Source organism: Azolla caroliniana, unplaced genomic scaffold, assembly GCF_043228905.1.
Source record: "Azolla caroliniana isolate FFs.n. ecotype wild unplaced genomic scaffold, voAzoCaro1.0.p SCAF_6, whole genome shotgun sequence".
NCBI classification, from domain to species: Eukaryota; Viridiplantae; Streptophyta; class Polypodiopsida; order Salviniales; family Salviniaceae; genus Azolla; species Azolla caroliniana.
In genome coordinates this window covers 13,270,089-13,342,177 of record NW_028230441.1, presented here as the reverse complement: position 1 = coordinate 13,342,177, position 72,089 = coordinate 13,270,089, and the positions used below count along the sequence as shown (strand labels likewise).

The window sequence follows — 72,089 nt, the reverse complement described above, 5'->3', positions numbered from 1 at the left end:
TCGCGGTTTCGCTCGTGGTTCGGTCGCACTGTCAGGAACTGGACCGAATGACGCCCGTCCTGACTCTTGACCCTCGTGTAAGCCGACCTGTTGTCCAGCACCTTGGTCTCCATCCGCACTGCCGTAATGTACAGTTCTCCCAGTATGACCGAGTGCGAGGACGTCTCCTGCACAAAGAAGTGTTGGTCTATCTCGACGTCGCCGATCTTGACTCGCACGTTTGGGCAAGCCCCGTGTAGTTCCTCGGTGGCGCGCGTTGCCGCCCGTATCTTCCACCCGTGCTTGGTGTTGATCGGCCATTTCCCCTTCTTGTAGAAGTCCATGGACATCAGGTTTATTTCCGAACCGTGATCCACCAGCGCCACCACCGGTTCCTGAACATCTCCGATCTTCACCGGGGTTTCCGTGGTCGCTCGGGCCCAGTGTGGCCTCGAATAGTGGCTCTGCGCCCACTCGTCTTCCAGCACCATGTCCTCTATGTGCGTCGTCCGCACTTCCACCGGCCTTTCTGGTTTTGCCTCCGTCGACAGCCTCTTCCTCTTCACCAAGTCTACGATGGAGTCGTGGAACTCCTTCTTGGCGATTCCGAGCACCTCCCACAATGACAGTTCCACCTTGCTGTCGAGGATTCGTTCTTCCAGAACCTTTCGTAGGTCCGTGGTCCTTTCGATCTCCGTGCCCAAACGGTATCCGCCCTTCTTGTGGTTATCCTAGGCACTGGTCTCACCGGCCTCGTTCCGTTTCGGCCCGAATCGGGTTTCGTATCTCTGTGAGGGTCCGACCCTTCCGGTTTTACCTACCCGTTTGTCTTCAACCAGAGCCTCGTAGTTCTGGCAAGCTGCTTCCACGAAACCCGTCTTTTCTTCGACCGGGTCACTCCACCCGGTTACCTCCTGGACCCGCTTCTCCGCGCGGTCCGCCTCGTCTTTCCTTAGTCGGGCACCGGCGAGGCCTTCCAGCATCGTCGGCCAGAACCCGGCTTTGCTCTCCTTCCGGGCCTCGCTGCCTCCGACCCGAATACCGGCTGACGCGGAGTAGTGGACGGTCTCCGCGTGTCGGGCCGCCGCCTCTTCCATCAGCCTTTTCATTCCTCCTCGCCATCGTTTCGGTTCAGGGCCCGCCGGGTATCGCTGGCGTGCACCCGACCTTCCCACAGGTACACTACCCGGCTTCTCAAAGCCTCCGCAAAGTCCCGACCTTCTCAAAGCCTCCACAAAGTCCCTGCTGTCTTTTTGGATGTGGCCGACGTCGTCGCACCACATGCACCTATTTCCTGCTGGAGGCCGTCGGTCACGAGCCTGTTCGCCGCCTTCCCTCCGAGCCTAGGCGATCTGGAGATCCTTTACCGCTCGTGTCAACTCCTCCAAAGTTGTTCCCCCGGACGAGCCTCCGACCACGCCGGTCGAAGCCGAACCGGTTTCGTGCCACTCCCGGGTTTCTTCCCTTCGTGCCTACGGTATCGGTTCGAGCTTCCTTGCTGCGACAGGACCCGCCCCGGTCGCCCCTGTATCAGCCCACTCCCACCGTTTGCAAAACGGCCGCAGACTCTTTTTACCGCGGCCCAGTCGGCCGTCAGCCCGTCTTCGGTTTCCAGTAAGGAGCCCACTTGCTCCCGATCCCATGCGTCAACCGATTTGACAAACAGTAGGACACGACTTGTGTCCAGAACGGTCCGATCGAGTGCCGAAAGGCGCGCAAAGCGTTCCTCAAACTCCCGGAGGAGTACCGACGCATTTCTTCCTTTGTTGGGGGACTCCACCCACTCCATGAAGCCCCGCTTCGAAAGTCGAAGTGCATCATCCAGCCCGTATTTCTCCAGGAGCCGTCCTTCGAACTCCTCCCAGGTCCGGCTCTCCGCCCGGACCTCGAGCACCTCCGCATGGATGCCCGGCATCGCCACTCGAGGGAATCCGGCAAGACGCCTCTCTTCCGGAATACCCCTCATCAGCATCTCCACCCGGTAGGACGCCAAATAACTCGTGGCATCCTTTCCACTGAACCGGCCGATCGTACCGACGATCGCCTCAATAGCCCTGTCAAGGACGCCGGTGCCCTCGCGCGCGCTCACTATCCGGTCCACGGCCGAAGCCATGGCCTTTGCAAGATCCGACCCCCTCATCTTCTACCCCTCTTCCGCCTCGTTCACTTCGGGTTCACCAAATATATCGCGTTATTACGCGCGTGCGTGGAGAAACGAGCCGGGACCACCGGGGTCTTGAACCGAAGAGCAGGTGATAGAAGGGGAAAGAGAAAGACGCCCGGTTACGTATGAGCAAAGAAACACAGGGGCACGGCCCTTCAACGCAGAAGACACGAATGGACACAGAGACAGAGAGACACAAATGTTTGTATATTAACGAATGACAAATAAACAACAGAGCACGCGAGCGGTTACAACCGAACAGATGTCGATGCCTGTTCGTCTGCGCACGAAAAGGGGATAGGATGGAGGTGCTGCCGGAAGTACACGGGCATTCCTCGAAGCAGTGCGGGCCTCCCGAAAACCTGCAGAGAAGAGCGATGGAGAACGAACAGAGGAGAAGCGTTCGGTTTCGGTCCGACAACACTTCGTCCTCCTCAATGCCTGATCCCTTCTCCCCCGCGTCTCCCTCTCTTTTATAGCTTCCAGAAGGGAGTCGTTTACCTCATTAACTTCCTACCTACCGAATCTAACTACCTAGGATATATCTTTGTACCTAATTCTCTATTATATACATTAAAGGGCGCGCACGCGTGAAGAGTCAGTTCACGAGCGCTATGCACCGATTGCGCTAAGGGACGGTTTTCTTCACGACAGCGTGAAAGAAGAAATTGACAAGCTCCTAAAGGCGGGGTTCATACGACCAGTTAAACAAGCGACATGGCTAAGCCCGATAGTGGTCGTCCCAAAGAAAAACGGCAAAATACGGGTATGCGTAGATTACCGAAAATTAAACGTCGTAACCATTACGGACGCATTTCCCTTACCCTTCACCGATAGCGTGCTGGACGCCGTCGCAGGCCATGAGATGTACAGTTTCTTAGATGGCTTCAATGGCTATAACCAGGTACGCATGCATCTCGAGGACCAGGAGAACACGGCGTTTGTCACGGACTGGGGGGTATATGTGGTAGTCATCATGATGTTCAGGCTAAAGCCAATGCCGGCAACATTTCAACGAACGATTACGGAGATCTTTGGGGAATACATTCTGGCGTTCATGCAAGTTTTTCTAGACGACTTTGCGGTATATGGGAAAACAATAGACCATTTTACGCACTTACGACTGTGCCTGGAACGTTGCCACACCGCATGCTTAAGCCTGAATCCCGCGAAATGTGCCTTCGGCGTGATCAGCGGGACTCTCCTAGGCCACATAGTCAGCAAGGAATAGCGGTCGACCCAAACAAGATCTCCGTGATTACACAAGCCAAAACTCCGACAAACGCCAAATCTCTTAGCTGGTTTTTAGGACAAATACGGTGGCATAGTCGGATGATATGGTTTTTGGCGGACTTCGCCACGCCGCTACACGTTGCCGTACATCGGACTCCGTTCCAATGGACTGCAACGGAAGATAAGGCCTATGAGCGGTGCTAGTTTTTCAAACGCGCATGGGCCATATGCCGGGGAAGTTACGTTTCCGCTGGACCGGCCCATACTAGATAATTGGAGCGGAACAAGGCACGTTCCAACTAGGAACACTGGTTGGAGAAGTAGTATGGCAAAAGGTGAATGCGTTTCGGCTCAAACCTTACCTGGGCCCTACGCCACCTAACCCATTCACCACCGAACAGGACAGAGCCGGAGAACCCGCAGCATAAAATGGATAGCCCCACTTGTACTATAATGTAAAAATAGGTTGTAAATAACCGTTACGAAAAAAAAAAAAAAAAAAAGAAGGAGAAGATAGCGACTATTAAAACGACTAAAGGCATGCACAAACTCCTAGTTCAAGAACACGCGGCACCACGATGGCTCACCGCCCAACGAACCCTAAGCCACAAAAAGAAGGAAACAGAAGATTTTCTGCACAAAGCAGAAACCCATCTTCTAGCTATCAACACTCCCATCGCTCCTCCCCCTCACCTTCTCCCCATCCCTTTCTCAGAGCTCCAACTCACCACAACCACCCGTCTTCTCCCCACGAACATACTCTGGCGATGCCAATCTTCATCTCTACTACCCTACGTCGATGGCTCGTGGAGAAACGCATGGATGGTTACATCCGGGTCGCAGAAGCACCTCCGCACCCGGATGCCATGGACACGGTCACCAACTCTTCCATCCGGAAGAAGTTGGACCTATCCTCACTAGGCGAAAGACATTTCGAAATACCTCCTGCAGAAGCGTTGCATCGGTATTTTGGGCCATATTCCTCCTCCGCCAAGGCCTATAGAACACAACAGATTCCGGATCCCTTCTTCCGTGAAGTTGCCAAGTTCTTGCTAGAAGTCGGTTGCGTACATGTCAACGCATATGGGATGCCTAAGCAGAAGGCGGGCATCATTATCGATACCTTTGAAGGGCGTGTTGTCGACTGGGGGGTCATCACAAGGCCAGCGTTAAGGGAAGGCTTGCATGCGTACCAAGTAGGCAAAAAGCTCAAGCCGATCATCCAACAATACCTTATGGTACTATTTCCACCCCGAGGCCTGCCAGCACCACAGCCCAGCCAACCCACGACCCTGCCCCGATCCGCGAAACGTAGGTTAGCGGAGTTATCGGCCCCAGAGTGGGAAGAGGAACCCCAACCGGCCTAGCCAGACCCAAGGACAACACCTCCTACCGACCAGCCGGACACACGGACAACGCAGGAGGTACAGCCAGGATGTTCCATGGAACCAGCCCCAGAACCAAACACCAAAACACGGCGGGAAAGCCCCAGACCAAAACGGCGCAGACTAGACAGAAAAGATGGGCGGGGGTTGGTGAAAAACGCCCCCACGGCAACGGAGACACCGACCGAAGGCGAAGGCTCCATAGCAGCGGAACCCAATACCACCTTCGAAATCATCCGGGAGCCACGGCCGATTATTACGACCCAGTCCCAACGAGGGAAAGCCGTATTGACGGCGGAAAGCGAGGTTTTGGCATATCCCGATATCCCGGATATGGCCCACGAGTTCAGCGCCCTCTTGCAGTTCGGTACTTCTTTTGAGCTCATGGAGTTCCTAGCAACGCAACAGGTCAAAGCCGCCCAACGAATGGCCGAAGAGCATGCGGAACGCCAGATGATCGAGCGCGCCCTAACACAAACAACGGAGAGCGACAATGAGGACCGGCTAGCCAGGGTCGGCAGACAAAGGAACGTCGGGGTACGCCGAGTGGGGATGGAGATACCCCCCTTAAACACGGCCCTAGTTGAAGTCCATCGGGAACTGGCAAAGGTCAGCACGGGCGCCAAGGAGATGGCCATAAAAAATAAGAATGTCTGGAAGAAGGTTAAACTGACCCAAGCCGAACTGCAAAAAGCCAACGCACGCATCGCAGAGTTGGAAGCTCGCGTGACTACGGCACAACACACAACCCTGCCACCGAACCACATCATTGACGCTCTAAAAGAAGAAATCGAGGCTCAGACCGCCATCGCCTCAAAAGCAAAAAGGGTCATGCAACTAGCGGAATCAGAAATTGACCGCCTTCGAACAAAACTACGTCAATCCTCAAACAGAGAAAAGGAGATACGAGCTAACGGACGGAAGGCAGTAAAAACCCTTGAAGAGAAACTCGCTACGGAGGTAGCTCAGCACATCAAGACAAAAGACGACAACGCACAATTACGAGACGACGCAAAGAAATCGGAGGCGGCAATAGCAGGACTTCGGGCCTTATTAGAAAAAAAGAAGGTATGGTTCGATGAGCAGTTGGTGGTCGAACAAGACAGAAGGCATCAGCTCGAAATCCGCCTAAACAATGAAATGGGGAAATTAGAGGAACAACATGCAAAGGAATCCCAGCTGTGGGCGGGCCTGAAGGCCACGTATGAGGAAGCGATAACGGTTAAACAGAAAGAAATCCCAAATCTCCAGAAGTCAATGGAAGACGCATGCAACCGTTGTCAGGCCATCACAAATAACGTGCGGATCCTTCTCCAAACAAATCGGGAGAGGTTCACAGCGCAATTGAAAACGGCGCTGGACAAAGGATGGATGGCGTGGGCAACCCAAGCAGCGGAATTGCACGCGTATCGTGCGGACTGGGAGAACCGGCGAAAAGACGGTCGAGGTTTCTATAAACTAAATGAGGAGAGCATTGCGGCCGTACGGGAGGACCTAGCCCAAGACTATCATGCGTTAGCAGACCAACACTCCGAAGAGCTCGCACAACTCTTAGATGATTTTGGTGAAAGTCAGGAGGAGCTAATTTCACCAGATCACACAAGTCGGCAACACGCGCACAAACGAGGAATCCAGCGCGATGCCAATTCTGGGCACAGCCGAAGAAGAGGAACCTCAGGCCCGATCACCAGAGATGACAACGATGGAGAATAGCGGGGACCGACGAGCGGAATTCCCCACAGGACCAGATAGTGAAACCACTACATAACAAGAGGTCCGGCCGCACGAGCCCACACTATCATCAGACCACGCGGAGAACGGTGTGGACCAGGCGGAATCTCCGCCCCACTCCCCGGAACATACAAAAACGGCCGACACCACGGAGGACGTAACAATGGAGGTAGAGCCACAGCCGCCCGCAAGCACGACAACGGCGGAGCCCAACCCACTAACTCAAGAAGAGCCCATCGTACCCGGACCACCCACACACAACGACGGCGACTCCGGGAGAAACCAGCTCGACCAATCAGAGGAGCCACATCACGATGCACCTACGGGCCCTACATCACCTCCAGATGAGGACACCACAACAGAGCCGAACATCCGGGCCATTTTGGAAGAGGATTAACGGGATGGGTCCGACGTGCCAGGGCACTGTCCCACAGGCGTGCCAAGTGTTGTCCGCCGGAATAGTAACCGACGGACAAAAGCGTAGGAATAAGAAATTATATAAGAGCATAATGCATGTAATGGTTCACGCAGGAAGCATGAACGGCTAAATAGACCCTGCATATATAAAGGGCAGAAAACCTCTGATGGAGGTGTGTGTAATTTTGGGAATGTAAAGAAACGCTTGATAATAGAATTCTATCTTCCCTGATTTTCTATGTATAGCTACGGTTAATTCAGTGTGTGTGTCTTGAATACCTAAGCGTTGAGTACGTAAGTGTAACCCCTGATAGGGATTCGGTTGTAGCCGTCTCCCCTTATACATTGATAGGTTACAGGGGTTCTTCCCTTACGCATTACGCTTAAACACCTGTTCGTTGTTCCACACCCACTTTGAGGTCTAGGTCGAAGGACTTACCGCGGACCGTGTTCCTAAACGGCAAGACATTGGAACGGTGTCTGATGTACCGCGGCATGCAATGGTGTAGCCAAGTCTGCTAGATACCGGAGCATTCGGCTATGCCACCGAATTTGTCCTAAGAACCGGCTTAATGCCTTTGCCGTGGTTGGTGTCGGTGCCTCCAAAATAGCTTTGACCTTGTTCGGATCCACTGCAATACCGTCCTTGCTCACGATGTGGCCAAGTAATGCTCCGCTGGACACTCTGAACACACATTTTGTCGGGTTAAGGCTTAGCTAGTAAACCCTACATTTCTCCAGATATAGTCGAAGGTGCTGAAGGTGATCCCCTTCCTGGCTATAAACAGCAAAGTCGTCCAGGAACACTTGCATGAATGCCGGAATGAATTCTATGAAAATCTCCATGATGATCCGCTGGAAGGTTGTTGGCGCCGTTTTCAGTCCGAACATCATAACTACGGCAACAAAGACTCCCCATTCGGTGACAAAAGCGGTTTTCTCCTGGTCGTCGGGGTGAATCCGGATCTGATTATAGCCGCTGAAACCGTCCAAAAAATTGTACACCTCATGACCAGCGACCGCATCCAGGGCTCCATCCGTGAATGGAAGTGGGAAGGTGTCTGTTACCGTAGCCGCATTCAATTTCCGGTAGTCAACGCAAACTCTTATCTTACCGTTCTTTTCGGTACTATGACTATCGGACTAAGCCATGTGGCTTTCTTTACCGGTCGGATGAAGCCAACCCTTAGCAACTTGTCGATTTCTTCTTTGACTTTTGCTGCGTAATTCGGGTTCATCCGGTAACGCCGTTGCACTACCGGTTTGGCATCTTTACTCAAATGTATCTAGTGTTGATACAACTGAGGATTGAGTCCCCACATGTCCTCATAGGACTAGGCGAACACATTGTGAAATTCTTTTAGGAGTGTGATCATTGCCGTTTTGTTTTCCAGGGTCATTTCCTTGGCGATGTGAACTGGTCTTGCGTCCTCTGTGGTACCTAGGTTTACCTCTTCTAGTTGGGATGCTTTTACGCGCTGTGACACTGCCATTTCTCTTTCCAGTGCATCTTGTGCTTACAGTAACTCCAGGATCGCTTCTTTATCCGGCTCCTCGTCGGTCCCGTCTAGTTGCACTATGTATAGTGATATTGCTTCAGCTACATCAATTTCGAACAGAGGTACGATCTTCGGATTTTCCTGTAAGTATTGATCGACCTCTTCATCCGCCAATCCTTCCAGCATGTTGACACATTCCACATATAGCGGCGTCAAGTCCTTGCCGGTACCGACCGTGGTTGAGTCGGTACTCGCACTTTCGCTTTTCCACGCCAGAAGGTAATTATATTCTTCCTCCAGTTTTGCTTGATGTGTGTTGTTTTTAACCAAGGGCGTCCCAACAATAGTGGTTAAGCTCCCTGAGCCTGCAGCTAGAGAACTACTGCCGAAATGCGAAATGTGTGACCCCCGATGGTCACTTCCAGATCACGTATTAATCCGGTCGGGCGTACTGAGCTTGTGTCCGCCATCCGAAGCCAAAATGGGCATGGTTCCCAGTCATGGATTCCTAGAGTGTTACACGTTCAGCGGCTGATCACATTCATGCCGGATCCTCCATCGATAATCGTGCCAGGTAGCTCTTTTCCTTTCACGATGGTTGTGATTGCCAGACTGCTCGTGTCTACTACCACCGGTCCTTCCTCCGGATTTGAAAAGAAAGCCGGAGCCGGTGGTGTGTCGGCTGTCGTCATTCCTGTCTACAGTCCTTCCATGAAGTGTGGTACCAGTTGCAATAGCCGGCCTAACGGCAGCGTTATTTGGCATTCTTGTAACGCCTGCCATGTTGGGTTTTTGGGTTGCCCTATGCCGGTGACCTCTTCGGCCTTCTCCTTTTGTTGTTCAAGCTCTGCCACATTCCGCTCGTTTGCCTTCTTCACCCATTCGGTTGCCTGCTTCCGGATGACTTCTTGAGTTTCCCACTCTGTGGCTTTGCCTTTTGATCTTGTAGTGACTTGTTGTAAGTCCGCGACTTCCGCGACTACCATGTTCACCGTTGGTCGCTTGTCGTAGCTCTTCGTCGGACATTGGTTACTATAGTGGCCTTCCTGCCGGCAATAATAGCAGTACGCCTTCCGGGTGTTGCTGGATTCGGCGTTTGTGTCCGCACCCGATTGAGGTCCTGTGGTAAGTGCTTGGTTTTGGTCCGGTTGGCTGCTTGGAGCACCCTTTTCCGGTTCCTGTGGATGACCCCCCTTTTTGTTGAAATGATGTTTCTTGTTGAAATTCTTTTTGTTTCGGTAACCTTGACGGGCCTGGTCGTCATACTTGCCATAGTCGTCCCGTCGTTGGTTGTAACCAGGGGAGTGATCCCGGTTGTATCTCTCGTACCGTCCATTATAGTCCTGATATCTATCCTATCTGTCATACCAGTCATAAGCGTCTCTTCGATCGTTGTACCGGACATCTTATGCCGGCCGGTAGCGTGACTTCTGGAGTGGCAGAGCAAGCATTGGGAACGCATGGTGCATTCCAACGCCGAATGTCCGACATTCAGGCATGTCGTACATTGAATTGCTTGCCGGAAGCAGAGGTCCTCATCTGTCAGTAGTGCACGCTAAAGTGCGCCCAGGGTTAGCCATGAACTTGATTTTTCCATTTCTCGAACTCGGTCGATCACTTTATCTATGTTGCTGGTGCGGAAATCAATGACGGTGCACACCGTTCATAAGGGTTCCCGGAATGCTGCTAAGAATATGGCCTTTGTTTCTTCCTCCGGTGGTGCCCGGCTGAGCTAACTATGGATCCGCTGGAACCAGATGACAAATTGTTGAATGTTCTCTGTTGGTTCTTGCCGGATAATGTAAAATAGGCCTACCATTTCCCGTTGGTCCATCTCCTTGTGAAAGAAATGCAAGAATTTGGTCTTTAATGCTTCAAACATGGGGATGGTGCTGGGATCTTGTGTTCGGTGCCATCTGGCGGCCGGTCCCTCCAGGGTCATGCCGAACTCTGCCATTTTTTAGCGTTCCTCTTCGGCCGCATTTAAGCGTTGGGACACATGGTTTGCCTCCCAGGTCTACTGAAACGCATGAACGTGGGCTTCCGCGTCCGAATCATCCCGGTATCTGGGATATTGGAATGACATATCGTCGTCTGGTGTCGGTACGCGGGCTAGTGGTGTCAGTGGTCTTTCCTCCTCCTCTGTCGGCGTCGGAGGTCTTTCTTGCTCCTCTTTCGGTGTTGGAGGCCTCTCCTCCTCGACTTCTGGTTCCGGAGTGTGCTCGACTTTCAGTGCCGGAGGTTCCAGCCTTGTCAATTCCGGTTCCGATGTCGGCAAGGTATCCGACTCCTCGTCCTCCGGTCCGTCTAGGGTGTCCTTACTACTGCAGTACTTCGTATGCGTGATGTATTCCCCTTCCGAACCCGATTCAAAAGCCGAAAATGCTTCGGATTCACCTTCGCCCACTGCCAATGCCTGGAGAAGGGATTCTGCTTCTCGGAGGCTACTTAGGCTGCTTCCTTCGTCCGGGTAATCATTTTGTTGTAAACGAAGTGACTCCTTGGCCACTCTCCGGATCACCTTGGAAAATGAGTGATCCGCTCTGATTTCTTCTGCCGCTTGCTGGAAAGCCTCTCGCTTCCTCAGCCGTTCAGCAAGTCTCCTTGCTCGCTCTGTAACCGGGTCATTCATTGGTCTAGTCATCCATTCCCGCCGTTGTTCGCTGCGATTGTGCAGGAATCGTGGTCGCCAAAAACTATGTTATTCCTTAGGGCCGAACAATGGCCTAACACAGGTTGTCTAAGGAAGACACTTCACCAAAGGGGTGCTACGGCGAGATAACTTAAGACTCAACGATTAATCAAACTTTAATTGGTTACTTAGAAATATGGCATTAAACTTGATACACGCGTATGATAGAACAATTAGCACAAAACGGTAATCAACACTTAAAGATAAAACAAGAAGCTCTATTAATTATCCATCAAAGGTTTACATTGTAACCGGGCCTTTATATAGGTCACCGGTGCTAAGTACAAAACGGTGTCAACCGGCACCTATTCGGAACCGGTCCGGATCCGGATCGGCATACCGATTCCGGTCCGTCCGTTCATGTTACCCGACTGGCAAAGACCAGGGTGTGAAAAGGGGAATGGTTATTTAGGAATCTGTTGAAATTACTAGTCTTAATATATAGATTAATATATGAGAAGATGGGGACGGACGGACCGGAATCGGTATGCCGATCCGGATCTGGACCGATCCCGAAAAGGTGACACCATTTTGTACTTCGCACCGGTGACCTATATAAAGGCCGGTTATAATGTAGTCATTAACGGAGAGTAATATAAACCTTTTGTTTAATCATTGAGTATTGTTCACCGTTCTGTGCTTATTGTATATCTTACGCGTGTTAATTTGCTAAGTAACCGATTAAGGTCCAATTAAGCGTTGTGTCATAAGTTATCATCGCTGTAACACCCTTTGGTGAAGTGTCTTAAGTGGACACCCTGTGTTAGGCTGTTGTCCGGCCCTAAGGATTAACACAGTTTTTGGCGACCACGACGGGATTCGAACCCACGACCTTTGGATGACTAGGCCAACGGACGACCCGGTTACGGAGAGAGCAAGTCGACTTGCTGAACGGTGAAGGCAGCGAGAGGCTTTCCACCAAGCGGCAGAAGAAATCCGATCGGATCGATCATTTTCCAAAGTTATCCGGAAAGTGGCGGAGGAGTCGCTCCGTCTGCAACAAAACGCCTACCTGGACAAAGGAAGTAGCTTAAGCAGTCTCCGGGAAGCGGAATCCCTTCTCCAGGCATTGGCCGGAGGAGCCGGCGAATCCGAAGCATTTTCGGCGCTGGAATCGGATTCAGAAAGGGGTTACAGCGCGCACACGAACTATCGCAGCAGTAACGACACCCCAGAAAGACCGGAGGACGAGGAGTTGGATACATTACTGACATCGGAACCAAAATTGTCAGACCGGGAACCTCCGGCATTAGACGTGGAGCAACCTCCGGAGACGGAAGAGGACAAAGAAAGACCTCCGACACCGGAAGTCGAGTGTTGTCTGTCTGGCCGGACTAGCCTCAACACAGGTGTCTACCCGACACTTCTCCAAAGGGGTGGTAAGGATTGGATGCTAGGTTACACGCATAAGATAATTACAATTAAGCACGGACGGCAAACAATATGAGATACAGATAAATACACAATAATTACTATTGTATTACTTCCGTCCAAACACTTTACAAATCATCGGATCCTTTTATAGGCATCCGGCAAGGTTACAATCGGTGCGCTTAGGCAACCGACATCCGAATCGGTTCGGATCCGGATCGGTACAACTGTACCGAATCCGTCCCTCCGAATAATAATTCTACTATTACTTCCTATTATCCGATCCGCCTTCCCACTTGTCCTTGCTCTTTTGACCGGCCAACACATGGCACGCCCGTGGGAAAGTGCCTTGCACTTCGAATCCACACCCGGCCTCAGTCTTCCTCCAAAATATCGAGCACACTTTGCTCGATAGTGTCAAGTGGTGCTTCTTCCTCCTGTTCCTGTTCCTTGCCTGCCTGGTCTCCGACCTCCTGTTGGGTAGGTTGTTCCGTAAAACATTTCTGCTCCGGCTCTGCTTGATTCCGTGGTGCCGGTGCTTCCTCACCGCTTCGTCCGGGTTCTTCCTGTTCTCCCTCCGTTCCTGGCTCTGTTCTGTTACCGGTGTCGCTTTCTCCGGTCTCGACTGGTCGACTTGATATGCCTCCTTCCTCTGCTCTGGTGTCTTCTGGTCTCAGCTCTTCTTCTTCTCCGGCATCGGTCCGCTACTGCTCTTCTTCAAGTTCGTCTTCAGGTATTCCTCGTCGGGGTTGTTCGGTGTCGGTTGGTTCATCTTCAGCCGGTCGCGTTCCCTCACCAATAGTGGTTGGCGTCGTTCTTTCCTTAGCTTCCTGTCGTAACCAGTCCTGCTCGTATCTCTCCAACTCCAACTGAGTTGCGAGCTGCCCGTCATCCAACCTCTCTACCAACCCTCGGATTTCTTTGAGGTGTTCTTCTGCTAAAGTGTAGAAATCCTCCGACAATTCCTCCCGAATGGTGACGATACTTTCTTCATCCATCTTATAGAACCTGTCACCGGTCTTCTTCCGATTCTCGGCATCCGCTCGGAGTGTCTGCAGCTCGGCTGCCTGTTGTGACCACTCCTTCCATAGTTTTTCCGTACTTTCGTTGATACTTGCCTGAGCTCGGGTACTCCATCCTGACATGATGAGCTTGATCCGGTCAACTCCTGCCTTAGCATGCGCATAAGCTTCCTGCTTTTCCTTCCTTGCCCGTTTTATAATGTCGGCCATTATCTGAGCCTGGGCCTCGTAATCTACTTTCTGCTTTTCATAGGTACTCTGCAGTTTGCTGATCGTGAAGGTCGATTTTTCCTTTTCTTCATTCCTGATCTTGGTCAGGTCCAGCTTTTCCCGCCTTAGCGCCTCTAATTCCTTCCTTCTCTCCGTTGCTTGGGCTATTTCCGCCGACAATGCTTCCTTGTTGGCACTGACCTCATCCATCGCCTTAGCCAGGTCTAATCGGGTCTCTTTGAGCTGCTCTTTCAGCTTCTCTATTTGCCGGTCGTAGTCTGCTGCTCGTTTTTTGTTGTTCGACTCGGCCTGCTTGTGATCTCGGTAGAGACGGTCGAAGTCCTCCGTCTTCTGCTTCAGGCGTCGGGTTGCCTGAGCTCTTAACCGATCGTCCCGGTCCTTCTGTTGTCGGAGTTCTTCCTGCAGTCGTTCTATCTCTTGTTCGGCATGTCGACGTAGTCGGTCCTTCTCCTTTTACAGCTTCTCTTTTTCTTCTTGCAGTCGGTCATTAGCGGCTCGACCTTTCCGGAGGCCTTCTTCCATTTTTCGTCTGTCATCCTCCACCGCTTTCCGCTGCTCCCTTTCTCTTTCCCTTAATGCCTCCTGAGCTTGTAACTCCTCTCGTAAGTTTTCTATTATTTTTTCGGTCTCAGGGCCGGTTTGCAAGGCTACCGGTTCCGGTTCTGGTTGCTTCCTTGTTGTCCCGACCGGCTCGGTGACAGCTTGTGCTTGTTGAATTCCTTCCCTTGCCTGCAACAGCTCCCCTTGCATTTCCTCGATCTGTGTTCGGAGCGCGACCAACTCCTGAGTTGTTGTATGCGTCAGCTGTTGCCGACACGTTTCTTCTTTCTCTAACTGGTCCGCTACTCCCGATAACTGCTCCGAAAGCCATCTCAGCCATTGTGGCTTTGTTCTTCCGATTTCGGGGTGGCCTTGCTCACTTAAGCCAGGCTGATAAAAGCATCCAATCCTTACCACCCCTTTGGAGAAGTGTCGGGTAGACACCTGTGTTGAGGCTAGTCCGGCCAGACAGACAACACTATTTTGGCGACCACGATGGGATATCGTCATTTCCCTCTCTAGGGATTCCTGCGCTTGTCGTAGTTCCCGGATCGCCGCTTGGTCCGGTTCTTCCGGCGTCGTAATGTACGGTTCTACTGCCGCCGTGATATCCACCTCAAATAGTGGGACGATTCGTGGGTGTTCCTCGAGGTACCGCTCGACTTCCTCGTCCGGTAATCCCTCCAACATGTTAATGCTTTCCGCATACAATGGAGTTGCTTCCTTACTGGTGATCACCCGTGGTTGCGTCGTTACTCGTACCTTTGTTTTCCCTCGCCGGAATGTGATCATGTTCTTTTGCCAGTTCTGCTTGATACGCGTCGTTCGCAGCCATGGTCGTCCTAGCAGTAGGGGGTACGCGCCTTGTACATTCAGCTACAGCACCACGGCCGATATCCGGAATACGTGACCTCCGATCGTGATTTCCAAATCCCGGATAAGCCCGGTCGGTCGGACTGAGCTAGTATCCGCCATGCGTAACCAGAAGGGGCATGGTTCCCATTCCCGGATGCCCAGGTCGTTGCATGTCTGTTGGCTGATGACATTTACCCCGGAGCCTCCGTCAATAATCGTTCCAGCAATTTCCTTTCCTTTCACGATTGTCGTGATCGCCGGGCTACTTGTATCGACCACCGCTGGTCCTTCCTCCGGGTTGGAGAAGAATGCCGGTGCTGGCGTCGGCTTCGGTTTGCTAACGAATGCCTGTAGATCTGCCGTAAATCGTGGCACTAACTGTAGTAGTCGTGCTAACGCCAGCACGATTTGACAGTCCTGTAGCGCTTGCCACGTCGGGTTTTCTCCTGGCTGTATGATTTCTTCGTCTTTTGGCATATTTTGGTCTCTTACTTCCGCCGCATTCTGTTCATTGGCCTCCTTGATCCATTGTGTCACTTGTTTTCTGATTGCCTCCTGGGCTTCCCACTCGGCGGTCTTTCCCTTTGATCGGGTTGTGACCTGTTGTACTTCTGTTATTTCGGCTGTAACCATGTTGACTTTCGGCTGCTTGTCATAGCTTTTGCTTGGGCATTGGTTACTATAGTGGCCTTCCTTGCGGCAGTAATAACAGTACACCTTGTGACTGTTGCTCGTTTCTCCTTTGTCCCCGGTTTGGAGGGTGGGTATGCTCCGGCGGTCGTCTTCGGTTTTTCGGTTATCCGGTACGGATACCGGGTTGTCATTCCTTGCTGCCTCCCGACGTTCCTCTCTTCGGAAAAATCCACGCTTCTGATTCCGTCGGAAATTTCAGTTCCCTTGTCGCCTCTCTTCTCCGCGTCGGTCGTATTCCGGGGCTCCGTCTCGGTCGTACCGGTCCCGGGGGTAGCTTTCTTTGCGTCTCTCCTCTCGGTCATAGTTGTCGCGTCTTCTATCAGCGTATCCTTGTCGCCTCTCTTCTCCGCGTCTGTCGTCTTCCGGGGATTCGTCTCTGTTGTACCGGTCCCGGGGGTAGCTATCTCTACGTCTCTCCTCTCGATCATAGTTGTCGCGTCTTCTATCAGCGTATCTGTTACCGCGTTCGCGTTGGTAGCGGTCGTCTCTCCGGAATCGATCCTCATCCGGGTTCTGATTGCACGGTTCTATGTGTCGAACCGGTGCTGCCTGCCGATTTAACAGGTTGTATTCGCATCGGTCCGTTGTATGGGGTCGAGAGTTGCAGATCACACATTGTGTCCGCAGGGTGCAGTCTACTGTTGAGTGCCCCGAATTTAGGCATGTTGTACATTGTAAGGCCTGTCGGAACCTCAGGTCTTCCTCTTTTGGGAGTGCCCGGTGTAACATCCCCATCGACAAGAAGGGGCTAGTCTTGTCCATTTCTAAAACCCGATCAATAACTTGGTCCATTGTGCTGGTTTGGAAATCAAGGACTCCGCACATTGTTCGAAGTGGCTCTTTCAGTGCGGCCAGAAAGACTGCTTTGGCTTCGTCTTCGGGTGGTGCTCTTGTCAGTTGGCTGTGCAGGGTCTGGAACCGAATGATGAATTGTGGCATAGTCTCGTTCTCTTCCTGCCGGGTGGTGTAGAACTGCCCAACCAATTCCCTTTGCTCAAATTGTCTGTGAAAAAACCTGAGGAATCTGGCCTTCAAGGCATCGAATGTGGCAAAGGTGCCTGGTAAGTGCTTTGCGTGCCATTGGGCCGCCGGTCCTTCTAAGGTTATGCCAAATTCGGCGATTTTGGATCGTTCGGCTTCGGGCTCCGTCAGTCTTTGGGAGATATGGTTGGCTTCCCATGTTTGGAGGAATGCGTACACGTGTGCCTCCGCGTCGGCCTCATCCCGGTACTTTGGGTATGGGTACGGCATCGTGTCGTCCAACTGACTCTCCTGTTCCCTCCATTCTCTGTCCGTTGTTGGCGTTGGTGTGAGAACCTTTGGTTCCTCCACGGGTGTTGCCGGTGTCCGGTCCGTTGGTTCCTCCGCGGTTGTTGTCGGTATCCGCTCCTTCGGTTCCCTCGCGGTTGTTGTCGGTATCCGGTCAGCCTTCCTCGGCGGTTGCCGGTCACCGAATTCCAGGGTTATTTCTTCCTCTGGCGCCGGTGTTACTGAGTCTTCCGACCCCTCGTCCTCCCGGTCGTTTGGTGTGTCGTGGCTACTTTTATACCGGGATGCAACGCTTCCGTCGCTTTCCGACTCCGCCTCAAGTGTTGCGAATGCTTCCGAGTCCCCGTCGCCCGCGGCGAGCGTCTGCAGTATCGTTTCCGCCTCTTGCAGGCTTGTTATGCTACTGCCTTCGTCGGGGATTTGCAGAACCCGGAACTGTAGTGCTTCTTCTGCGACTCTCCGAAGAGTTTTGGAGAATGACCGATCCCGCCAGATCTCGTCGACGGCTTGCTGCAGGGCTTCCCGTCGTTGCTCGCGTTCGGTGTATTGTCTCCCTCGTTCGGTGATGTGGTCGTCGTTTGGTCTAGACATCCATCCCCGGGTTGTCCTCTGCACTTTGCAGGAATCGTGGTCGCCAAAATAGTGTTGTCTGTCTGGCCGGACTAGCCTCAACACAAGTGTCTACCCGACACTTCTCCAAAGGGGTGGTAAGGATTGGATGCTAGGTTACACGCATAAGATAATTACAATTAAGCACGGACGGCAAACAATATGAGATACAGATAAATACACAATAATTACTATTGTATTACTTCCGTCCAAACACTTTACAAATCATCGGATCCTTTTATAGGCATCCGGCAAGGTTACAATCGGTGCGCTTAGGCAACCGACATCCGAATCGGTTCGGATCCGGATCAGTACAACTGTACCGAATCCGTCCCTCCGAATAATAATTCTACTATTACTTCCTATTATCCGATCCGCCTTCCCACTTGTCCTTGCTCTTTTGACCAGCCAACATCGAGCTGGCAACACCGAAGGGGGACCGGCAAAGACCTCCGACTCCAACAGAGAACCAGCAACGACCTCCGAAGCCGACGGAAGAGCAGGAAAGACCACCGACACCGCCAGCCCGCGCACCAACACCGGACGACAACATGTCGTTCCAGTACCCCAAGTATCGGGATGACCCAGACGCGAAGGCTCATGTTCACACTTTTCAACAAACATGGGAGGCGAACCATGTGTCACAATGGTTAACTGCAGCCGAAGAGGAACGATCTAAGATAGCCGAATTCAGCGTGACATTGGAAGGACCGGCCGCCAGATGGCACCGGACGCAGGACCCCAGCACCATCACCACCTTTGCGGACCTGAACGCTAAATTCTTGAACTTCTTTCAGAAGGAGGTGGACCAGAGAGAAATGGTGAGCCTATTTTATACCATCCGGCAGGACCCTAGGGAGAGCATTCCGTAGTTTGTCATCCGGTTTCAACGGATGCACAGTCAGCTTACCCGAGCACCTTCGGAGGAAGAAACACGGGCTATATTCTTAGCCGCACTCCGGGAACCTCTACGGACGGTATGCACGGTCATCGACTTTCGCACAAGTACCGTCGACCAGGTCATCGACCGGATTAGAGAAATGGAGAAAACAAGCTCTTGGCTAACAATGGGAGCACTCCAACGAGCATTACCAACCGATGAGGATCTCCGGTTTCGACAGGCCATTCAATGCACAACATGCCTAAATGCCGAACACTCAGCACTAGAATGTACCATGCGGTCGCAATGTCTACTATGCCATTCCAGGAACCACACAATGGAGCAGTGCAAGTTCAATTTGTTGAATCGCCAAGCACCACCGGTTCGGCAAATCGAACCACGGAGTACCAAGGAGGAGGAAGAAGAACGTTGGAGGCGCGAAGAGCGATGCCAACCGGCACAGGATGTCTGGTACAGGGACAACCCTGACCGGTATGAGAGATATGATCAGTACCGGGATTACAAGGGACGGTATGAAAGATACAATCGGGACCAATCCCCTGGTTACAACCAACGACAGGAAGCCTACGGCAAACATGATGAGCAACCCCGTCAAGAGTATCGGAACAAAAAGAAACGCTATTTCAAGAAAAGGGGTCACCTACGGGAACCAGAGAAGGGTGCCTCAAGCAGCCAACCGGATCAAAGCCCCGCCGTTACCACAGGTCCTCCACTGGGAGCAGGAAACAACGCTGAATCTAGCACCTCCCGGAAAGCATATTGCTACTATTGTCAACAAGAAGGACATTATAGTTATCAATGCCTGGCAAAGAGCTATGATAAACGACCGGTGGTGAATATGGTAGTCGCCGAAGTCGCAGACCTGCAGCAGGCAACCACAAGATCGAAGGGTAAGGCGACGGAATGGGAGGTGCAAGAGGCCATCCGCAAACAGGCAACCGAATGGGTAAAAAAGGCGAATGTGCGAAACATGGCAGAGCTTGCGCAGCAAAAGGAAAATACCAAAGAGCTCGCCGACTGTAGTCAGCCCGAAAATGCGACATGGCAGGCATTGCAGGAATGCCAAATCATGCTGCCATTAGGACGGCTCCTGCAGCTAGTGCCCAGATTCACAAAAGGACTCAAGATAGGCATGACGGCAGGAGAAACACCACCAGCTCCAACATTCTTCTCAAATCCGGAGGAGGAACCGACGGTAGTAGACACAAATAGTCTGGCGATTACAGCCATTGTGAACGGAAAGGAGTTACCGGGAACAGTAATAGATGGAGGATCCGGCGTTAATGTGATTAGCCTCTGAACGTGCAAAACCTTGGGAATCCAAGAGTGGGAACCATGCCCGTTCTGGCTACGGATGGCAGATACAAGCTCAGTGCGACCGACCGGCTTGATACGAGATTTGGATGTAACGATCGGTGGCCACACATTTCCCATCTCAGTAGTAGTGCTACAACTACTGGCAGAAGGAGCTTACCCACTATTGTTGGGGCGACCGTGGTTGAAAACGGCGCGCATTAAACAAAACTAGAGGAAGAATATAATCACCTTCCGGCGGGGAAAAGCAAAAGTACGGGTACCGACACAACCACGAACGGGTACCGGGAAGGAATTGACACCCCTATATGCCGAATGCATCAATATGCTGGACGGATTAGCAGACGAAGAGGTAGATCAATACTTGCAGGATAATCCGAAGATCGTACCTCTGTTCGAAATCGACGTAGCCGAAGTCGTATCACCATACATACTGCCACCAGACGGAGCCGACGAGGAACCAAATAAAGAAGTGATCTGGGAGCTACAGCAAGCACAGGAGGCGCTCGAGGCGCTGGAAAGAGAAATGGCCGTATCGCAACGGGTTAAAGCATCCCAACTAGAGGAGGTGAATCTAGGAACTACGGAAGAGGCGAGAGCGGTGCACATCGCCAAGGAAATGACTCCGGAGAACAAAACGGAGATGATTACACTTCTTAAAGAATTTCGGGACGTGTTTGCCTGGTCTTACGAGGATATGCGAGGGCTCGATCCTCAGCTATATCAGCATCAGATACATTTGAGCAAAGACGCCAAACCGGTAGCACAGCGACGGTACCGGATGAATCCAAATTACGCCACCAAAGTCAAGGAGGAAATCGACAAGTTGCTGAGGGTTGGCTTTATCCGCCTAGTAAAGAAATCTACATGGTTGAGCCCGATAGTAGTCGTACCAAAGAAAAACGGCAAAATTAGAGTTTGTGTCAACTACCGTAAGCTTAACGCGGCGACGGTAACAGATGCATTCCCACTCCCATTTACGGATGGAGTTTTGGACGCAGTCACCGACCATGAGGCATACAGTTTCTTAGACAAATTCAGTGGATACAACCAGATCCGGATGCACCCCGATGACCAGGAGAAAACAACTTTCGTCATTGAATGGGGAGTGTTTGTTGCCGTAGTAATGATGTTCAGACTAAAAACGGTCCCGGCAACGTTCCAAAGGATCATCATGGAAATATTCGGAGAATTCATACCGGCATTCATGCAAATGTTTCTGGACGACTTCGCCGTCTATAGTCGGGAAGGAGATCACTTTCAGCACCTCCGGCTATGTCTAGAGAAATGTCAGGCTTACCGGCTAAGCTTGAATCCGGCAAAGTGTGTATTCGGAGTGTCAAGCGGGGCGCTATTAGGACACATTGTGAGCAAGGAAGGAATTGTCGTGGACCCGAACAAAGTAAAAGCAATCTTGGAGGCACCGGCACCAACAATGGCCAAGGCATTAAGTCGTTTCTTAGGCCAAATCCGGTGGCATAGCCGAATGCTCCGATATCTGGCGGACCTGGCTACACCGTTGCATGCTGCGGTACACCGAACATCGTTCCAATGGACCGACACCGAAGACAAGGCGTATCGGGCACTCAAAGTACTATTATCGCAAGCGCCAGTAGTGCAACCCCCGGATTGGGCTAAGGAGTTTCATGTGTTCGTGGATGCATCTGACATTGCAATCGGAAGTGCGCTGATGCAACTTACGGAGCCAAGGTGGTACCAGCCCGTGTATTAAGCAAGCCGAAAGTTATCCCAAGCAAAACGAAATTATTCCACCACGGAAAGGGAAGCTTTGGGCATGATCTACAGCATGACAAAGTTCAGACATTATTTGATTGGAAGGAAATTTTCCTTCCACATAGATCATTCGGCACTCCTCTATTTAGTTTCCAAAGCGTCACTAACTAGTAAGTTGGCACGGTGGACGTTACTGTTGCGGGAATTTGAGTTCGAAATATTCCACCGACCCAGCATACAGCACGTAGTAGCAGACTATTTGAGCCAGTTAGATTCCGGCGAGACTGGTGATGGAGTCCCGGACGAGTTTTCGGATGTTGAGCTATTTCGGGTCACCGCGGAAACGGCAACACATGAAACGGTGGCACAAGAAGATAAGTTGTTGACAAATATGCAACAATTTCTGAGCACCGAATTACCTCTGGACGAGATGAATCGGGACGAGAGGAAACGCCTGGCGGTACAAAGCCGGCACTTCTGTTTAGTACGAGACATGCTATACCACAAAGGCGCGGAGGGTATATGGCGACGGGCGGTGCGCAGCAACGAGAAGGATATAATACTATGAGAAGCACATTGCGGAGTCGCCGGAGGCCATTACGTCGGAGATGCTACGGCAAGGAAGATATGGCAAAGTGGCCTATGGTGGCCAACAACATTGAAAGACGCGGTCCGGTACAGTAAAGAATGTGATCTATGTCAGCGAATGGGCCAGCCAACTGAACAAGCTAGGATGCCGCACCAACCGGTACTGCTGTTAGAACCATTTCAGAAATGGGGGTTGGACTTTGTGGGTCCATTCAAACCACCGGCAATGAGAACCGGCAACCAGTATGTGATCGTAGCTACGGATTACTACACGAAATAGGTAGAAGCCAAAGCCTTGTGCGACAACACCGCGGCGTCGACGGCGAAATTCTTGTATGAATACATCTGGTGTAGGTATGGATGCCCGATCAAGCTAATAAGTGACCAAGGAGGGCACTTCCTCGGCCAAGTGGTGGAAAGCTTGACGTCGTTCTATGCCGTGGTGCATAAACGGAGCACGCCATACTATCCGCAAGCAAATAGGTTAGCCGAGTCGATGAACAAAACGCTACAGAATATCATTCGGAAAATCGTCAACGAAAACCGGACAGACTGGGATACGAAATTGCACAATGCACTCTGGGCTTACCGGATAGCCTACAAAACAAGCATCCAAACCACACCGTTCCGGCTAGCATTCAGATTGGAGGCCGTCATGCCGGTAGAGTTCCAGGTCCCGAGCTTGCGGATTCAGATTAGGGAACGGTTAAACGAAAAGGAATCGGAGGCAATTCGGTTAGCAGCTCTGTGTGAACTAGAAAAACACTAACTAGCAAGTATCATGCACCTAGAACTAGAGCAGTGGCGAAGAAAGGCGTTTGTGGATCGCCACCGAAAAGGAAATGAAAAGATGTTTGGAATCGGCAAGCCGGTACTAGTGTTCCAGACCCGGATGGGAAAGATGCCGGGGAAACTACGGTTTCGGTGGACCGGACCGTACTGGATCACACGCGAGTTCAATGGATCCTACCAGTTAGGGACACTTGTCGACGAAGTCCTGGGTAAGTGGGTCAATGGATTTCGACTAAAGCCATACAAGGGACCCATGCCGAGGAACCCATTTGAACAAGGAAAGGCCGATGCCGAACCAAATACCGGAATATAGGAAACAACGGCAACCCGATTAGCAATCGGCAACAACGAAACCGGTAAGGGGGACAAAGAGCCAGCACACGGGTTGGATAAGAGGACGGAAAACCGTTCCTCATTCAGGTAAGGGTCCGTTAGGACTGGAGACGAATTAACCTAACAATTGATAAGCAAAAACAAAAAAAATTTAAAAATCGAATCGAATCAAAGAAATCATGCAAAGGAGTGGTGGGAACGGCCATGCAAACGAGGAGTAAAGAGGCACTTCGAAAAGGTACGAGGAGGCTATGAATTGGGCATTAAAACACCACCACATGGCACGTAATGTTATTATAGTACACGACCTGCACATGCGTAGGCTCGAAAAAGGCGCCAAGATGCAGAGAGAAAACACCCCCCGCATCGAGACCTTCTTCTTTCGCGAACCAAGGAGCACAGACGCACACAGGTGCTTGAAGATCATCAGAAGAGAGCCAACACACACAGAGCTTCCTCATACACAGCCCTCACCGACGTTGTCCGACCTCGACGCAGAAGACATGGACTGCCAGACTCTCTCGGAGGCCGCCAAGAAATGGCTACGACAACATGGATTGGAGGGGTTCCTCACAATCATGGACGCACCACCACACAAAGAAGCCGACAACATCATCAAAGAAATTGACTGATCACGGAGGAAGCGATCCGTGCACTAACATGCCTTCCGGAGGGGGGCATCTATACTATTAACAACCCTACCTCTGAACGGCTCATCAAATACTTCGGCGAATATTCTCTGGCCAGCAAGGGCTACAGGACACAAGGCGGAGAAGATATGTTATTCCGAGAAATTGCTCGTGTACTCCATGAGTTCGGCCACGTATACCCTCGACCCCCTGTTATGCCTCAAAACCGAGCAGGCTTGATCATCGCAACATACGAAGGGGTCAAGGTGGATTGGTCGGTGTTGATCGCCGACGGATTGTGTGCGGCTATTGACACTGTAAGAGGTAAGGAAGCCAAAGAAGGCCGGAAAATATGGCATGCGATGGCGCAATGGCTCACCCTATTGGCGCCACCTGTCGAGCCCGTCAAGACAAAGAAGCGGGGAAGAGTAACGGACGGCACCCCGAAAGCTGCTTCAAAACGACAGCAGCTATTGGCCACCAAGACCACTAAGGGGAAGACAGCCGACACAGAGCAAGCGGCGAAGGAGCGCGCCATCCGGAAGCAGCCGACGAACAAGCAGGAGGAGACACCGGCATGACCCCTGAAGAACACACTCCGCCGATCGGTGCAGCAAGAAACGGACACCCTGGCGGCAAGAATGAATGTCGGGACTCAGGAGGAGGAAACGGAGGAAGAACCTACGGAGCACCTCCAGCGGCGGCCGAAGACGAGCACCGCAGAATCAGCCGGGAAGCGTTCAGACCCACAGAAGGATGGAACGCCTTTACCCCACACTGAGAATCCCATGCCAGGAGAGGAACCGGTCTTAGAAACCCTTGCACAACAAGCAATACCGGCAAGCCCCGAAACGCAAGCGCCGGTAAGGCATGTGCCACCTTCCTCAGCCGGCCAAGAACAAGCCGAAACACAACTGGAACCCAAACGGCAAAGTGGTCAGCAGGCAGAGCAGGAAGTGCAGCTCGACGCAATTAGGCGGGACCGGCCATTGGCAAGTGAACCCATCAGCCAACCCTCCGTGCAGACGCAACAACAGGGTACCGGTAGCCAATGGAACCAGAGTGATATTGTATGTAGAGGCTGAAGAACGAGCGCAGATGGAACGATTGCTAGTCACAACCGATGAACTAGAGACGGCCCGGTCAAGGATTCGGTGCCTTGAACAAGACTTGGATTGGATCATAGAAGACATGGCCAAAATGGCCTTAACCGCAACACAGATCGAAGCATCGGTGACTCTGGTGGATGTACAGAATAAAGAAACAACCACGCCTGTACATACGAATAAGACCCCAGAGAAAGATGCAGCGCAAGCCCAAGAGCTTGCCGAATTAAGGGACAAACTTGCCGCACAAGAAGCACTATGGAGCCGCGAATGAGATTTGAAGAAAGCGGCAGAAGAGGAGTTAAGGAAGACTGCTGAAAACCTCCGCCGGGAAGAAGAAAATCTACGGAAAGAGCATCAAGCTTACGACCGGCTAAAGGAGGAAAAAGAAAAATTGTTGCAGGAGAAGGACAAGCTGCGACGGATGGCGGAAACGGAAATCGAAAGGCTCAAAGAAGAATTCTGTCAACAAAAGGACCGGGAAGACCGCGCTCGCCGGCAAATCAACGGCACAACAGGAAAGGATGGCCGAGCTCCGGTAGGAAGTTGATGGGGCCACAACGGCACTCGCCGACGAACGGGCTGAGAATACAAAGCTATTGGAGGAAGCGGCGAGGGACCGGATGGAGCTCCACAAGCAGCACAATGAAGAAAAGGAAAGGGCGACAATGGTGTTATAGAGGTTGCAAACAACCTATCAGAGTCAATTGTCGCATTATAGGGAGCAGGAGGCGGACACGGTCAGAATCATCAAGCAATTGAAAGAGGAGCGACAAGCCGCGGAGAACAAATCACAGATGGGAATGGAACGGATCCAGTGCATCCTCCGGTCATGGCTAAACAAGACCAAACGCTTGATTGACGAGAGCTCTGTGCGATGGTGGACGAAATGGGCGCAAAATACAGTTGAACTCCAGTTGCTCAGGGCGAACGCCGAAAACCGGCGGAAGGAAGGTGACGACTGTTACATGCTCACATCGGAGGACTTCACCGCCATAAAGGATGAGTTGGCAGAAGATTTCACAGCTCTAGCGGATAAGCAATTGGTGCAGGTCCGGCAACTCATAGCTCAACTGGACGACGATCGGATGGATGCTCAAATCCAGTTTGAGAGCTATGAGCGGTCCCGGCTTAGGGAAGAAAAAGCAAGGCAGGCGGCAACAGTCAACCTTAGTGATGAGGAACCGTCGCCGGTACAAGGACCAGACCAGGCCGGGGTAAGTCAACCAGAGACAACTCCAACGGAGGAAACAACGAAGGAAACGCCGGTGCTAGAGCAACCATCGGAGCCGCAGCCAGAGTCAGAGCCACAAACGGAGAAGCAACCCCAACCACAATCAGAGCAGCCGCATCAGCAGCAACAGTAGCCACAACAGATTCTCGTAGAACCACTGGAGACCCTAGAGCAAAGCATCCTGGATATCTTGAACGAAGAGTAAGGGGCCGGTGTGGGATTCGACGTACAAGGTACTGTCCCACGGGCATGCCATGTGTTACCCGGCCGACAAAGACCAAGGTGTGAAAAGGGGAATGGTTATTTAGGAATCTGTTGAAATTACTAGTCTTAATATATAGATTAATATATGAGCAGATGTGGACGGACGGACCGGAATCGGTATGCCGATCCGGATCTGGACCGATCCCGAAAAGGTGGCACTGTTTTGTACTTCACACCGGTGACCTATATAAAGGTCGGTTATAATGTAGTCATTAACGGAGAGTAATATAAACCTTTTGTTTAATCATTGAGTATTGTTCACCGTTCTGTGCTTATTGTATATCTTACGCGTGTTAATTTGCTAAGTAACCGATTAAGGTCCAATTAAGCGTTGTGTCATAAGTTATCATCGCCATAACACCCTTTGGTGAAGTGTCTTAAGTGGACACCCTGTGTTAGGCTGTTGTCCGGCCCTAAGGATTAACAGTTCACGTCTCATAAACTACTTAATTATAATAGATTCCGAATATACAATCCCTTTCACATTCTGGTCTTTAACTCCTTTGTCGGCCGGGTAACAGAATGAGGTTGTCATCGACAAGCCTCTTCATCCCCTTCACACTCATGTGACACAGTCTCTTGTGCCACAGCTCACCGACAGTGTCGGAAGCCACGTTCACTTCTTCCGGGCATAACCGGGCATTCATCAGGTACATCGTGTTGACCTTCCGGGCCCGAGCCACAATCAGGCTCCCTTTGCTGAATTTCATGACTCCGTTCCGGATGCTACCTGTGTAGCCTTCATCATCTAGCCGACCGGCTGATATCAAGTTCAGTCGAACCTCCGGAACGTGTCGGACATCCTTCAGTAGTAGCTTGCATCCGGTTGGTGTTGTCAACCATACGTCTCCTATACCGACAATTCGGCATGTACCTTCATTCCCCATACGGACACAGTCGTGATCACCAGCTGTGTAGGATGAGAAGCATTTCCGGTTCGGGGTAAGGTGGAACGACGCTCCGAAATCGACAACCCACGTTGTCTCGTCGCCGGCAAGGTTCAAATCACTCTCCTCGGTGATGAGCATCAACTCTTCTTCACTTGCCGCGATTGTCGTCATTCCCTTCCGGTCCGGTGTCCGCTTCGAATCGGTACTGTCGGTTTCCTTGTCTTTTCGGAAGTGCCGACAGTTCTTCTAGACGTGTCTCGACTTGCCGCAATAGAAGCAAGTAGGCCTCCCCCTTGACTCTGATCGTGTCCCCGACTTTTCCCGGTTCTGGGGACTACAGTTCCTTTGTCTTCTGCATTTCGATTCGGTAAGGAGTGCTTTGGAGTCGGAGCTCGTATCCTTGTCTTTCCGACGCGCCTCCTCATCTAGCAAGCTCTCTTGCTAGGGATAACCGTTTCCCTTCCGGCCCGGCGTTGCCCAAAGTGACAACCAACGTCTCCCAGCTATCTGGGAGGGAACCGAGCAGGAGTAGTGTTAGTACCTCATCGGCGAGAGGTACTTCCAATGATGTTGCCTGGTGGATCAGCCCCTGGAAGGCATTCATATGCTCCGCCATGCTGGAGCCATCTTGGTACCGGAGTCTTACTAGCTTCCGAAATACCGAAACCTGATTAACAACATTTTTGTTCTGAAACATAATGCTGATCTTCTCCCAGAGTTCACGAGCCTTGCTCTCTCCATTGAAGTTGTTGTATAGACTCATGTCAATGAAGCACTGTATGTACGTCGTTGTCTTCATGTGCATCACCTCCCATATCGCGGCATCGATTTTGTTCAGTCTCTTGTCCCCGAACTGAACTTGCAACCAAAGATCTTTAACCACGAGCATGCCCCTCATCTTCGACTTCCACACTGAGTAGTTGGAGCCGGTGAGCTTGAACATGCCTCCCAACGAATCGTCCATTTTTCTGTGTCATTTCGCTCTGATACCAATTTGACGAGAAATATGCGGAATAATCTCCAGCCACAACCGAAGCGTAGATCACTTGATGACAATCAAACACAGAGGAAATGGTGTTGAGAGACAAGCTCAACATCGGCCGGATCGGCTGAAGAAGCCGAGGACCGGATCGGTTGGGACTGATCGGTTAGGCCGAGTACATAAACCGGGAGGTCGTTAGGAAAGATATTCCATGAGGAATATATTTGGGAGTTAGTGTATGAGCTCTTAATGAGCATTGAAGTACTGTCAGTACTTCGGTCAGTCCTTCCAGGACTTGTATAAAAGTGTTCACCGAGCACGTCTTATGTACAGACTTGAGTATTATTATTGAATATAGTTTTTTGTGTCTACTCTCTCTGTCTCTCCCGCGTATACCGTGTAAGCCCAAGCTCTCCATTGAACCTGAGTTTCCTTCCTCTGTTCTGTCTTCATACTTGCTTCCGCACGCTACTTTCTACATGGTATCAAAGCGCGAGGGTTGAGAACCTCTCTGCAGCCGACACAGCTTGACAAAGAAGAACAAGAAGAACGATGGATAGAGGCATGGCGAGCTCGCTTCCAACAGAGAAGCTCGACAGAACCAACGCATCTTGGTCCTACAAGATGCACCAGTACCTGCTCGGGCATGGCTACTGGAGTTATGTTGAAGGAGCTAATGACGCGGCACCCGAATCGACACACAGAGACTTCCCGTCGTGGGAGCAATCAGCGAGTAGGGTACTATACTGCTTCGCGTCGTGTGTGGGCGAACAACTATTGAGCTATGTTCGGGATGCAAAGACGCTGAAGGGTGCGTGGGAAAATCTGAAGAAGATTTTCACCGCGAGCACCACAGCTAGGAAGCTTCAGCTCCGACAGGAGTTGAGCAACCTACGACAACGCGACTTGTCGGTGGCGGACTATACCTCGAAGATCAAGGATATCTGCGACTCCCTCGCCTCCATAGAGGTGAACATCGAGGAGAGCGAGATGGTCCAGATCTGTCTCGGAGGTTTGGCGTCGAAGTTCGGAGCGTTCCGAACGGCTGTGTGTACCCGGGAGAATACGTCGTCCTTTTTCGACTTACAGTCGATGCTCCTGGTAGAGGAGAACCACGCGGGTGCGTCGACGAGCACGCACACCGATAGCAAGATGTTGTACACGGAGGGAGAAAGGCCCCGTGGTCATGGCGGACAAGGCGAGTCGGTACGCAATGGAAGCGGCCGACGAGATCAAGGAAGATGGCACCGAAGTGATGCCGACAGCAACTCCGGACCCTCCGGAAACAGGGGGAGTCGAAGCGATGAGAACCGGCAAGGGAAGGTCATCGCGGAGTGCTGGTACTGTGGCAAGAAAGGCCACAGGGAAAGCGAGTGCTGGAAGAAGCGCGCCGATTTGGAGAGAACCGGTTCCGGAAACAGCTCTGGACATACCAACAAGGGAAATCGGCAGCGATCGCACTACGCCGAAGACTCCGGGAGAGCTGGAGAAGGGTCTGTCTTCGTGACGAGACACAAAGCAAACTCAATGAAACAGAGCACCTCGAGATCGGACGAGGTGTGGTACGTAGACTCCGGCGCGTCAAACCACATGACGAGCCATAAGGAGTGGTTCTCGTACCTTGAAAAACCGATACAACCGGGTGTAGTCGCAATAGGAGACGACACTCCGCATCCGATCGCGAATGTCGGAGAAGTTCCCCTTAGCCATGTCGGGCAGAAAGGGAAACTCAAGAACGTGTTTCACGTTCCGACAATCACGAAGAACTTGGTCTCGGTCGGACAGATCGTCGACCAAGGGATGGAGGTTCGGTTTACACACCTCGGGTGCTTCATTGAGGAAGAAGGCCGTGTGATTGCGCAAGGGCGCAGAGACGGGAGGATGTTCATCCTCGACTCCACTGACGGCGGCACCGCAATGTTCGCGAAGGGACAAAAGACCGAGTCGGACATCGACTTGTGGCACAAGCGGATAGGCCACGTCAACTACCAGCGGCTTCAAGATCTGCAAACGAAACATGTAGTGTTCGGATTGCCCAAGTTTAGTGGCCGAAAGGCACAAATTTGTGAAGCCTGCCAGCTCGGGAAGCAACAACGACTTCCCTTCCCCAACGAGCGAAACCGGAGCCGGAACAAGCTCGACCTTATACACTCGGATGTGTGGGGGCCGGCACAAAACGTTAGTCTTGGCGGGAGCCGATATTTTGTCTCCTTCATCGACGACCACACGCGGCACACGTGGATCTACCTCATTGAGAGGAAGAGCGAAGTCTTCGACTGTTTCCGGGACCTCAAAGGGTTTGTGGAAGCCGAAACGGGACGAAAGATCAAGTGCCTACGGTCGGATGGCAGGAAACAGTACTTTTCTGGTCAATTCAACGGTTATCTACAACAAATGGGAATTCGGCGCGAATTCAGTTGTAGATACACGCCAGAGCAGAACGGCGTGGCCGAGAGGAAGAATCGGTCGATTGTGGAAGCGGCACGGGCAATGCTGGAGGAGAAGAGCTTGCCCAAGTTCTACTGGGCCGAGGCGGTAAGGACCGCAATATACATCCAGAACCGGATCGGAGACAAAGTGTTGGCACACGAGCTATATTTCGGAACGAAGCCGAACTTGCGACACTTGAGGGTGTTCGGTAGCATTGCGTATGTGCATGTACCGAAGGAGAAAAGGAGGAAGCTGGACGCAAAGGCCGAGAAGTGCATCTTGGTTGGTTACTCAGACGAGCAGAAGGGTTATAAATGCTATAACCCTCGCACCAAACAAGCGCGTGTCAGCCGCGACGTTGTGTTTGACGAGTCCGTGTCTTGGTACCTGCCCCCGACTCGGAACCCCGACTCCAATCCGATCTCTAACGATGAGGTCAGCGACGCCGAGATGCCTCCGGATGAGCCCGAAATCGAGACCCGCGAAGAGAGTCTGATTTCACTCCGGTTAAGTGGACCGATTGGAGGACTGAGTCGGTACGACCAGTTTGATGAAGAGTCGGCGAGTAGTAGAGACTCGGTCGTGCATTCCCCGTGCAAGAAGCCGAGGAGACGGCTTACGCGCAAAGAGAAAGGGAAGAAGAAGGTGTTGGATTCCAGCACGGAAAGGAACGAGTCAGACCGACACAAGTCCGACTCCGAGGGAACCGGTGACGGGTCTATAAAGGTGAAGACCGCGTCGACCGAGAAGGCCTCGACATCGGCTAATGTGAGATTACGCCGATCTACCCGCCAAAAGAACCCAGTTGTGCGGTTCGGATACAACGAGTACATGGCGCATCATTATGCATACATGACCCGTGTAGCGGAAGTGTGTGAGCCGGAGAGCTACGCAGAAGCGGCTAAAGACGCGAATTGGCGTGCCGCAATGGAGGAAGAGATGCACGCATTGGCGGAGAACGAGACCTGGAACCTGGTTGACGCACCGAAGGGTGTGAAGCCGATCGGGTGTAGGTGGGTGTACAAAGTCAAGTACAACACCGATGGCTCGGTCAACCGGTACAAGGCTCGACTAGTGGCAAAGGGCTACGCGTAGAAGCACGGCATCGACTACGATGAGACATTTGCGTCGGTCGCAAAAATGACGATCGTCCGTGTTTTGCTCGCAGTAGCCGCGGCCAAGGGGTGGCACTTACATCAAATGGATGTAAAGAATACGTTCCTACAAGGTGACCTTGAGGAACAAGTGTACATGGTACAGCCCCCCGGATTTCACTCCGGAACGAACTCCTCGGCAGTATGCCGACTGAAGAAGTCCCTTTACGGACTGAAGCAAGCCCCACGTGCCTGGAACGCGAAGATCACGCAACAACTGCGTTGGATGGGATTCGTCACGTCAAAATCGGACTCTTCCCTGTTCATCCAGAAAGGTCGACTCGGACCGGTTAGTATTTTACTATATGTTGATGACTTGGTCATCACCGGCGCCGACCTAGGTGAAATCGACCGCGTGAAGCTCCAACTTGCGGCATTGTTCGACATGAAGGATCTGGAGGACCTTCATTACTTCCTCGGGATCGAAGTGATCCGTACCCCCGAAGGCAAATTGATCAGCCAATGTCACTACGTGCTGAGTATGCTCTTCAAATTTGGGATGGCCGACTGTAAGTCCGTCTCGACTCCTCTGGATAGAACCGTGAAGCTTCGTCCCGATACGGGAAAGGTATGCGACCCGACGAGGTTCCGACAAATTGTCGGAAGCCTCATATACTTGACCATCACCCGACCCGACCTCAGTTATCCGGTCGGGGTGATCAGTCAGTTCATGGCGCGACCTACCGAGGAGCACCTTCAGTGTGCGCAACGCGTACTGCGGTACGTAAGTGGCACTAAGGACCGAGGACTGCTATATCGGACCGGTGCAGCCGTGCAGTTAGTCGGCTACACTAATGCTGATTGGGCTGGCAACGCCGCCGATCGCCGATCCACGTCTGGATACGCGTTCTCCCTCGAGAGTGCCGCGATCGCGTGGAGCAGTAAGAAGCAGCCGACAGTTGCACTGTCGAGCACTGAAGCGGAGTATCGAGGAGCGGATGTCGCGACATGCGAAGCCATATGGTTGAAGCGACTACTTAAGGACCTGCAAGAGGAGGTGTCCGATCCAACGACAATCTACTGCGACAACCTCAACAGCATCCAACTCGCGAAGAACCCCGTCTTCCACGCACGGACCAAGCACATTGAGGTGCACTACCATTTCGTTCGTGAGCATGTCCTTTCTTGGTGAAGTCGAACTTCAGTACGTTCCGACGGATCGGCAGGCTGCCGACATCTTCACCAAGCCTCTTGGTCTGGACAAGTTGCGGCAATTCTCAGGTGCGCTCGGATTGCGTCACCTTGACGTGCCGAACTTGAGGGGGAGAACAGTCCCGAACGACCAAGCAAAGCAGCAGGAAAGGAGCGGAGATCGCGACACCGAGTCGGTTGACAAGTTCGACTTCGGATCGGCTGAAGAAGCCGAGGACGGACCCGCGGAGAAGTTCGGAAGCGGACAGAAGGGGAGCAGCCGAAGGAGAGAGCCGAAGCCAACCACGTATAAGGGAGATGACGCCATCGAGGGCGAGAAGACCGAAGACGAGTTGGAGGCAGCCAACTCGGATGAGAGCGAAAACCGATCAGAGGTAGCCGAGTCGGTTCGGATGTTTGATTCAAATACGCTGAATCAACCAAGGCCCAAGCGGAAGAAAAGGCAGCAGGAGAAGCGTCGACACCGCAACAGCAGAAGAGCTGATAAGGGCCACATGAGCAGACAAGCCGACCGGAAGGGTCGAAGCGCGCGGAGTCGAACAGGTCGAGGAGCTCGAGCGAGGCGAGAAGCCAGGAGGAACCAGTGCTGTGAAGATCCCGAAGAGCCTCAAGTTGAGCTTGAGGGGGAGTGTTGAGAGACAAGGTCAATATCGGTCGGATCGGCTGAAGAAGCCGAGGACCGGATCGGTTGGGACCGATCGGTTAGGCCGAGTACATAAACCGGGAGGTCGTTAGGAAAGATATTCCGTGAGGAATATATTTGGGAGTTAGTGTAGGAGCTCTTAATGAGCATTGAAGTACTGTCAGTACTTCGGTCAGTCCTTCCAGGACTTGTATAAAAGTGTTCACTGAGCACGTCTTATGTACAGACTTGAGTATTATTATTGAATATAGTTTTTTGTGTCTACTCTCTCTGTCTCTCCCCCATATACTGTGTAAGCCCAAGCTCTCCATTGAACCTGAGTTTCCTTCCTCTGTTCTGTCTTCATACCTGCTTCCGCACGCTACTTTCTACAAATGGGAATGGAGATAAGTACACAAACAGAAAGAGAATACACAGGATGTTAGCGTGGAAAACCCTGAGAGGGAAAAACCACGGGAGTCCACCGACTCCAAACTATCACTATGTCAAGGAGTACAACAGGGAGCACGGAGGCAACGACCTCTTGCTCACAATCTTCGCCTGGCGGTGGTTACAACAGAGACATGCTCTGTATCGCTCTCTCTCTCTCTCTCTCTCTCTCTCTCTCTCTCTTTGTGCAGTCGTTACACCAATTACACTATACAAAAAAACAACAACTATGATCATCATCACTGTTTGCCCTAGGTCACATTTATACTAATATGACATTAGGACTATTTACAGATATAGCCCCAATGGGCTCTCAGAAACATATCTACATATATGTCCCTTCATCCGGTGAGAGGTTCTCACCGGGTCTTCCTTGTCGGGTACTCGTCATCTGGTTCTCACCGGATCTTCCGATGCCGGGTACTCGTCATCCGGTTCTCACTGGGTCTTCCGATGCCGGGCCTTTGTATCCCATTCGGAGGGACCGAGATCCTAATAGATCAGAGGAATGGTCATAGAGTGGTACAAGCAACGACAAGAAATCTGTGAGAGTGGTCGGTTTGCACCCCGTGCAAATTGTAGGGATCAAAGGTTCCGACTTAAAGAGGCAAAGAGAATATTGGAAAGGTATGTCGATGATACTTCCATAATGCAAATTGTGAACGAGGCCCGATATTGGTTTACAATCTTGAGCATGACGACTCCCACTCTATGGTATAATGTGTCACTCCAATGCTCATATTGTGATTGCCAAGACCTTGCAAGTAAATGTAAGCATTTACTCGGTATCCGAATGATTATTGAGAGGCATATGCCATATGCCTTTTATAGATCACACGACCCAAATGCGAATGGACCATAATACAAAAATAGAAGTGGAGGTAGAGGTCAAACAAGCCGGGGAGACAAACCCCACAACATCCGAGATTGAATCATTGAAGTCCAAAATACAAACAGTCAAGGAAGCACTTCAATGTCTCAAGCAAGGGTTAGGAACCTTCGACCGTGCAACTATTTTGGAATGTATACAAACATTGGAAGATGTGGTTGAGAAGGTGTATCGCGTTGGTGCACCAAAATCAACCAATGGAGAAGATGGCAAACCAATGAGTCGCAACCAACAAATTGGTGCCAAAAGAAGCGCAACAATAGACATCTCGCAAGAACTTATTGGCAACTCCCCAAACACTTCCAAATCCCACACCGGAAAACTACAAAGAGGTGCAAGTCGGGCTAGAAGGCGATTGCCAAGATGTGACCATGAGAAGGTTCGGTGTTTGCGTTGTGATGGCTTGACCTTGACTTCAAGGGACTTGATTGTTACATGTTGTAAAAATTGTAGTTGCATCTTGCCATCATCCCGACATGAGCCATAATCTTAATATGTAACGTGTATATTCATATTCCATTTTAGGGTTCCAAGGCTTGGATTATTCCCATTGTCAACATTTGACATTTTTATATTTTATGTAAGACTTGTTATTTGAATCTTTAAGTTGATTTGTTATTCGAAGCTTGGAGATATAACTTTGTGTGATATTTGAGTTTTATGTTTCAGGTTTTGAGCAATTGGAAGCTTGGGTTTTTTTGAGTAATTTTATGATCATTTTCATGGAAAATATTTGTTGTACACTTAACCATTTTTTGGAGTTTTTGATGTTTGTTTCTAAGTTGGGCTCTTGCCTTGAGTCGGTCGGACTCCTAGTGACAGAGGTTATCAGACAACGGGGCTCCTTTTGATAGAGTCGGGCTCCGGGTTACAGATGCTGTTAGAGAGCGGGGGTCCTTGTGACAGACGTTGGCAGCTTTTTATCCACATTGGATGGTGGAGATCGAACGTGGCATCAGCGCTGTGACCTGCACCGTCCGTGCCCGCGATTCCCTCACTTGCGCTCTTAAATTTTTGGTAGTAGTGAATCACGAGCAAGGCGATTGTGTATGTATGTATGTATGTATGTATGTATGTATGTAGGCAGCGTGCTCATCCATCCATCCATCCATCCATCCATCCATGCCTGCTGGTACAGGTCAGGCTAGGCTGGGGCAGGGGCTGGGGCTGAGGCTGCTGGAGAGAGACGAGACGTGAGGGGAGGGATTCATGAACCTGGATGGCAAGAAGCGGAGGCCACAGGAGACGCGCCACTGTGGCTTCGTGGTGTCGGATCTAAGCAGTGTCGGTGCGGGGGCTTCAGAAGGATGGATCCAAGATCCGCGCCTCCTGCTCTCCATGTCCATGTCCATGCCCCATCACCATCGCCATCGCTCCCTCCTCTCCTTTGCCAAGGGCGCCCATGCTCTCATCGTGAGCTGGGAGGGGCCCGATGACGTTGTTGATGCTCCGCCTCCCGTCCTGCTCCGCCTGCCCACTCCACAGGGAAGAGCTGCAGAGGAGCAGCAGCGTCAGCAACACCTTGCAATTACTGCTCTGCAGTGGCTTGCTTTCCCGACTTTCCCAGCTCTCGCCCTAGGGACTTCCCATGGCTCTGTTCTCTTCTACTCCACCTCTGGAGATTTGCTTCATGGACAGGTTACATTGTGGACTTATTTTTCTTGGATATTTAATATTTAATATGGTTGCACATCATTATATGTCACCTCTACAAGGGGAAGAAATGCATACGGATTCACAAGGGTGAAAATTGTGCACCCATACAAGGGAAAGAAATGCATACGGATTCATAAGGGTGAAAATTGTGCATTTAGATAGATAATTGAGCAAACTAATGAAAATGATATGCCTCGATCTCAAGGTATGCCTTACATTTTAAGGATGATTTATCTCCGACTATTCAGAAGTAGTGTAAGTATTTAGGGTGGAGCGTTACCTGGCTTATCAAACAGCATTAAAAATTTCATTAGGATTGCCACATGCTCTAGTGCATTGTAACGACAAATTTACAAAAAACACCCTTGGCAGCATGAGAAAGGGCCAGTTATTGTGGGCTATAGCAATAACATGTCACACCGACTCTTTTCTATGATGTTGGTGTTTGAGAACCTCCTATATATAAGGTGAACTGGTGGAAAGATTTAGAAATAGCGTTAGTGTCTATGAGGTCCTGGATGGTAAATCGTAAAGTTTGCTAATTTATGAGAAGTATGTGCTGAGTTGTTGACAATGCTTGTAAGTCATGAAGGCAGTTTTCTGGACAAAATTTGGGAGCTTCCAAAATAAAGATATTCAAGGTTGACTTTAAGTAAATTAGATCAACAAGTTGTTATGCCAAATGAAGGGATGGTTTTCAGCCACATGTTATATATGCACTATCTCCACTCTAATATAGATTGGACTCCCCAATAGAGAATTGCTGAGTGATTAAAACAAAGTCAAGTAAGACAGACAACTTTGAGAAACCCTACCTTGACAGTTGGTAGATGAACGACTCAAGTACAGTCGATCTATAAATTTTCCAAGTAGAGATTTGCATAGTGATCAGAACAAAATCAGTTCAGGATACTTGGGACTTTTTGAAACCCTACAAAGCCAGAGTATTAAAACGACTCAAACTCGGTCCATCTTCTTGACCTATTACCGTATGGTTTTATTGTCAACCCTCCTAAACAAACACACATCACTCTCAAGGTCACACATCTGTAGTTGAGAAACACTCCGAAAAAATGAAAATGAAAGCAAGAAACACTGCTCTAATTTCTTTGTTTTAAAAATAATTTTTTTTTTAGCTTCACATGTACCTGTATTTATACTCCTAAATACATCTATATATGATTCATATGATTAAAAAGGGTCTGGATATTGAGCCATGCCTGCAAAAATTATAATCTGCCTGGTATTTCATAAGATATATAATATATCTAATATATTTTGTAATAATATACCTTGTGTAGCTATATTAAATGTATGTATAACTAATGTGAGAGTTATAGTTTGCCCTTTGTACTTTATTTTATTCTGTTTATAATCTGCCAGTTATTTGCAAAGTATCGGCCATTTTAATGAAACGTTTTTATTAGTAAGTATGCACAAAGAAAAATAAAATACTAAGGCCTTTTTAGTAAGTGTCCTGATTGTGTGCTCTCTTTTTTGTATTTCAACCGGCTTGAAATGCTTGTTTGTTCAACTATGCCCATAATCACTGTGGTTGCCATGTGTGCCCATCTGTTTAGGATCGAAGTTTGTATTATCATTTCTGTGTAATGCTTGTTTGTTCAACTATGCCCATAACCACTGTGGCTGCCATTTGTGCCCATCTGTTTAGGCTCGAAGTTTGTATTATCGTTTCTGTGTAATGCTTGTTTGTTCAACTATGCCCATAACCACTGTGGCTGCCATTTGTGCCCATCTGTTTAGGCTCGAAGTTTGTATTATCGTTTCTGTGTTTCTGTTGGCATGAAATGCTTGGCTTAGGCTTCTTTTCATGCAACTGCTGTGAAGACCATTGCCCCCATCTTTACAGGCATACATAATCAATTCCTATGCTACCGATGCCATGCAAGTCCCTTCGGGTTGCGGAAATCTGGAATCTGGAATCTCTGGATCTATGGATTTGAACAATTAATGAATGGACCCTTCAAAGATGTATGGGAGAAGTAGAAAAGATTGTAAAGAAGTAGAAGATAGAATGACAGTTCTCTGAAATATCTAAAGGCAGAGATATAGAAACTAAAAACAGTTATGGGGTTTAACACATAGGAGAGATTAGAAGTTCACCACTTTTGAAAGAATATACAAGGTAGGACTGCACACATATATATCTGCTATTCAAGATGCCTAGAATATGCTACTAGAAGAAGAGCTTTAAATGTTGATGGGACAACTAAATCATGGCTTCATAAGTACCTATTTAATGGTGAGTGGGAATCTTGTCCAAGGATTCCATTCAATGTACAAAATATTCATTTATTAGCTGTAGTCCAGTTCTGAAAACGAAACTATACAACTCGTAACAAAAATTAGGAAATATTAAACAATATACAAATATTTTTCTAGTTTAATTGGAGAAACCTAAAGGGTCGTCAATCCCAACAAAGAGGAGGAAGAGAAGGGGCCATTCTAATTATGCTAAAAAAACAACAAAAGTATTTAAGGTGCATATGGACTTGGATGTAGACGATAGTCAAGATGATGCCTTGTGACAAGTAGACAGGAATAAAAAATAGATGCAATGCAATCTCAGATGCAAAAAGAATGGGAAGTGCAGAAAATGAGATAAAGCCACTTTGAAAATGGAAAGGTAAAACATTCGAAAATTGTTAAATAAAAAATATTGAAACTCCTTATCTTCTAGCCACAACTAATATGGGCACGAAATGCCCCTAATTAGCTGACTTTTCTAGCAACCAACTTCTTGGTAATAAATGCCACAATCATTCTCAAAGCAGTGGGGGTTGTCCAACAGACAATAACTGTAATTGGGCAGCCACGTAGCAGTTGCATTGTCTGTAGATAGGAAATACTCAAGCTGCAAATCTTCACTAGAAAGATACAGAGGGCATCTTCCAATAATGGTAGAAAATTCAATGAGAAATCATAATGGAGTTGTACCACAAGTCACTTTGTGGAATCACAATGGATTTGACGACTAAACATGTTGATTTACAACATCTTTCTTGATCCTTGAGAAGTTGTTGCATTTGTTGGGGGTGAACTCTCCTCCCTTAAAATAGACACTTTGAGATTCTCTAAAGTTTTCATGATAACTTTCCAATCCTTGAAACTATGAGAAAAGCTGTTAATAGCAGCAGTGGAACCGTTGGAAGAAAAATAGACATAGTTGTGAGAAGGCTGTTATGTTGGGAATAAAGGGCCATTGTGCCTTTTATTAGTGCATGGGTGTGAACGCACTCGTAGCACATTTTGACTTGTATATACATACATACATACATACATACATACATATATATATATATCTAAAAACCAAAAAAAGTGGTACACTCTTTGTATCCAATACAACGTGCATCTCTCTCTCTCTCTCTCCCTTTGTCTCACTCAGACTCTGTCTCTCTGGTTGACCTAAACCTTAATCCTTGTGCTGCCCTTCAAACTCGTATCAGAGCGAAGCAGGTTAGATTAGGTCACGTTTTTTTTTCATAGAGCAGTTCATTCTTTTTCTGTAGAGCAGGTCAAACTAGTATCAGAGTGAGGTAGGTTAGAGCAGGTCACGTTTTTTTTCCGCAGAGCAGGTCATTCTTTTTCTATAGAGCAGCTCATGTTTTTCTGCAGGTTAGAGTCGGTGACGTTTTTTTGCAGAGCAGGTCATTTTTTCTGCAGAGCAGGTCACGTTTTTTGCAGAGCAAGTCTTTTTTCTGCAAAGCAGGTCACATTTTGACCGCGTACAATAGAAACATCTTGTAGGCTTTGACAGTGTGGATCAATTTTTTTTTTGCCCGTGGGTGTTGTATAGTGCATGTACAACAGATATTGCCTCTGAAAATTTATCTCGAGATCTGAAATTTTCTATTTTTTCAATGTGGCTATATATCGTTGGTTGGTACTTGTTTGTACTATAGTTCACTTCTGTGAGAGTCTAGGCTTGGTTTTTTTTGCTTAAGTTTTGGGCTAAGAATTGCAATCATGAGTCAGCAGAACAATGCATCCAATAAGTCCTCTAGTGTGTTGCATACTAGGGGTAGGTCACAACAGAGAAGCAAATTTGATAGTTATGGCTGCAGTAAATCACGTGGTAAAGATGTAGAATGCCATCATTGTGGCAAAAAGGGTCACTTTAAACGCGATTGTTTCAAATGGAAGAAAGAGAAAGGAAAGGGCAAGAAGACAGATGATTGCATAGAAGAGAAGAGAGACATTCAACCAAGGAAAAGCAATGCTAAAATTGAAGAGGTGAATGTAGTCACTCATGACAGTGATAGTGGAAATGTACTCTTTGTCTCTTCATGCCATAGAGAACATGCTTTACTTGTAGATACGGATGGTGACATGCACACTTGGATACTCGATTCCAGTGCTTCTTTTCATGGCACCCCTCATCGTGAGAGGTTTTCAAATTACACAGGGGGTCAACATGGTGTTGTCCATCTTGGGGACAACTATGCATGTGAAATTGCAGGTATTGGACTGTGCAATAACAGTTTCAGCATGGTCATGCTTTCACACTTCAGCATGTACGGCATGTACCTCAGCTCAAGAAGAGCTTGATTAGCACAGGACAGCTAGATGACGATGGTTTTCACACCACCTTTGGTGATGGGAAATGGAAGATTTGTAAGGGATCTAGAGTTATTGCCAAGGGTAGTAAAAGTGATACTTTGTATCCTCTCCATGTATCTAGTGTGAGTGACCATGTTGTTGCCGTAACCGAGCAGCCAGTGTTTCTTTATGGCATGGCTGGTTGCGACACATGAGTGAAACTGGTATGAAAGTACTTGCTCGTTTGGGTTACTTGCCTTGTCTTCGCTATGCTGATTTTGAGCATTGTGATCATTGTATTTATGGTAAACATGTACAAACATCTCATAAAAGTCTCTTTCGTTGAAATCTTCCCCGCTTGAGTTAGTAAATTCAGATGTATGTCAGATGCCAAGGCTATCATTAGGGGGAAAGAAATACTTAGTCACTTTCGTCGATAATGCTACACGGAAGGTATGGGTTTACTCTATTCGTAGCAAGGATGAAGTGCTCGACAAGTTTCGAACATTCTTGGCATTAGTTGAGAATCAAATTGATAAGACACTTAAGTGTCTTCGCTCTGACAATGGTGGGTAATATGTGTCCAAGGCCTTTCAAGCATTTTGTGACAGCAAAGGGATAAAGGGGGAACTCACGGCCCCTTATAATCCACCCCAAAATGGAGTTTTGGAGCGTATGAATTGGACTATTCAAGATGGGGTCCCTACTATGTTGTCTCATGCTGTGTTTTTTTGGGTAGAGGCTGTTATGACAGCTGTTCACTTGATTAATCGGTCACCTAACAGGTCTTTGGGAGGGGGAATACCTGAAGAAGCGTGGTTGGGAAAGCAACCTTCATATGCTCATTTGAGAGTGTTTGGCTGTGAGGCTTTTGTGCACATTCGTAAAGAAGAACGCAACAAACTTGAGCCAAAGTTCTGCAAATGTATTTTCCGAGGATATGGTGACGAGGGTGAAATGGGGTATAGATTGTGGGATCCTGAGAAAAGAAAAATAGTATGCAGCAATGATGTTATCTTCCGGGAAATCGTGTTGAGAATTAGGTCCCTTTTGGATGGGCCGAATTCAGGATAAAGGAAAATGCTACACCTGGTCGGAAACCAGATGAAGTCCGGATGAGTATCTGGAAAATGTAAATGGTTTTTTCTTGAGTCGAACCTGCTTAGGCTAGTTATGTAAATAGCCCGAAAGTTATCTAGGTATAAAGATAACTAGGGCAAACTTTATGTAGTGTGAGGAAAAACAGAGAGAGAGTGTGAGATAGAGTTGAGTCATCTTGTTCATTGCTGAGTTGAGTGTGTCTGTGTAACTGTGTACAACGCGTGCGAGGTCATTGCCTCTACAGTAGAACAGACGAAGCACCAACGAGAGCGAGTGAGAGATATAGATAGTGTCTCTATTGTAACTGCCTGTTGGCGAGGAGTACGAACAGGTTGGTGCTTGAGTGTATCTTGTTGTATTTTTCTCTCATAGTGGATTGGTTCGGTGTTTGTGGGCAGCTGTGGTTTTTACCCGATTTAGGGGTTTTCCACGTTAATATCTTGTGTACTTTCATTTCTGTTTCCCTTAGTATTTGCTTGTACCCATTCTGCATTTGACTCGGTTGTGGCCGAGTTCCCGTTTTCTCATCAAACTGGTATCTGAGCTAAGTTCAAAAAAAATGAAAGATTCATTTGTGGGTATGTTCAAGCTAACCGGCTCCAACTACTCAATGTGAAAGTCGAACATGAGATATGCTTGTAAAAGGCCGAACAAGATTGATGCATCGACCTGGGAAGTGTTGCATCTAAAGGCCATTGCATACATCAGGTGCTTTATAGACATGAGTCTATACAACAACTTTGATGATGAGAACAAGGTAGATGTCCTTTGGGAGAAGATCGGCATAATGTTTGAGAACAAAAATGCCGTTAATAGAGTCTCAGTCTTCAAAAAGATCGTGAGACTCAGGTATCAGGATGGCTCCAGTATGGCAGAGCACCTGAACGCCGTCCAAGGACTCATAAATCAAACCACCTCTCTAGAAGTACCTCTAACTGATGAGGTATTAGCAGTTCTATTGTTGGGATCTCTTCTGGATAGTTGGGAGACACTAGTCACATTGGGACTTGCTGGACCGGAAGGGAAGCATCTAACCCTAGAGAAGGTGAAGTCAAACTTGCTGAATGAGGAAGCTCGTTGGAAGGACAAGGAGGCAATTTCCGACTCGAAGGCCCTAGTCACGGAAAGTGATACACATAGAGGGAGAGGCCGCAATCGGAGTCCCCAGAACTGAGAGTAGTCGGGGACGAGGTTGAACTCGAGGGGAAGGCCAATGTGTTTTTACTGTGGAAAATCGGGGCACTTCCAGAAGAATTGCCGATACTTCCGAAAGGAGAAGGGGGAGCTGACAATGCCGACTTGAAGAAGAGTTTGGAACGAAAAGGAACGTTGGCAATCGCGACAAGTGAGGAGGAACTACTACTCATAAGTGAGTAGAACGAATTGAACCTTGTCGACGATGAATCGACATGGGTAGTCGATTCGGGTGTGTCGTTTCACCTAACCCCCAATAGAAAGTGCTTCTCATCATACAAGGCGGGAGACCACAGCTTTGTAAGGATGGGAAATGAAGGTGCATGCCGAATTGTTGGCATCGGAGATGTGTGCTTGGTAACGTTGACTGGTACTAAAGGATGTCTGACACGTTTCGGAGGTTCGACTAAACTTGATATCAGCCGGTCGGCTGGATGATGAAGGCTACATGGGTCGCATCTGAAACGGAGTCATGAAGTTCAGCAAAGGGAGCTTGAAAGTGGCCCGAGCCCGGAAGACGAGCACACTGTACTTAATGAACACTCATATATGTCGGTCAGAAGCGAATGTGGTAGCCAACGCTGATAGTGTCGGTGAGTTGTGGCACAAGAGGTTGTGCCACATGAGTGAGAAGGGAATGCGAAGACTTGCCAAAGAAGACCTCATTCCGGAGGTGAAGAACGTGCAACTGGAGAAGTGCACACCGACTGCTTAGCCGGCAAGTAGAACATGACCTCTTTTCTGACCTGAACCTTGACTAGGAAGAGAATGCCGCTGGAACTCGTACATACCGACGTATGTTATGTCGACACCAAGTTGCATGCTGGTTCACAATACTTTGTGACCTTCATTGATGATTGCAGTCGGAAGTTGCGGGCTTCTGCCTTGGAGACCAAGGACTAGGTATTGTCGGTCTTTAGAGAGTTCCAAGTGAGAGTAAAACGAGAGACCGGTCGACGATTGAAAGTAGTTCGAGCCGACAACGGTTGAGAATACTGAGGACAGTTTGAACAGTACTGTTGGGCAAAGGGAATCCGACTCGGGTTACACTGTGCCAGAGACGCCAGAACTTAACGGGCTGCTCGAGAGGATGAACCGGACCTTCATGGAGAGGGTCCGAAGTATGTTAGCACATGCGAAATTGTCCAAGACGTTCTGGGCTAAGATGCTGATGACAACGGTGTACGTGATAAATAGATCACCCTCAACACCCTTGGATGGAGATGTTCTGCAAAGGATGTGGACCGGCAAAGACGTGTCATACCGACACTTGATGGTGTTTGGCTGTTCTGCCTACATGCATGTGGTTAAGGATCAAAGAGGAAAATTGGATCCAAAATCTTGGCCATGCGTATTTCTCAGCGACGGAGATGATGAATTCGTCTATCGACTATGGGACTTAGTGGAGTTAGGTTGGACTAGGGGAGCCCCATCCAAAGTGAAAGGAAGGTTTTTGAGAATTAGGTCCCTTTCGGATGGGCCGAATTCAGGATAAAAGAAAATGCTACACCTGGTCGGAAACTGGATGAAGTCTGGATGAGTATCCGGAAAATGTAAATGGTTTTTTCTCGAGTTGAGCTTGCTTAGGCTAGTTATGTAAATAGCCCGAAAGTTATCTAAGTATAAAGATAACTAGGGCAAACTTTATGTAGTGTGAGGAAAAACAAAGAGAGTGTGAGATAGAGTTGAGTCGTCTTGTTCATTGCTGAGTTGAGTGTGTTTGTGTAACTGTGTACATCGCGTGCGAGGTTGTTGCCTCTACAGCAGAATAGACGAAGCACGAGCGAGAGCGAGTGAGAGATATAGAGAGTGTCTCTGTTGTAACCGCCTGTTGGCGAGGAGTACAAACTCAGGTCGGTGCTTGAGTGTTTGTCTTGTTGTATTTTTCTCATAGTGGATTGGTTCGGTGTCTGTGGGCAGCCGTGGTTTTTACCTGATTTAGGGATTTTCCACGTTAATATCTTGTGTACTTTCATTTCTGTTTTCCACAGTATTTGCTTGTACCCATTCCGCATCAAATCGCATGCATAAACAACCCGAAAAGACTGAGGAATTACGTAAGATTGTATTCAGAGAAGAAATACCTTTTAGACAGAAAAATGTGTCTGCTGTACAGCAGCAAACACCTGCTGTAAAATTACCAGCAAATGCAGAAAATGAGGCTGGAAATGATCAGTCAGCCTTTGCCCATAATGATGAGCCACCAAATGTGCAGGATTTGCAGGCTGAAATGCCTGGACAGCAAGTTGAAAATGATAATTTGGAGGATCAACAGCTACCAAACAATGAGCATTGGGTTAGGAGATCATCTAGAGTTACTAGACAGCCTGACAGATTTGTTCCTGATGCAAACAGTTTGGCTGATTATGTCATGGTGACTGATTGTGGCGAACCCTCTTGCTTCAAGGAAGCAATGGTTAGACAGGACAACAAGTAATGTTATAAAGCCATGTTGTCAGAGATGGAATCTCTTGAGAAAATGACACTTGGGATTTGGTGCAGTTGCCTATAGGGCAGAAAACCCTTCCATGCAAATGGGTTTATAAAATGAAGGTCATTTCTTATTCCTCGCCAAAGTTCAAAGCAAGATTGGTTGCAAAAGGATACAAGCAGGAATATGGAGTTGATTTTGATGAGATCTTCTCTCCTGTAGTCAAGATGACTACATTAAGAACCATTTTGGGCTTAGTTGCAGCTGAAGATATGGAGCTCATACAGATGGATGTGAAGACCGCCTTTTTACATGGTGATCTGCATGAAGACATATATATGCAGCAGTCTGAAGGTTTTGTGGCTAAATGCAAAGAGAAGATGGTTTGGAAGCTCAAAAGGAGTTTGTATGGGTTGAAACAAGCACCAAGAGAATGGTATCATAAATTTGATACATTTATGCAGTCTCAAGGTTTTCGTAGAAGTCAAGTGTACTACTGCTTGTATACCAAGAAGGCAAGAGATGGCAGCCTGATTATCTTGGTTTTGTATGTTGATGATATGTTGATTGCTGGCCAGGATATTCATGCCTTGGATTCATTGAAGCAAAGCCTTCATGACAGCTTTGATATAAAGGATCTTGGTGATGCAAATAACATCCTTGGCATGCGAATACTCTGAAACCGGTCGAAAGGGGTACTCCTATCTCAGCAGGAGTATATCTCTAAGGTTTTGCAGTGTTTCAATATGGAGGGGGGGGGAACAATTGGGGTTCCATTGCCTCCATATTTGAAACTCAGTGCAGAAGAAAGCCCTTCATTTGATGAAGAGAAGGCTGAAATGGCTAAGGTTCCATATGCCTCAGCCGTTGGCAGTTTGATATATGCGATGGTTGCTGCACGCCCTGATATTGCTTTTGCAGTGGGAGTGGTTAGTAGGTACATAGCAAATCCCCGCAAAAAGCATTGGGAAGTGGTGAAAGGTGTTATGAGATACCTCAAAGGCACAAAGGACTTGTGCACTTGCTTTGGAAAGCAGAAGGCATTTGTTGGTTTTACGGATGCGGACTATGCTGGTCACGCGGACTGTAGAAAGTCTACATCTGGGTATGTGTTTACTTTCACAGGAGGAGCGGTCTCTTGGCTCTCCAGGCTACAGAAGTGTGTTGCATTGTCTACTACAGAGGCAGAGTATGTTGCTGCCACTGAGGCATGCAAGGAGGCTTTATTTATGGCTTTCATATCTAGTGAGAGATCTTGGCATTACAGAGTTACCTATTCTTCATTGTGACAGTCAGACTACTATCATGCTACGTCAGAATCCCATCTTTCATGTAAAGATGAAGCACATACAGGTGAAGTATCACTTCATCAGAGATGTACTTGACAGCAAGAACATTGAGCTTGTCAAAGTACATACAAATGATAATCCTGCAGATCTTCTCACGAAGGGTCTTCCAGCTGAGCGATTTACTCATTGCTGACAGATGATGGGAGTTGGATAGATGTATGTAGTTCAGCTTTGTACATACTTGGACTTAGCTGACTTTCGTTTTTTTTCTCATGGCATATTGCCTTTAGGTGGGAGGTTGTTGGGAATAAAGGGCCATCGTGTCTTTTATTGGTGCACGGGTGTGAACGCAATTGTAGCACATTTTGACTTGTATATACATATATATATATATATATCTAAAAACCAACAAAAGTGGTACACTCTTTGTACCCAAGACAACATGCATCTCTCTCTCTCTCTCTCTCTCCCTTTGTCTCTCACTCAAATTCTCTCTCTCTCTGGTTGACCTAAACCCTAATCCTCGTGCTGCCCTTCATGTTAGACAGCAGTAGCAAAATAGTTGCAAAAAGTAGAGACATAGGCAAAGAACAGAGCCTGTTTGTAAGTAGCAGCAAAAATAAAGTTCTTGCAAAAGAGGTTGGGGTAACCTACTTATACAAAATTGGGGAACGTGGTTGTTTGGTAGTTAAGTGACTTGTACTACCAAACAGGTACAATAAATTAGGAATAAGAGGGGAATAATCTTGGAAGAGTGGAAGAGAGAAGGAATCTAAACAGTTGCAGACTCTAAAGAGAGAAGAATCTAGGAAGAGAGAGAATGTAAAGGAGAGATAATAAAGTTGAAAGATAGTGTAGGTCTGGAGCTCCCACCCTCCACCAAAAACTGCTTGGTTCTCTACTTTATCAATGTCAGCTAGCCAAGTCCGCACATTATTGAAGAAGCAAACCATCTTGATCTTTGACTTCTATACTCCATAATTGGATATATTCAACTTAGAGACCTTGACACCATGTTTTTAGTTAACATAGATGTCTTTAAGGACCTTCTACTCTCGATAAAAGAAGATTGGGAGGTGAACAACACACTCTTGAAAGAGATGAAAGGGTTATAGTGTTTAACATGCATAGATTTAGCTAAAAAATAACTCAAATTGTAATCAAGGATCTAGGATTGAGAACCTTGGCTTTGAAATCATTACATGATGACAGAGCCAGAAATATGAACTCCAAAAGAAGTAATGAAATTTGTAATAAATTGAGAGAAATAAGTACAAGTCTATGAATCTCATGCAGAGGGTGGGAAGCCTCGTAGTGGGCTACAGGAAACAAGGTCAAATAAGAATATAAAAGAGGAAGATTAGATGGTTGAAAGCTAGAGGGGGAAAATGATTGGGAGGGACCTTTTTGTCACAAATGCTAGTTGAGGTGAGGGCCCTTCCCTATATGCATATATCATTATTTTGACACCATAACTGCTCACCACACCGAACTTTGCACACCCCATGAGAGAGAGGTTGACATGCACTGATCTATCTCGGCAGAGAATTTTGACTGATTTCTTCTTCAGAGATACAACTAATGGATAGTCATTATGTGCAAGTAACACATCATCCAATGTTATTATGGCACCGAGTCATCATCACATGTCATCAGAGACACCCTCCTCGTCCCACAGAACTTTCCATATTGGATCAGTGCATGATGGATATTTTAGGTGGGCAACAATTTCAGATCCAATGATCAGGCATTAAACCTGATTGTTAGTTATCGATGTTTGAATTTCAAGCCATTTGATTTTTTGAAACTAGAGTAGAAAGTCATTTTTCAGTTTGATGAGTTAACAAGAATAGTTGCAATTCTCGTCTTTAGAGGCCATTATGATCTTTTATAGATGTTAATATATATTACTTTCAGCCCCCAATAAAAACGGAAAATGAAAAGGAAGAGAGAATACACTGGGATATTTTAACCACTGTTAAGTGCATATAGAATGAAGGCTAACGTGTTGCATTTGTTATTGTTGTAACCTTCAGCTTCAGAAAAGCTTGGCACTCCACATTCTTGGTCATCATGTCTCAACGTTCTACTTAGCATTCAGTAATTGTCTCATTGTATGGATCTGAATTTGGGATTATTTTTTGTAAACAAAGTTCCCCATTTACAGAAGGTAGTAACATTTAGAAACAGGTTGATCAATAAGAATATTAATTGATTTAGTAATATCAGTAGGTCACATTAATCGTACATATTCATTGATGTTGACATAATTTATGCTACTTTAAGGTGTAATTATTTCCTATCATGGTAATATACTCTTTGTCAATGTATTCTTAGATGTCACTTTGTCCCAGAGAGTTTATTTTTGAGAGTACATTTTAATGAGCGTGTATTTATATACTGGCAGATATTTCAGGCCAGTCCTGTTTTACAGCTGCAAGTTCGAGGAAGCAACAGCAAGTCATCACAGTGCAGTTCTGTTGAAGAGCTAACTGTAGTGTATGCTAAATCGTTAGTACGTGTTGATGCGTCTGATTTGCAGGTTCAATATTTCAATAAATTCACAACTTGATTATTTTAAAGCTGGCTTTTTAGATCTCAGAAAAAATACCTATAGAAATGAAAGAGAAATTGAAACAATGTGCATGTGCATGTTGATTCAACTCTTGACGATATGGGCCATAGCCATTGTTGCACAAATCTCTACAAAATGCTGAAGGTCGATCAATGAAGGGCAAGAATAATGTAGATTTTAGTGTCCACAGACTGTCACATCAGGTCTGGAATGTCAGTCGAAATATGGGAGGTAACTCCACTTGTGTTGATGGGGTGATAACAGGTGTTATGGCACCACCACTCTTGGAACATCAGGTATTTGAGAATTGAATCAGTACTTAATATATACTGTTGTACGCCAATAAATTATCTCTAAAAGTTTTCTTTGTGCAGTCTAGTCAAAGGTATTTCTGTGCAATTACAGTGGGGCCAGATTGTGCACTTGCAGCACACAGGTATCTTTGATTAGTTTGATGGGCATAATTTTGAATGACGTGCATAAAGTAAGGTCATGCTAAATTTCTGCTAATTTCATGTAATTATTATGCTAGTTAATGTTTCGATTCCTTTGCTGAAACATAGTAGTTGCATGCCTATTTATTGAATAGTGGTTCTGCCCAAGAAATCTATTCCTGTCATTTTTTTTCTGAATTGTTTTCACCCAATCTGTCAGTTGTTTCCCCTGCTTATTTTCATTCCCCAATCTGTCAGTCTTTTCCCCTGGGTTTTTAATTAGTTCTTCCTGTCAGATTATCTGAAGATCGGAGTAATTCTATCACAAATATGATCATGAAGAAGATAATGCCAGCTACTGTTTCCACAGTTACAGCTTTAGCAAAGATAATATGGCGTAGTAATGATAATGAACAGATATCTGATTATAGACCACCAGAAGTAAAACCACAAGACTTTGGAAGGGGTTAGTCTCAAATCTATGAATTATCTCTATGTTCATTAATTTTCTGCTTTCCAACTCTAGGACATTTCATGTTGTACATGCCCCAAATTAATATAATTCTAATTTCTGAAAGTGAGTTCATGCAGCATCTCTCATTACTTGTTTGAAAGATCAACCGCGAAAAGGTGAGCGAATAGTTTTATCTCCAAACGGAGCTATGGCAGCCATAACAGATTCTCTTGGTAGGATTCTCTTGGTTGATACACAAGCTTTGGTTGTAATAAGGCTCTGGAAGGTATTTGCTATGATGCTCTTAATACAGGTTCCTTTTTTTTGGAAGTTAAGACTTTAATAATCGATATCCTACAGGGCTATCGTGATGCATATTGCTTCTTTTTGGAAGTACCCACCAGTAGCAATTTAGATGCTACACCGAGTAGGTCATCTTACCAAATCACGAGGAAGCACGATTTGATATTGTGTCTTGCCATCCATGCTCCTCGACGGGGTGTAGTGGAGGTACTGACAATTTTCTCTCTATGGCAATAAATGAGCATTGACACTTACTAATACATTGTGTACTGTATATTTAATTCTTCATCTTTCCCTACCCATTTGAGGCCAATTTGTGGAGTTATATATAATACATTTGAGGCCAATTTGTCAGATCTGGAAGCTTCGAGACGGGCCTCGACTGGCAATCATTAAATGTGAGGCCAATTGCCGTGTGATTCAACCAGTCTTTCAGTTTAGAGGATCAGAACATGGGACTCATAATGAAGAATACACTCTGGCAATGGTTTATATTCTTAATGGGGATTCAGGACAACTATCATTAATCAGTCCTCAACTGGGGTAACATATTCACATATAAATTAGTAAAGTGGTACATTCTTTTAGCTCAGAATGAAGGTAGCTAATTGCTTCGTCATTACTATGCTTTTTTCTGTATATAACAAATTTCTTGAAAATGAATGTACTTTATTTGATCCATAGATAACACTATCCCAATCCTGGAGCTTTTTGTACCAACAATTAATGGAAATTGACTATTCTAAACTTGAAATCTTTGGCTGATAAAAATATATATCGGTCAATGTTTCTCAAAATCATACAATCAACATTATTTACTTCTGGGATCAGACAACTTGAAAGATGCAATATCTTCAGGGTAAAGTACCCATGATAAGACAGTCCAGTTGATTTCTGTGCACACTGGATCCAAAAGCTGTGCAAATTCTTACCAAAAGGTAGGGAAGGAAAACTTGCCTGATAAATAAAGAAAATTTTCCCTGGAAACTAAAGAGTAAGGGCAGTGTTTAAAACTTCTAGAGTCTAGTCAATATTCTGTTAAAGAAAACTTTCCCCAAAACTCAGAGATAGTTTAATATTGATAATGTTTCGTATCTGTATCCTGTGAGTTTTCAACATTCTGAACAAGATTTGAATAAAAACCTATTGTCTTTCTAGTTAAATTCCATGTTACGACTGGATATTTTTTTGACAAAACGCCACCTGCCAAATTCATAGCCAAGGATAAAGTCGAGAGATATTGCACATTCTATTCCAAAGCAGGTTAGGGTTTAAATTCCATGTTACCATGCAATACCCAATCTAATGGGTGTTATTATCACTTGACATATTCCATGCTATATGAATAACGTCCAACGATAATAGATTGGTCATTTTTTCCTCAAAGAAAAAATATTTGAAGACGGTGTCCCAAAATTTAATGGAATGAATTAATAATGTGTCAACAAAATTCATTCCAATAACTGATGATCAAAATTTGCTAGAAAGCCTTTTTATTGAAGAGATATGGATATACTCCTATCAAAATTTCGAGCTAAAAGGGCCTGTCTAAACAAGAGGTATGGAGAAGCTTAGTTCATTATCAAAAGCATTCTAGATACGGAAGGAAAACATATTTGTTTTTGCAATGTGTGTTAGCTTGGAGGAGATGCTAAATGAGTATGATAAAGAAAATCTGTCTTTCCGAAACTTGAACTGCCTTGATCAATGTTGATAATGTCATGGACACATAATAGTAATTGGAAATATTATATAACATCAACCTACCAATTGTAAAGCGTGGTAAATTGGTAAGAGTCGTGTTCATTTGAACTAAACAAGAAAATTAATTAGTGTTTGATCATTAACTTGGCATGTTCGTCAAAACATTGAACTTGCGATAAAAAAGTTTGACCATTGGTCTTTTGAGAAGCAAGCTTCTATATGTAGGACAATATTGTCAATTCCTAAAGCAATTTTTTTAGAAATGCATGATATCATCTGCTTGGAAGAATATATATAGTGGTAAAAGTTAAATGTCTATAAATGTGGATGTGCTTTTGCGTGATGAAACATGCACTATCTCGGGGCGACAAAATACATATTTTGGTTTGTAAATTGGTATAAATGGGCCTATATGAGTTATCAATTTAGCATGTTAAAAGAAACACAAAATTTGAGTTGTATTATAAACAGTTCGGTACTACATAATATGACATTGAGAAGCTATAAGTAGCAGTTGTAGAGCATATCTTACAGAGAACCCTAAGTATGTATAGGTCATGAGAAAATGTTTGAATTCTCAATGTTGCATGTAGTTGGTGTGCAATGATTGGTCATGCAATATCTACTAGAAACATGCACTACCTTCTTCGTATGCTTCTCAACACGTCTGACTCAACTACACGATTGTGTATATTGGACTTTCCATGACTGACCAATATTTTTTTTTTCATAAAAATTATCCTCCATTAGTATTAAGATTAAAGTAGCCAAAGGCAAGATACAAGATAATCCAACATTACAATGAATATTGTGCAGCCAATCTTTCTAGATAAAGATAAAGGCAAGATACAAGATAATATCGGTGAACTTCTCCCTAAGTAATATTGTTGCCCTACCAGCGTCCATATCGCCAAGTAATGTTGATGCCATGCCAAAGCCCCTAGCATCAATTCCATCGTATTCAACATGTAATGATATATCTTCTTTCACAATGATTCCTTGATCGCTGCCACATGTAAGAGTTCATCATATCCAAATGATCTAGATGAACCTACCATATGAAAATATTGGTTCTCTACTCGATCCAATCTCCTCAGACCCTCATGAAAATTTGCTTCTGCCTTCGCCACCATCTTTGCTCATCGTTGTATAAACTAAAAACAAATGAATGTGGTTCAAAATATTTCCACATCTGCCATCTCTCCATTTTCATGAAATTCCTGTATAGACAACAAAGAAAATTAGTTGTCCTCATCCACTCATGGCATTTTGCTTCAACCCTCGACAACATCCCCACTCATCCTTTCAAAAATAAATCAGCTTCTTTTTCCACAACATCCATCTTGCCAGTCATTGCCCGAGTCTTGTATCTATCTATTTTCAGCAATTTCCTGTACATACACAAAACAAAATTAATCCACTCTCCTCACCCTCATAAAACCTTGCTTCTACCCCCACTACCATCTCCACTAATCATTCTGAAAACTGAAAGTAAATAAGAATGCTTCAAAAACTTCCACATAAACTATCTCTCCATTTTGCATCAAGATCCTCTTGCCATTCATCACCCGAGTCCTGTACCAATATTAGGCCTCACAATTGGTAGTTTGTACTCATGACCCACGATTGTAGACCTTGTACAAGCTCAAGATCATCACTATCTTGCACAAATGAGAGCAAGGGTCTCATGTGAACAAAAATGTTAAAATTTACAACTTAAGCTAAATTTAATCGGGTCTCATGTGAATAAGATGTCAAATGGGAAAAACAAGAGTTTGATAATTTGAAATTTAGGGTTGCACCAAATACAAATAACAAAGCAAAAATGATATCATCCATATGTGAAGTAAAAATGGAAGACGTCTCTAGGCTTAGAAGTTGGTTAACAAGCTCCTAGTAAGCTTGAGCTATGCCTTGTTGAGAGTCGAACTCAACTTCCCATAGATAGGTTTCACACTAGCTCATGGACATGTTGGGCTAGTTTTGTAAATAATAGAAAGGGCACTTGCCCTAGCTTAGTTGGTATATAAACCAACACATTGTAACTTAGTTACTATTGGATGTTTTATGTTTGATGTATTTTTGGTTAATATAGAATCTTTCTATCTCTACCTAAAGAGTTCTCTCTCTCTCTCTCTCTCTCTCTGTTGCCTCACACACACACACACACACACTCTCAATCTTCTTCCGCTGCATTGCAATCACTCTTGCCTCTCATTCCGCTACATGGTATCAGAGTGTGTGGTTGCCTGATTAAGCCTATTCGACTGTGTTGTGCTGCACGCCGACGATCAACAGAACCGGCCCATCAACAGAGAAGAAATCACCATGAATACTCAAATGGGAAGCGCTCTTCCTACCGAGAAGCTCGACAGAATGAACTTTGCATCTTGGGAATACAAGATGCATCAATACCTTGTTGGACAAGGCTATTGGAGCTACATCGAAGGAGCTCACGAATCACAACCCAACCCAACACACGCCGACTATCCCGCTTGGGAGCAGGCCGCAAGCCATGTGTTGTATTGCCTTGCATCATGCGTTCATGATCATATGCTTGGCTACATTTGAGAGGCAAAAACGCCGAAGAAGGCGTGGGAAAACCTCAAGAAGATTTTTGCAGCCAATACGTCCACACGAAAGCTCCAACTTCGACAGGAGCTGAACAATCTTCAACAAAGGGACATGTCAATGGACACCTTAAAGATCAAGGAGTTGTGCGATGCCCTTGGATCGATTAATGCTAGCATTGATGACGAAGAAATGGTGTAGATATGCCTTAGTGGCTTGGCACCGCGATTTGGCGCAATAAGATCGGTTGTTCTCGCGAGAGAGAATCCTCCCTCCTTTTTTGATCTCCAATCATTGTTGCTAGTTGAAGAGAATCAGGTGCGTCAAAGGAACAACGCGCATGACGAACAAATGCTATATTCGAACTCCGATGGAGGAAGAGGACAAAGCCGTGGAAGGAGAGGTCGATTCGGCCAAGGCCGACACAACCTAGAGCGTAAGTCCCACCAATGGCAAGCAGACAGAAATGGCCCCAGAGAGTTCGGCGGAAGGGGGAGTCATCACGCCGGACCAAGCAACCATAGGAACCCAATTGAGTGCGGGTATTGCGGAAAACCTGGCCACTACGAAGAGGAGTGTCGGAAGAAGAAGCGTGAGCAAGGCCGCCAACTAACAAATTACGCCACGAACTCCGACTACGACGATCGCGGCGGAATGTTCATAATGAAGCATGAAGCACACTCAATGTCCACACTTGCGTCAACTACCGCTTCCACTCCGAAAAATGTATGGTTTGTCGATTCGGGAGCATCCAATCACATGACGTCCCATGAAGATTGGTTTCGGGAACTACGGAAGCCCGAACGTCCCGGATATGTCGAAACAAGAGATGACACGACTCACCCAATACAACATATTGGGAATGTCCCATTCGGAAACGACGACAAACAGACCTACCTCAAGAACATGTTGCATGTCCTCACTATTAGGAAAAACCTGGTCTTGGTTGGCCAGATTGTCGAACAAGGAATGCAAGTACGCTTCAATAATGACGGATGCTTCATTGAAAAAGACGGTCAAGTCATAGCTCACGGCCGTTGTGAAGGCCGTATGTTCATCCTCGAATCGAGTGAGGTAAAGTCGGCCATGTTTGCAAAGGGCCTAAAAGTCGAAACTGACTTAAAACTGTGGCACAAGAGAATCGGCCACATTAATCTCAAGAAACTACAAAACATGCAATCGAAAGGAGTCGTAATCAGACTCCCGAACTTGACGGCAAAGGAGATTATGGGCGTATGCGAGGCATGTCAGTTCGCAAAGCAACACCGTCATCCATTCCCTAACGAGCGGAATGTGAGCAAAGGGATCTTGGATGTAATACATTCAGATGTATGGGGACCAGCCCAAACAACTACATTTGGTGGATGCTGTTACTATGTTACGTTCATCGACGACCTGTCTAGGAACACCTGGATCTATTCGATGAAGCAGAAGAGTGAAGTGTTCAGGCATTTCTAGACATTCAAAGCCGAAGTCGAAAAAACTACGGGTCGACATGTACGCTATCTTCAAAAAGAAGGAATCCGATGAGAGTTCTTGTGTTGACACACGCCTCAGCAAAACGGTGCAGTAGAGCGTAAAAATCGCCATGTAGTAGAAGTCACACGAGCCATGATGAAAGAGAAGAACCTGCCGAAATCATATTGGGTAGATGCGGAAAATATGGCCGTATATCTCATGAACATGTGCACAACCTCAGGAGTACATGATATAACTCCGCATGAGAAGTTCTTAAGAAAGAAGCCGGACTTGTCACATGTCCGCATTTTTGGTTCTATCGCCTATGTACATATTCCCGACGATACGCGGCAAAAGCTTGACCCAAAGTCAGAGAAATGTATCCTCGTAGGATACTCACTCAAACAGAAGAAGGGGTACACATGCTACAACCCATCTACCCGTACGGTTCGAACAAGTCGAGATGTAGTCTTTGACGAATATGCATCCTGGTACGCACTAGAGAACACTTCGACTCCAACCCTGCTCAACGTGGATGACACTGAAATAGAAATAGAAGTTGAGGATCGGCTCACACAGATGTTAGAAGAAGACCCAATTACGACACGGTTGAGTGGGCCATTAGAGCCACTGAGCGATGAAAGCACATCTCGGCCGAGTCTGAAGCTGGACAAAGGGAAGGCGAAAATGCGGGAATATGAAGATCAAGAAGAGACCGAGATGCTTCACTCTCTTGACAGTGAATTTGAAGATCTCGACATCCGCATGGATGGAGCGAAGAAAGCCATACTCCCCACGGATCGAGAGCTACGCCGATCCACACGTGAAAAGAACCCCGTAAACCGCTATGGCTACGACGAGTACATGGCGTATCACCACGCTTTTATGATGAAAGTAGCGTCTGTACGGGAACCGGAAACGCTTTCCGAAACCGCAAAGGATCCACGATGGGTCGACGGGATGAATGAGTAGACGGAAGCTTTATGCAAAAACGAGACATGGGATCTCGTTCCTCTCCCCCGAACAAGAAAGCGATTGGCTGCAGATGGATATACAAAGTAAAATACAATGCCGGTGGATCTGTAAATTGCTTCAAAGCACGACTCGTTGCGAAAGGCTACACACAAACGCACGACATAGACTACGAAGAAACCTTTTCCCTGGTGGCAAAGATGACAACTGTACGGACAACAATTGCACTCGCCGCAGCGAAGGGATGGCACCTCCACCAAATGGACGTGAAAAATGCTTTCCTCCAAGGAGAGTTAGAAGAAGAGGTGTACATGATACAACCACTCGGATTCGAATTGCGTAAACATCTGCACGCCGTATGCCGAGTCAAGAAGCCACTCTACGGCCTCAAACAAGCACCGCGTGCTTGGCATTCGAAGATCACGCAGGATCTTGATTCTTCATCAAGTCGGATTTCGGATGTCAAAATCCGATACTTCTCTGTACATCCGAAATGAGTTGGATAGCCCGATCATCATCATCCTATACATGGATGACTTGGTCGTCGGAGGAAAGGATCTCCCCGAGATCAACAAAGTCAAAACACTTCTTTCGGGCTGATTTGAAATGAAAGACTTGCACGAACTCCATTACTTCCTAGGCATTGAAGTAATTCGGACACCAGTCAGGATAGTGATCTCACAACGGCACTACGTCCTTAACTTAATCTACAAGTTCGAAATGACCGAGTGCAAGCCTGTGTCTACCCCTCTCGATCGTAACCTAAAGATTGATGCCAATTCCGGAACCGCTGAGAGCGAGCCGACTCAGTATCGACAACTGATCGGTAGTTTGATCTATCTAACCATTACGCGACCCGACCTCAGTTATTCAGTCGGCCTACTTAGCCAATTCATGCAGAATCCGCGAAACCTTCTTCTTGGTTGTGCTAAGAGGATACTATGGTATGTCAGTATGACAATGGCTTATGGCATCATGTATAAGTCGAACATGACTATTCAACTTGAAGGGTACACTGACGCGGATTGGGCAGGCTATAAAGCGGATAGACGATCCACCTCCGGATTTGTCTTCTCCCTCGGTAGTGGAGCAATCTCTTGGAGCAGCAAGAAACAACCGAGAGTCGCACTGTCGAGCACGGAAGCCGAATATAGGGGCGCAACAGTCGCCGCATGCGAAGCCGTATGGCGTAAACGCATACTAAAGGATCTGGGCGTTCCCATCAAGGATCCAATTCATCTCTATTGCGACAACATGAGCAGTATCTACCTGGCGTGGAACCTTGTATTTCACGAGTGGACTAAACATATCGAAGTGCATTACCACTTCATCCACGAGTACGTATAGGCCGACGAGATCGATCTACAACACACCAGTACGCACCTCCAAGTTGCTGATATATTTACGAAGGCCTTAGGAGTCGACAAGCTCGGGCAATTTGCATCGGACCTTGGTCTCATGACATCTACATTGCCGAACTTGAGGGGGAGTACAGGTACAAGTGACATGGAAGCAATACGCAACGATACGCAACACATACGCAATTAATCGAGTATGCGAGTACGCAACACAACCGACTAGACAAGTTGAAGTACGAACCGAACAACCTTCTCGACAGATAGAAGTTGTGTTCGAAGGGGCGTGTTGAGAGTCGAACTCAACTTCCCATAGATAGGTTTCACACTAGCTCATGGACATGTTGGGCTAGTTTTGTAAATAATAGAAAGGGCACTTGCCCTAGCTTAGTTAGTATATAAACCAACACATTGTAACTTAGTTACTATTGGATGTTTTATGTTTGATGTATTTTTGGTTAATATACAGTCTTTCTATCTCTGCCTAAAGAGCTCTCTCTCTCTCTCTCTCTCTCTCCCTCTGTTGTCACACACACACACACACACTCTCAATCTTCTTCCACTGCATTGCAATCACTCTTGCCTCTCATTCTGTCACATGCCTATTTGTATATTTGTTGTTGGCCATTGAATGATCTTATGTATTTTAACCTAATTGGACCATATAAAGATAAAGGGATTTGTGTATATTACAAGGGAACTAAATATGTAATTCGTAGAAAAGGTACAAAAGTTCATTGTTATGGAATAAGCATATGATAATAGATTAAGAAAAAAATGTGAATATCCAAACATAGCTGGTGAATATCCAAACATCACTATAGTAAAACTGTGTTACCCATTATCGATTGCCAATTAATTAGTCACTTGTGAACATGACATGCCCATTAGATGAGACATGGGGTTCCAATACAAGTTGTGTGTTGGTGTAGCTCCTATAATATCATGTTCACATACCCTTGCATTTACATATAAGCATCTCAAGTGTATTGTTGTTGTGGGTTGTAATGTATGGTATACCTAAGATTTGGTCTATTGTTGTTGACGAACTATGGGAAGAACCAAATCCTCAAGCCTCATAATGTGGAATACCCTTAACAATAACATTGTAGGCTATGGGAACCATGGGCTGGGTGGTCACTCGAAGTGTTCCATGTGCTTCCACTGGAACACATCTATGAATGGATGAAGTTGTGCCTTCCATAGATATTGTTGGCTTAGGATCCAAACTGGCATGTGCAATTTTGGTGATGAGCTGGGTGAAGGTGGTTATAGCACACCTTTGAGCTACTAGTTTACTTAGCTTAACAATTCTTACTTAATCTCTCTCTCTCTCTCTCACACACACACACACACACACACACACACACACTTACAAATAGATGTAAAGACAAGAAGACATAAGAATGAATACACTACTTCTTATTATAAGGAGGTTTAGAACCATCCAAGTGGACAAGATAAGGGAGGGACAGAGGTGGAGTAGACAACAATACTTAGATTCAAAACAATCAACACTTTGTACATACACTGTGCTCAGTGAGCACTCTTTATACAAGCCCTGACGAGTGGGCTGACACAAGTACTGACAAGTACTTGAATGCTCATTGTTGAGCAAACAAGCTCAATCGGATCCAGATCGGCTGAATAAACCAGAGCCGGACCGGTATCCGGAATGGAGAACCAGATCAGTGTCCAGATGATATCCGGAACCAGGAGCCGGATCAGATTGAAACCGGTAGGCCGTTAGAGGCCTACGGATCTAGCCTAGTATGTAAGCATATTTTTGGGAGTTAGTGTCAATCGCTCGTATGATCATTGAAGTACCTATCAATCCTTTATGGACTTGTATAAAAGAGCTCTCTGAGCACATTCTATGTACACAAAGGATTATTATTATTTGAATAGAGTTTCATGTTCTGCTCTCTCTATGTCTCTCCCGTGTATGCTAAATACTCTCAAGCTTCCATTGAACATGTGTTTTTTATTCTCGGTTGCTGCCTGGCTAAACGGGTTTTGTCAAACTTCCACACGCTAACTTTGACATGGTATCAAAGCGCGAGGGTTGAGACTCCTCTACAGCCGACATTAGCTCTCGAAGAAAAACCCTAACATCCGGTGAAGAATAGTAGAGAACCGAAATGGACAAAGGTATGGCCAGTTCGCTTCCCACAGAAAAGCTCGACTGGAGCAACTATGCATCTTGGTCATATAAAATGCACCAGTACCTGTTGGGGCATGGATATTGGAGCTATGTGGAAGTAACCAACGAGGAAGCACCGGAGTCGACACACAAAGACTTCCCGACATGGGAGCAAGGAGCGAGCTGAGTATTGTACTGCCTCGCATCTTGTGTGCACGATCAGATGCTTAGCTACATCAAGGATGCAAAAACGTCAAAGGGGGTTTGGGAAAATCTACAGAAGATTTTCGCCGCAAGTACCACAACTCGTAAGTTGTAGCTCCGGCAAGAGCTGAACAACATCGGGCAAAGAGATATGTCGGTTACGGACTACACCACCAAGATTAAGGAGATCTGTGATGCACTCGGATCCATCAACGTAATGGTGGAAGAAAACGAGATGATCTATGTTACGGGCATGACCATATAATATCTCGTGGTAAGAATTTACCGTAGTATTCTATACACGTGGATAAGTGTGAGGGTTAAACAAGAGTGTAAAGAAGGGGAGGATTACTTTTAATCCTCGGGATTGAGACAACCCATTTGGTCAAGTGTGAACTTGCCTGGGGGCCTTGGGTATCGCTATAAATAAGAGGCCTAGCTACCCTCATTTGATCATCTTTTGACTACATCGAGACTTTGCTCGTGTGGTGGGTCAACTCTTGTAGCGAGTGCGCCAGCACCAGGTACGACTCGACGCCACGGCGGTGGAATGGGACGCCGATCGAGGCTCGAGTCCGTCTCGATCCCTTCGCTCGGGGGTGGTCGGGTGGATCGGCACCCTTCTTTCTCTTTCTCCTTTCTATTTATTATTACTTTATCCTTATCTTAAGCTTACTTTAGTACTTAGATCTATAAGATTTGGTATCAGATTTACGTACTAATGTTTCTTTGTTTTTCATTTGTCTTTTGATTGATGCTGATCGATCAATGTGCGGTCGGCCTTGATCCAGACAACGATCAGCAAAGAACTTCGGTAACTCTTTCCATAATTTTTCTTTCTATTCTCTCTTCTCCCATCTAATCATGTGTTTAGTTTATATGTAGTTTTTTTCATTAAGTCAATGATATTGTAGTGGTCTTTAATTGATTATCTAAAACGTTTACATATGTGCACGAGGTCAATACCTCGTTTGACATATTAATAATATGTGATGAGTGTCGTATGCATACGAGGTTAATACCTCAATTACGTATTACGTTCACGAACATATGTTATGTTTGCGTATGAGTTGTTGATTTGTTGTAAACGATATGCGGTTGGTCTCGTATGCGTAAGAGGTCAATACCTCAATTGTGTACTACGATGATCTCTTATTTGTGGATGTTTTGTGTGCGTAGAGGTATATACCTCGATTACGTATCTCGATCACATCATTTGTGGCTATTTAATATAACGATATGTTTAATATAGGCATATGTGGTGACATATATACGTATTTGATCGTATATATGTGATAAGTAAACATATGTGTATATTCGTTATTACGTGATTATATCGAAAGTTGTCCTTGTCGGGAAAAGGATGTTGGTGGCCGTCCTCACATTTTTGTGAGAATGGCGTTGTCACCATCCCTTTTTCAACATTTTTTTATTGTTGATAACCCCGTTGACGACCTCGATTTCGTTACGTAAAGAAACGCCAATAGCCAAAATGATGTTGAGTACGTAGGGCTTGACCCACTTCAAGTGAGGTCGCTCCAATGACGCACGTATCCAACATCCCTCCCTCGTTACATGGATACGATGCCACCATGAGCTCGTTCTTACGAGAGGCATTCGTAATGACGTGACCATGTGATGGCCCACGTGAGCCTACTACGAAACAAGGGATTATTTGGCTTGACCATTAGGTTGCACTTTGGCGTATGCCATCGTAATTACGAGACTTGAGGTTAGGTAACGTACCAACATAGTTTTGGTAAATGAGGGCGAAATAAGGACCCTTGACATATATGTTCTTTTAAAAAAAAAACATATATGATCAATTGCCTCGCATATCTCTTATACGCATCAAACATTAAGCATTCGACAAGAGCAACTTACTTGGTTGGCTCAAGTGTTCAAATATGACCAAGACCATACAACATCCTTGATACATATGACTATAACACATGTTTAGACTTAAGGTCTAAGTGCACCTTGGGGTCCTCGTAATAGGACTTAAAGAGCCGAAACCACATATGTGGGCACCGAAACATAGTTTATTATTAACATTTTTTTCGTGTATAAACAATTCATGACGCGAACATACATGGTTGAGCCTCGGGGAGCCACCATAAAAAATCGATATAGAGATCAGGGAAAGACATTTATTTGTCACCCCCATGGTTTTTAAAACACCTTTGTGTTACCATAGTAACCTGATCTTGAACCTCATCTCATACGTCTAGAGGGGTATTGACGTGAGATAATGATATCGATTAATGCTCGCCCATGATATGTTTACATCATGACATGATGTTATGACTATATCTCTGACCTTGTCCTATTTCTTTTCCAGAAATAATCTTTAATGGCTCAAATTAACGACCCCATGTCATCCGCTCAAGCGGAAGGAACTCAAGGGAATCCTCCTGGACAAATGTCCACTGAGATGTATTTGGCACAAATAACCCAATACCTTAGTTTCACCGATCAACAGATGACCGAACTTCGGCAATCTCAGAGTGCTCTTGAGGCACGTGTCATTAGTCTACAACGTGAGACTAATAGACTTGATGAGCGACAAGGTGAACCATCATTTGTCGTTAAGCCATTTACGAGAGACAAAAAGGAAAGAACCGAAGAAGCAATCTGCACATGGCTGGGACGATGGGAGTCTCATTTTGAGCTCTATCCCACGCCAGATAGTACGAAGATTGCATATGTCGGCCGAGAACTCGGGGGTAAGGCCGCCGCCTGGTGGCGTGGGCTCTGTATTATGGGGAAATTGCCCGATACCTGGACAGATTTTGTCACGGTTTTTAAGGGGCCAATTTCTGCAACCTCCCTCTCGAACCGAGGCAACACAAGCTTTAATGAACCTCTCTAGCAGGAAATTTTCCTTGCTAGAAGACTATGTTCACCATGCTAGAACCCAAATCCAAAAATCGGGTCTAGAAGGGGACAATTGGTTGATAGCTTGTTTTGTCAATGGCATCCCCAATTCGGACTATCACTGGATAATGCACGATAAGGATCCAAAATCCTTCGAAGAGGCCGTTGAAATAGTTCTTCGCTATCAACGCACTTCGAAGAAGGACCATAACAAACCCAAGGAAGCGCCCGGGACTAAGCAGTCCCAATTTGTTGGGAAACGCAAGACACCCAACGAATTCCTGGATCGCGATTGTAAGCGACAACATCCTTTTTGTGTATTCTGCAAAAAGAAGGGTCATACAAAAGATCAATGTCGAAAGCTCCAACGGAAAGAGCACGACAACAAAGCTAAAGCTGCAGACCATAAAGGTCAGATTCCTAATGTCCTTCAGGTCTATACACATCATTTAAGTAATTGTCAGTGTTCTTTCCCTTACTATGTATTGGGTCCCAATGATTTACTACGTGCAAATGGGTATATCAATGGATCTCCCATACAATTTTTATTTGATTCGGGAAGCTCACACAATTTTGTGAATGATCGTTTGGTTCAGATATGGGGAATCCAACCCACCGTAAGTGATCACACCTACACGGTGCACTTGGCTGATGGAAGAGTACAATACATCAACGGGGCGATTCATTCATTAGGAATTTCTATTGATACTTATATAGAGGAAGTAGACTTCCATGTAATGAATCTTTGTAACACCGATGTAATACTGGGTTATCCATGGTTTTATAATAAAAACTCTTCTTTATTTATTGATTGGGTTCGCCATTCCATTTCTTTTGTACTGAACGATTGTACGCAATTTATTCAATGTGTAAAAAAACAATCCCTCTCGATTGTTTCCTCGTGTCCATCAATATCCGAGTTGTCTTGTTCTACGTTATTTTATTGTGTACTTGATCCGGACATTCATGTTTACAATATCGATAATGTCCCGGTTCAATTATCATATTTTGAACAACAACAACTAGATGAAATCTTAAATGATTTTCATGATGTTTTTCCAAGTGAACTACCTGATGGGTTACCTCCTAAATGTAATATAGACCATCGTATAGATATTGTACATGGTGTTGCACCAATAAGTATACCTCCGTATCGCTTAAGTCGATCCGAAGAAGATGAGGTATCTAAGCAACTCAAGGACTATTTACGAATGGGTTATATACGTTATAGTAAATCTCCATGGGGTGCACCAGTTCTCTTGGTTAAAAAGAAAGAGGGCACATGTACCAGAAAGAATTCTCGATGTTAAAACAAAAAATTACGTATTAAAGAAATCCGAGAATTTAAAATAAAATGGATGGATAAATCAACAAAAGATGCCACATGAGAACGCGAAAATACTCTTAGAACTAACTTCCCTAACTTTCCATTGCAAGAGTGCAATGTTTTAAAGAGGATAAGTGTGAGGGTTAAACGAGAGTGTAAAGAAGGGGAGGATTACTTTTAATCCTCGGGATTGAGACAACCCATTAGGTCAAGTGTGAACTTTCCTGGGGGCCTTGGGTATCGCTATAAATAAGAGGCCTAGCTACCCTCATTTGATCATCTTTTGACTACATCGAGACTCTGCTCGTGTGGTGGGTCAACTCTTGTAGCGAGCGCGCCAGCACCAGGTACGACTCGACGCCACGGCGGTGGAATGGGACGCCGATCGAGGCTCGAGTCCGTCTCGATCCCTTCGCTCGGGGGTGGTCAGGTGGATCAACACCCTTCTTTCTCTTTCTCCTTTCTATTTATTATTACTTTATCCTTATCTTAAGCTTACTTTAGTACTTAGATCTATAATAATCTAGATCTGTCTTGGTGGTCTAGTAGAACGGTACGAGCCAATCCGGATGGAATCTTGCACTCGGGAGAAGCCACCGTCCTTCTTCGACTTACCATCTATGTTGATGGTCGTAGAAAACCATGCGAGTGGGTCGTGGACCACTCAATCGGACAGACGGATGCTGTACACGGAGGCGGTCGGCAAGAGCAGAATCGGAGGCACAGAGACGGTGCTGACAATAGTTCTAGACCCTCCACAAGCAAGGGGAGTCAAGTCGGAGCCGGAAACCGGCAGTCGAAAACCGACATGGTGTCGTGAAGATTTTCAACGATAGTGTGAAACTTGTGAGGAACATACGAAATCGAGTGTGGTTTTTTCTCACAAAATATAAAACAACAATAGTGAAGATACTATTTTAAATAAGTTTAATATCTTGGTACAAAAAGATGGAGGTCTTGAAGAGCTTTTGAATGCACTTTGCTACATAACAAACAGTCAACTAAGTGTGAAGTTATGTGGGTATGAAGTTGCGAAAAAAGAAAAGAAAAGAAAAGAAAAACAAACCTGCGAGATGTCCCACATAGATAGGACAAACAAGGATCCTATAATATATAAAGCAAAGCCAAAAGCTATTATTTTGTGTCTATGTGTGGAGCATAGAGAGTTCAAGGTGACTTGAACTAAGTTAATCAAATGAATGGGGGTGGCTTAACTACTTGCAAAGGTTTTGGCCAACCAAAACCGGACCGGCTGCAACCGGTGACCGACCAGTGACGAAACCGGCTAGGGATGTGGATCAAATGGGTGCAAATCGGACGGATCGATTGATCGCGGTGCATGGTGTCTTAAAGATATTTGGTGTAATTACAAGACCAAAAGCCTAATAGCATTTTGTGCTTTAAAAAGGGATGTAAGCAAGACTTGAACATTGCACCTCCAAATTGAGAGTTATAGGCTTACCATTAAGCCAAATCATTTCTTTAGGGATATATTTTTTATCACTATAGTTTTACATGTAATTCTCATACATGAGAGCTTAGATGATGACATGGCAAGCATGCATTTCATGCATTCTGTGCATGTCTTGCACACTCACATGCACCATATGCATGGGGGCATCTATAAAAGAACGGAGGAATCAAGCAAGTGGAACTAAGGTAAAAAAAATTTGGAATGTAAATTTTGGGGAAAATAATAAGAAAACTCGTTAACCTATTGATATATCTTGTCTCTCAAATCTAAAGCCAAGCGTTCAATCTTTATCTTAATCTCTCTCTCTTTCAATCTATCTTAAATACTTTCTCACTAAAGCTAGTGCAAACTTCGAATCCTTCTGGTCCATGACCCCGATGGTTCCGCCTCACGATCCGCACCTAGTGACGGATCTTCACGATGATGGAATGCTGGTACTGTGGCAAGAAAGGCCACAAAGAGAGCGAGTGTTGGAAGAAGCGTGCCGATTTGGATAAATCCGGATCCGGCAAGGCTAGACAAGGAAACCGACAAAGCTTGCACTACACAGAAGGATTGGAAGGATCCGGAAAAGGGCTAGTCTTCGCGATGAAGCACAAGGTGAACTCGATGAAGAAGAACACTTTCGGATCGGATGAAGTATGATATGTTGATTCCGTAGTATCAAACCAGATGACGAGCCACGAAGAGTGGTTCTCGTTTTTGGAGAAACCGGAACAACAAGGAATCGTCGAAACCGGAGACGACACCCCTCACCCGATTGTGCATGTCGGAGAAGTCCCTTTAAGCCATGTTGGACAAAAGGGAAAGTTGATGAACGTACTACACGTTCCGAAAATCACAAAGAACCTGGTGTCGGTCGGACAAATCGTCGACCAGGGAATGCAGGTGCAGTTTATGCACCTCGGGTGCTTCATCGAGGAAGAAGGCCGGATAATCGCGCAAGGGCTCAGAGAAGGGAGGATGTTCATCCTCAACACAAATGACGTCGGCACCGCCATGTTTGCCAAAGGGCAGAAGATTGAATCGGACATCGATCTTTGGTATAAGCGGATTGGCCACGTCAACTACGGGAGGCTTCAAGATCTGCAATCGAAACAAGTTGTGTTCGGATTGCCGAAGTTTAGTGCCTGGAAGGCCCAAATATGTGAAGCTTGCCAACACGAGAAGCAACACTGGATTCCATTCCCCACCGAACGAAACCGGAGCCGCAACAAGCTCGATCTAATCAATTCGGATGTATGGGAAACAACACAGAACATTAGTCTTGGCGGGAGTTGGTATTTCATCATCTTCATCGACGACTATAGCCGGCACATGTGGGTCTACCTCATCAAGAAGAAAAGTGAAGTCTTCGACTGTTTCTGGAACCTTCAAAGCTTAGTCGAAAGGGAAACGGAGAGGAAGATAAAGTGCCTGTAGTTGGATGGCCGAAAAGAATACTTTTCCGGCCAATTCAATAGTTATCTACAACAAAAAGGAATTCAAAGAGAGTTCAGCTGCTGATATACACCAAAACAAAATGATGTGGTTGAAAGAAAGAACCAGTCGATTGTCGACGTGGCAAGGGCAATGCTGGAGGAGAAGAGTGTGCCCAAATTCTACTGGGCTGAGGCGGTCCGGACGATTGTCTACATCCAAAACTGGATCGGGGACAAGGTGTCAACACATGAGCTGTATTTCGGGCAGAAGCCGAATTTGAGACACCTTCGGATATTCGGTAGCATAGCATATGTGCATGTACCAGATGAGAAGCGGAGGAAGCTGGATCCGAAATCAAAGAAGTGCATACTCGTCGACTACTCACATGAACAGAAGGGGTATAAGTGTTATAACCCCCGGACTTAATAGGTACAAGTAAGTCGAGATGTCGAGTTTGATGAGTCGGCATCATGGTACTCCCTACCAACTCCAACTCCCGACGAAGACCCGATTCCGGAGAATGAGGCTAGTGAACACGGAGAGGTTCAACAAGAAGATGAAGGTGTCAGCACTCTAGATGAGAGTCCAATCTCATTCTGGCTAAGTGGGCCATATGAGTGACTGAGTCGAGATGACCAATCGGATGAAGAACTGGTGAGTAGTGGAGACTCTACCGTGCTCTCCCTACGTAAGGAACCGAGGAGACGTTTCACGCGCAAAGAGAAGGGGAAGAAGAAGATGTCGGAATACGATACCAGCAGTGAAGGGTCGGATCGGACCAAATCTGACCCCAGAAAGGAAGAAGGCGGATCTTCAAAAAGGAAGTCCAAACCGGCCAAGAAGGGCCTCAAACTGGCTAATGAAAATTTATGCCGCTCAACCCGCCAAAAGAACCCCGTCTAGAGGTACGGATACAATGAGTACATGGCGCATCACTATGCGTACATGACTAAAGTGGCGGAAGTGCGTGAGTCGGAGAGCTACACAAAAGCAGCAAAAGACGCAAATTGGTGTGCTGCTATGGAGGAAGAAATGCAGGCACTTGATGCCAATGACACATGGGACTTGTTTGACCCTCCCTGACAATGTAAACCGATCGGTTGCTAATGGGTATATAAGGTGAAGTATAATGCTGAAGGTTCAGTCAACCGGTGCAAGGCTCGGTTAGTGACAAAGGGATACACATAGACCCACAAAATCGACTACGACGAGACCTTCGCTCCGGTAGCGAAGATGACGACGGTTCATGTGGTACTGCCAGGTGATCCTAACGCTTCACAATGAGAACGCAAAACCTGATGTTGACCTGCGATCACCGGCATTTCCGGCCCAATCGGCATCTGTGTAGCTGACCAACTCATCGACTACCCTAGTCAAATACAATATCACAATATCTTTTGCGCGTAGTGAAGGTGTTCGGTCTTTGGCTGTGTCATGAATTGACTAATCAATCCGATTGGATAGCTGAGGTCCAACCGAGTGATGGTCAAGTAGATAAGGCTTCTGAATGTCATGATATGGAAAGACTCGAACCCATGACCTTATGTTATATGGGTCGAGCTCTTGACCATTATATCATCTATTGTAATACATAGGATATTATTTTCATTTAAGTTTTATTATAGGAAATTAATGTATATTCCAGATTTCTCTAGAACATTCTAGAAGCTTCAAGATTACTCCTGAGAACACGATAAAGGAAGGCACTAGGCATTATTTTGAACCAAATTGGTTCAACGCCAGTCTCAAGCCTCATAGCCCTTTTGTACTTACTCTTCACATAATATATCCTCTGTTATCATCATCTCTCTCTCTGTCTCTCATCCTTGCTATCTCTCTCTCTCTCTCTCTCTCTTCTTCTCTCTTCCTCTCTCGGGGGTCTTACATAGTCCCGTCCTCTTAGTACTAATAGTACTTCCCTTTTCCAATACTAATTCTCTCTCTGTTTTAGTACTATTCCTGATAGTTTGAACCAAATTTTCCTCAAGTCTACTTGTCGTTTTTCCTCATCCTCCTACCCTTTTTCCTATACTATGGCTACTGTTAGCGCCCAAGAATATCAATCCGTTTTCTCCGAGCTATAGTGTCTAAAAGAAAATTTTGTTTCCTTGGAACAAGAAAACCAATGGTTGATAGGGGATCTGCAATAAATTGCTCTCGAAAAACAACAAACGCAGCAACAACATGGGGAGTTAGCGTTACGGGTACAACAACTCGAAGCAGTGTTGCAATAACAAGGATCAAGTCCCCAAGGATTTCATAAAGAGCCCAAGATTGGACTTCCTATGAAATTTGATAGAACACGATCACAATCCAGGGGATTCCTTAATCAGGTACGCTTAGTCATCCAAATGCATCCTTCCCGATACCCCACTGATACATCCTGAGTTAGCCTAATACGCACGTTGCTTAGTGGCTCAGCCTTGGCATGGTTCGCTCTGCTTCTAGAAAAACAATCGCCCTTTCTTAATAACTTTGAAGACTTTGTTAGTGAGTTTAAAGCCTACTTTGGAGATACCGACAACATCCGGATGACGATCAACAAAATTCGACGACTGCGTCAAGGCAATTGTCCAGCCTCTGTCTATGCGGCAGATTTCCGTCTACTTGCCTCAGATATCCCCTGGGATGATCAGGCACTAATGGAGTAGTTTCGCTACGGCTTGCGAAACGATATCAAATATTTACTTTTAACCTTCCCCGAAGAACCAAAGTCTCTTACGGAGGCAATCAGTCGAGTGGTCCGATGCGACAATCGCCTTTTCGAACGGCGTTCGGAACGTCAATTACAAATACCACGCCCTAGGCTTGAGCCCACTTACACCTCAGTCGTGGCTAAACCGTTTGCACGCGACGTACCTCAAGCAAATACTCCGGCACCGATGGAGATCGACACCATACGTCGATGTGGCCCGTTATTGGTGACGACGTGCAAATCGATTATGTCTTTATTGCGGTGGACTAGGGCATATCGCAATCAATTGTCCCCATAGGCCATGAAGATAGGTAAATCCAATCGTAGTCTGTACTAAACCCGAGTCAATTCTTCCCTTAGGAGTATCTGATAGTATTAATAGTACTAATAGAGTGTCTGATAGTATTAATAGTACCAATAGCCCAAGTATCTCAAACAAATCTGAAATCCTGAGTCAATTAGATGAAGAGTTAAACGATTGAGTCCAGCCAAAATAGGAGCTGTTTGGTTGGACAACCCTAGATCTGTTCAACCCATTAGTGGTTCCATTCCCTCCAAGCAAGTTAGCAATGTGTTCCTAGCCCAAGTCATGGTTAGTACCATAGATTGACACATGCGTGATATTCGTGATATTCTCCATGCGCAATATTCTCAATATTCGAGAATACAAAATGGCCCCAAGAATATTAAAAAACCATTCGTTTTGTAAAATAAATATAAAAAATTATTTATTTAT

General features: G+C 46.7%; 1 protein-coding gene across 1 annotated transcript; it reads left to right on the top strand.

Annotated features, from left to right (window-relative positions):
- The first annotated feature begins 36,342 nt into the window (after positions 1-36,342).
- On the top strand, positions 36,343-51,987 carry LOC147863158 (Rab3 GTPase-activating protein non-catalytic subunit). The gene is made up of 8 exons (XM_087321407.1): positions 36,343-36,792; positions 49,793-49,927; positions 50,071-50,256; positions 50,335-50,396; positions 50,691-50,860; positions 50,986-51,134; positions 51,209-51,358; positions 51,507-51,987. The coding sequence occupies exons 1-8, from the start codon at positions 36,364-36,366 to the stop codon at positions 51,696-51,698; spliced, it is 1,473 nt and encodes a 490-aa protein (XP_087177533.1). The 5' UTR covers positions 36,343-36,363; the 3' UTR covers positions 51,699-51,987.
- Positions 51,988-72,089: the final 20,102 nt, after the last annotated feature.

Excerpts from the sequence above, each read along its gene's own strand:
- LOC147863158 (XM_087321407.1), top strand. The coding sequence starts at position 36,364 with ATGAACCTGGATGGCAAGAAGCGGAGGCCACAGGAGACGCGCCACTGT. Across the intron at positions 50,397-50,690 it reads TGTGCACTTGCAGCACACAG|ATTATCTGAAGATCGGAGTA; the intron begins GTATCTTTGATT and ends TCTTCCTGTCAG. Across the intron at positions 51,359-51,506 it reads CTCGACGGGGTGTAGTGGAG|ATCTGGAAGCTTCGAGACGG; the intron begins GTACTGACAATT and ends CCAATTTGTCAG.